We start from the raw sequence: 62,590 nt of genomic DNA, 5'->3' as shown, positions 1-62,590 counted from the left end.
TCTCTTTCAGTTCTGGTTTCCTTGGTGTGTACGCCCAGCAGTGGGATTGCTGCGTCATATGGCAGTTCTATTTCCAGGTTTTTAAGGAATCTCCACACTGTTCTCCATAGCGGCTGTACCAGTTTGCATTCCCACCAACAGTGTAAGAGGGTTCCCTTTTCTCCACACCTTCTCCAGCATTTATTGCTTGTAAACTTTTGGATGGCAACCATTCTAACTGGCATGTAATGGTACCTCACTGTGGTTCTTATTTGCATTTCTCTGATAATGAGTGATGTTGAGCATCTTTTCATGTGTTTGTTAGCCATGTGTATGTCTTCTTTGGAGAAATGTCTGTTTAGTTCTTTGGCCCACTTTATGATTGGATCTTTTATTTTTCTGGAATTGAGCTGCAGGAATTGCTTGTATATTTTTGAGATTATTCTTTGTCCATTGCTTCATTTGCTATTATTTTCTCCCATTCTTAAGGCTGTCTTTACACCTTACTTATAGTTTCCTTTGTTGTGCAAAAGCTTTTAAGTTTAATTAGGTCCCATTTGTTTTATGTTTTTTTTTTTTTTTTTTTTTTTTTTTGCTTTTATTTCCAATATTCTGGGAAGTGGGTCATAAAGGATCCTGCTGTGGTTTTTGTTGGAGAGTGTTTTGCCTACGTTTTCCTCTAAGAGTTTTATAGTTTCTGGTCTTACATTTAGATCTTTAATCCATTTTGAGTTTATTTTTGTGTATGGTGTTAGAAAGTGTTCTAGTTTCATTCTTTTACAAGTGGTTGACCAGTTTTCCCATTACCACTTGTTAAAGAGACTGTCTTTTCTCCATTGTATATTCTTGCCTCCTTTGTCAAAGATAAGGTTTCCATAGGTGAATGGATTTATATCTGAGCTTTCTCTTTTGTTCCAATGATCTATATTTCTGTCTTTGTGCCAGTACCACACTGTCTTGGTGACTGTGGCTTTGTAGTAGATGCTGAAGTTGGGCAGGTTGATTCCTCCAGTTCCATTCTTCTTTCTCAAGATTGCTTTGGCTATTCAAGGTTTTTTGTATTTCCATACAAATTGTGAAATTATTTGTTCTAGTTCTCTGAAAAATACCTATAGATTCTTTTAACCAAGAAATACTAAAATGTTTTACACTAAATAATATTTTGCTAACTCTCTTTATGAAAGCTTACACTTCTCAATAGCCTTTTTCTATGATTTTAAATTTGTGTGGTTACTATAAACTTGATTCAATTTCTATTCATGTTGAACACTCATTGCAGGTACCAAGCATCTTTGAACAATGCCATAAATTGTAGGAATCCCCACACTACTCCTACCACTATCTCCCAAGGCAGAAAACAAAAACTCACTTTCTTGGTATTTATTACAGCTAGAATGTAGACATAGGACCTTGGTTCTGAGATTAGATATTTCAGCCTGAGATTTTAAGTGAGAAAAGAAAAATGCGAGAAGCAGGAACTATGTGGCATCCATTTCTAAAGAAGTTAGTGGTCCAGGCATTCAATTTCAGGGAGTGGAAGTCGTAGAGTCTGTAACCTAGTCCCCCACATCCATGGTAGGAAATGCAGAGTCTGTCCAGCAGTGTCAGCAGTGTACTTCCTTCTAGGACAGTGTCATTGTCTGTGTTCATATCTTCCAAGCTTGATTATCAGACCTTCCAAGAGACTGTGTGGTATAGCTAGATACAGTTAGGATTGGTTCTCTGTGTTGCTACTAAGAAATTTGAGAACTATAACTGTTAAGAATAGTACACTGATTCTTATATCCTGAACTTAAACCTAGCCACTTTATTAATATCTAATAAATCTAGCAGTAATTGATTTCTGTGAAGGTTAGACTCTTACTAAGAGATCAGAAAGGTTTCTTCCTTGATAATTATATTTCAAAATGATGGCTCTCATTCCTGAGAAAGACATTCTTGGGTTGTAAAACTGACAAGAAAGGATGTTCCCTGGTGGCTTAGTGGTTAAGATTCCAGGCTTTCACTGCCGCAGCCTGGTCAGGGAACTGAGAACCTACAAGCTTCACAGTGAGGCCAAAAAGGGGGAAAAAATGGTAGGAAGTTTAAAAAAGATTTTTATCCTTTTAAAAAGGGACAGAAAAAGAGTTTACAATTTCACATTTTCTAAAGACAAAAGCCTAGAGTGAGGAAGAAGCCAGTAGGTTGGTTGATCTAGTCATTTGATGGTGATATGACCTTTGAATTACTACTGTTAATCCAAAATGCAAAACAACAATTACTGCATGAACAATTGGGAAATACAGAACTTTGTACCATCTAGAGCAGTGATGCGTGGAGAGGGTATTTTGTCTGTAGGAGCATTTGGCAATGTCCGGAGACATCTTTAGTTGTCACAATTGCTTGGGAGGATGCTCCTAACATCTAGTGGGTAGAGGCCAGTGGTGCTGCAATGTACAAAACCCCAGACATAAAGAATTATCCAGCTCCAAATGTCAATACAGCTGCCACTGAGAAATCCTGATCTAGATGCATTGTGGCTTAAGGAAGCTCCTACATGACAAGCTAAATATGTTCAAACAATATTTTTCTCCAATTAAGTACATTAAGCTAAATGTAGAAGTAAGAATAAGTTGATAGGATGATGTCAGTCACCCAACATCATACATGAAGAAATGGAAAATAGGTCATGGGAAAGACTGCATACTGCATTTATGAACAGTCTTTATATAATAGGCTGTGTCCATTCATGCTGCGTCCTGCAATCAGGCGTTCACTTCTATTACTACACGAAAACTTCCTGCTTATAGCCAGTAATCACTTCCTTGCAATTAGCAACAGTGTCATGGTTGAATCTTATTTCTTAACAATAATTGTATTTGGTGATACCGACATGAGAGAGGAGAAGATGGCTGGAAATATGAAAAATGCCATTAAATGATGCTGCCTAATGATTTGCATTTCTTCTATAAAACAGAAGGTGAGGGTACTACCAAGAATGAAGAGAGTATAAATAAGTTAATGAAAAAATGGTCAATTTTGAAACAATTCCAGAAGAAAATAGCAAAAATTGGAAACAAAGGGCAAATCACTGAAAAGAAAGAGTGAGTTCGATATTTTATAAAGATTTCAGAGTAAATTATTGTGGAATTTCCTCCAGATTTTCTGAGCAATAGAGTGGAAGAGACTGCTGCTTTGGGGTGTGTGGTGGAAATAAGAAAGGATAATTTGTACTCTGGGGAGCTAGAAGTCACAGAAAAAAGCAGTTTTCTACTCTCACTCTTAGAGATGTGAGTTCTGGCTCTAGAGGGTGTGGTCTGAAACTGAAGTTATTTTTTAAGCCAAAGAAATGAAAAAGAAATAGTGTAAAAGACTACATATTATTTGATTCCACTTTTACAATTGTTAATATGATTACTTTCTGGAAAAACTGAAACTATAAAGCACAGAAACAGATGTATAATCACAGTGGCTGCTTGGGGGAGAGGGTTTACTAGCAAGGGGTGTTGGCCAATTTTAGGGGGTGACAAGACTTTTCTAGGGGCTTCCCAGGTGATGCTAGTGGTAAAGAACCTGCCTGTCAATATAGGAGACATAAGAGACAGGGGTTCGATTCCTGGGTCAGGAAGATCCCCTGGAGGAAGGCATGGCAACCCACTTCAGTATTCTTGCCTGGAGAATCCAACCGACAGAGGAGCCTAGCAACCTACAGTCCATGGGGTCTCACAGAGTCGGACAGGACTGAAGCAACTTAGCACATATGCAGGGGATTATTCTATGGCTTGAATATGACTATGACTACATGACTACAAATGTTTGTTTAAAATTACAAAAATATATAGTCAAAGGGTGATTGTTACTATATGTAAATTATACATTAATAAAAATTTTGGAAAAAGAAAAGTAGTGGGAGAAAGAATAGTAATTATATGAGCTTACTCCAAGATCAAGCATGAAGCCTTGAAATAAAAATAGGATAGTTAGTAGATATGTGGGTTGTAACATGATGAGATCCTAAAATCCTTTAGTCATCTCCTTTGAAATGTCTTTCTAGGACTCGTCTATGTCTTTGTGACATCTTTTTATGTCAACTATTGCATTTATCACATTATATTCTAAACATCTGAAATCAATGTCTGTTTTTCTCTTTACATGATGAATTATTTGAGGGTGGAGAATTAAGACTTGACTTTTTAAAAATTTCTATTTTCTGAGGTCCAGCGGATAACACATCCCTTATATTAAGTTGGTAATGAACAGTCACTTTGAATAAACAATAAATGAATGAAGTCAAAGAGTTCTGAGATTAATGAGGAGGCTCAATCCCAGGGATTTAACCTGTGTCTCTTATGTCTTCCGTATTGGCAGGAGGATTCTTCACCACTAGCCCCACTTGGGAAGCCCTTACTAATACTAAATTTGTTTATATCTTGAAGTGCACACCAGACTGGTAGGGAAACACAACGGTCAGTTAGATTTTAAGAATTTGACTTATAATTTTTAAACTAAATCAGGTTAAAATTTAAAAAACAATTCCCATTTGAATTAGATGATATTAACACCATTTTAAAATGTACTCTCTGCCACTTTGAATGGGATAAAAGTTTATGTCCTGTGCCAATTAATAACATGAAAACACCCTTGCATAATGTACTTCTGCCATGCATTCATTTATTTAATTATGGATGTAGTTTAGTCATTGAGTAGATGTTACTTTCTTTCACATATTTTAGAAAATAAAATATAGGAAAGATGTAAGTTCAGTTCAGTCACTCAGTCGTGTCCAACTCTTTGTGACCCCATGGACTGCAAAACGCCAGGCCTCCTTGCTCATCACCAACTCCCGGAGCTTGTTCAGACTCATGTCCATTGAGTCAGTGATGCCAACGAACCATCTCATCCTCTGTCGGCCCCTTCTCCTCCTGCCTTCAATCTTTCCCAGCATCAAGGTCTTTCCAATGAGTCAGTTCTTTGCATCAGGTAGCCAAAGTATTGGAATTTCAGCTTCAGCATCAGTTCTTCCAATGAATATTCAGGACTGATTTCTTTTAGAATGGACTGGTTGGATCTCCTTGCAGTCCAAGGGACTCTCAAGAGTCTTCTCCAACACCACACTTCAAAAGCATCAATTCTTTGGCACTCAGCTTTCTTTATGGTACGACTCTCACATCCACACAAGAGTACTGGAAAAACCATAGCTTTGACTAGATGGACCTTTTCAGCAAAGTAATGTCTCTGCTTTTTAATATGCTGTCTAGGTTGGTCATAGCTTTTCTTCCAAGGCCAAGGAAAGATATACAGTGAGATATATATCCTTTTTCCACATCCATCCATTTCCTTCAAATAAACACTGTTATCAATTTCTTTTTAAAATTTATTTTATTATTTTATTGAGATAAAGTTTATTTACAGCATTGTGCTAATTTCTAATGTACAGCAAAGTGATTTGTTTTATATCTCTATATATATATCCTTAGTTATTTATTTATTAATGCACATAAAAAACAGAGGACATGAGGGACGGGAGTAGTGGTGGTTAATTTAACCATTTCAAATGTAGTCATAGAAATTCCATATCAAGGAAATTTAATGATGAATTTAGAATAAAAAGATGCTATAGCAGTAGTAGATAATTTCCATTATCACTATCCTATTTTTATCTGAAGTTATTTTCCTTAGCTCAAAAATCTCACTTTTTGTAGGTTCTTAATTGTGATAAAACATGTTTCATGAGTTGGAATTACCTAATGAAATACTCCAAATACACAATTTTATTAAATATATCTATATGTATATGTTTATAATCTGTATGTAGCATTTTATATATAGATATAAAATCTATATAGTTTTCAAAACTAGGTAAAAGAATTTATAGACAATCTAGTAATAAATATCAGACATAAGATTGTAATTATGGGACTTCCCTGGCAGGCCAGTGGTTAAGACTCTGCGCTTCCACTTCAGAGGGTGTGGGTTTGATCCCTCATCCCGGACCTAAGATCCCCAACCATAAGGCCAATCTTAAAAAAAAAGACTGTAATCCTAACAGTAAATTGTGTTCAAATAGGAAAAATCTATACCATGATTCACAAAGAGCAGTAAAACTGTAGAAAAGCCCAAGATTTTATTATAAACTTGGACAAATTTATTTTAAATGCTGCAAATAGAAATATCAAGTGGTAAAAAGTTTCCATGCTACAAGGTGAGACACATTCTTCGCAATTATGTTACCTAAGTTATTATTCAACCTGGTTTAATTAGAACTTTGGATATGGAAAGCTATTATAACAATGATCCAGGATATCAGAATAACTAATTGAATGAACTAAGAGAATAAATGAATGAATGGTTGCATGAATATAAAGAGAGTTGATATTAACAGAGGTCTAGTTCTCATTCATTCTGGAGTTAGTGGCTCTTAGAGAAAATAAAACACCCTGGAGGTTTTTTAAAGTGTGTTCCTTTTTTTATAGTAATGACTACTGTTGACTGGTATTTTGTGTGCGGTTACCCATCTCCTTTTCCTTGGGGAGAGCTTTAAACTTTGAACAAAGTTTATCTCAATGTTCTTTGTTAAGAAGCCTGCCCCCAGAGGCCTCTCCCAGGAGTTAACTTATGAAATTGTTAAAACCTTGAGGCAAAATTAAGATAGAAGCTCCAGCGATTGCCTAACAAAGCTGGCGTCTCTGGAGATAACCCTGAAAGTGTCTACTATGTGTGCCCTGATAAATCACCTTGCTCTTCAGGGAAAATAGTTCTGAAGCACTTAAACAATTAGGTACTGACTGACTTGGTGTAAACGTTCCCATTTTAATAATACAATTACCTGGAAGTTTTCTAATGAGCCCTCTAGTGGCTGTAGTAGAACAAGACTTTGCTTGACAACAGCCAATTTCCAAGGAGACAAGTTTTAATTGCTTGGAAACTGCAAAATGATGGCTTTAAGCAGCTGCTGCTTGATCTATGTGAAATGAATGGATTGTTTCTTGGGTCAAGGTTTGGTGAACACGTGTCTTTAGTACAGGCTAGCGATCGCCATAATCTCTAGTGTTGGTGAGAAAATAAATACTGTAGGGGCCTTCAAAGTTATTCTAGTTATTTCTCTATATTAGAAGAAGGAACTCAAACACCATTATTTCAAATTCTTTTTTGCTTTGTGATTAAATAATTTAGTGAAATATTCCAAACAGACGGATTCAATTTTTCTTTCTTAACTATTTCATGAAAGCAATAAACCATGGGGCTCATTCTCAGTGTAGTATATACGTCCAAGTCCAAGTGAAAGTTGCTCAGTCATGTCCGATTCTTTGTGATCCCATGGATTATACAGTCCATGGAATTCTGCATTCCAGAATACTGGAGAGGATAGCTTTTCCCTTCTCCAGGGGATCTTCCCAACCGAGGGATCGAACCCAGGTCTCCCACATTGCGGGCAGATTCTTTACCAGCAGAGCCACAAAGGAAGCCTATGAACACTGGAGTGGGTAGCCTATCCCTTCTCCAGGGGATCTTCCCAACCCAGGAATCCAACCAGGGTCTCCTGCATTGCAGGGGATTCTTTACTAACTGAGCTATCAGGGGTACATCATTTTAAAACACAGCTTTTAGATTCAGATTCAATTCAGTTCAGTTCAGTCACTCAGTCATGTCCAACTCTTTGCAACCCCATGAACCACAGCACGCCAGGCCTCCCTGTCCATCACCAACTCCCAGAGTTCACCCAAACCCATGTACATTGAGTCAGTGATGCCATTCAACCATCTCATCCTCTGTCATCTCCTTCTCCTCCTGCCCTCAATCTTTCCCAGCATCAGGGTCTTTTCAAATGAGTCACCTCTTCACAACAGGTGGCCAAAGTATTGGAGTTTCAGCTTCAGCATCAGTCCTTCCAATGAATATTCAGGACTGATTTCCTTTAGGATGGACTGGTTGGATATCCTTGCAGTCCAAGGGACTCTCAAGAGTCCTCTCCAACACCACAGTTCAAACGCATCAATTCTTTGGCACTCAGCTTTATAGTCCAACTCTCACATTCATACATGACCACTGGAAAAACCATAACCTTGACTAGATGGACCTTTGTTGACAAAGTAATGTCTCTGCTTTTCAATATGCTGTCTCAGTTGGTCATAACCTTCCTTCCAGGGAGTAAGCGTCTTTTAATTTCATGGCTGCAGTCACCATCTGCAGTGATTTTGGGGCCCAGAAAAATAAAGTCAGCCACTACTTCCACTGTTTCCCCATCTATTTGCCATGAAGTGATGGGACCAGATGCCATGATCTTAGTTTTCTAAGATTCTTAGATTCAGATTGCTTGAGTTTAAACAATGGCCCAACAGTTGTTAAATATGTGACCTTAGGAAAGCTAATTAACAATTTTGTGGTTCAATTGTTTGTAAGAAAAAGGTAGTACTAGTACCTCTCTCATGTGACTATTGTGAATATCAAATAAGTTAATACACTTGAGAGTTCAGTTGCTCGGTCCTATCCAACTCTTTTCAACCCCATGAATTGTAGTCCGCCAGGCTCCTCTGTCCATGCAATTCTCCGGGCAAGAATACTGGAGTGGGTTGCTATTTCCTCCTCCAGGGGATCTTCCTGACTCAGGGATTGCACCTGCATATCTGGTCTCCTATATTGGCAGATGAATTCTTTACCACTGAGCCACTTGATAAACCCTCTAATATATACTAATCATACTAAATAGTGTCACAATTGTATCACACACAATAAGCACAAAAGATACATTAGCTCTCATTAATCTGCTACACAAATAACAATGTGTTGTTTTCTACAGTTGTTTATTTCAAAAATTACTTCTGCATTTTTTAAAGACTATGTTCATTTTAACAGAAAAGAAAGTTGAAATTAAGGAACAACAGCCTAGAATAAAATTGTACTGGTATTTAACAGTAATGTCCAAATTCAAACTCAAGTCTGCTGACTGTAATCTGGTGTGCTTCCACCACCTCACAGCTATTTCTAGACCCACCAGCAAGTGCTGTTAGAGTCAATCCCTTCCCGTACTGACAGAATTGAAAACAGTATGGATAACTAAAGCTGGAAGAAAGAAGTCCTGACTATTTTGTTTCACCGAGTGTCAATAAAATTTCAAAATACAGGTTCTAGTTTCCCGATGATGACATAAACATGCTCGCTCTGCTTCTTCAGCTGTAAAGATGAAAAATGGCAGCTGTAAAATCTGAGCAGAAAGTAAGGAGAAGCTGTTTGAGCATCCTGAAAAATAAATGTTAGCAGGTGGGTTGGGAAAGAATACTAGAATTCAAGTTGCCCCCAAAATTGGCAGTGTTTACCATTTTTTCCATCAGCAACATCTCAGCCTAAAGTTTAATACAATCAGAAACAGAAGCAAGAACAGGTAACACCATACCACAGTCACAGAGAACTCTAGGAGAAGCCCGCTGAGACTCTGGCTCATGGAGCACAAAGTGAATTCCTAATGCTCAGAATGTGGAGTACCAAAATCTGTATATGTCTAGATTCTCTACAGAACAGAAGCAATAGGATGTGTTCCTTTAGAGAGATTTAAGAAATTGGCTTATGTGATTATAGAGTTGGTAAATCTGAATCTGCCATTAGGCTGGCAAGCTGGGGATCCAAGAAGAGCTGGAGTTGGTTCTATTCTCATGAAACTGTAACTCCACAGAAGGGAAAATCAGGTTCCCCTCCATCGGAAATTTGACTCTTACGGGTTCTCCTCCCACTTATGTCTCTGATCAAAGAAAAAGTCTCAAGGGACATTAATACATACTTAAATGTAATCAAAATATAACATATTAAGATTTGTGAAATGCAGCTAAAGGAGTGCTTAAATGTTCCTATTAGAAAATTTTAAAAGTTCTCAAAGTAATAATTTGAATTTCAACCTTAACAAAAGAGAGAAAGAATAGGAAAAGAACCCAAATTATATATATAAATTAAAATAAAGGACAGTAATCAATGAAATTGAAAACTGCAATGCCTTCCTCCAGGGGATCTTCCTGATTGAACCATTCTTAAGTCTCCTGAATTGGCAGATGGGTGCTTTACCACTAGCATCATTGTCTGAGGCATTAAAATTTTGCAGGAATGGGCTTCTCAGAGGGATGATAATTTTAAAAGATGGGGAGATACTGATCTATGTAAAGTCTCCCTTAATTGATCTATACTTTTAATGCCTTTCTTATCAAAACCCAGCAACCTTTCCAGAGGAAATCGACAAGCTGATTCCAAAATTTATTTGTAAGTCAAAGATACTTGGAATAACCAACACATTTTTGAAAAAAGACCAATTTGAATATTTAAACAACTTTACCTCAAGCCTTACTATAGTCCTAGACCTATAGTAAACCTTACAGTGTGGTATTAGCACTAAATAGATGAATAGATCACAGAACAAAAACAGTAAAATCTTGTCTAAGAGAGAAAGAGTGAAAATCAGTTTAGCAGAATAGCAGCCTCGCCATTATTCGTGCTGCAAGGACAGACAGATAAAGCAGCTACAGAGGCTAACAGGGGCACATAAGATGGCTTTGAGTGACTACTGCTTTCTTATCAATACCACTCCCAGGCTTTACTTATATTCAATGTGGTGCGTAGCCATTTTTTCAATCTGTTCACCATGATGTAATAGTATAACCTTCAAAAACTCAGCACTGGAACACTCATAGGTCTTCAAAGAGACCCCTCATATGGTACTAAACCCTGAAGGGGTCAGGCTTGGGTGTCCTAGTTCCCATATCCTGTTGCTGAGCTAATTGTATTGTTTGGTAAAATCAACTATTAGCAAGTCAGAGCAGAGTACACTGGGGGTGAAATAAAAACTGACTCTTGTAAATAGAGGGCAGGGGGAGACAAGAAAGAGACAGAACACTCCAGCTTGGTAGGTGGCAATTAATTAAAAAGTAAGCAGGGGACTTACAAGACTTCTCCTGGGTGGCTGCCAGAAGAGATCTTAGCACCCACCCTAAGAACCTTAAAGGTTATATAGAGGTCTTAACTGGGTTCAGTCATGCATACCATCCGGATGTCTCAGCAGTACATTGCTCTCTCAAGGCTGCAACCCTGAAATACGGCTCCTGTTGTGGGAACAATAGGCAGAACTGACATCCAAGGACAGAGGAGGAGGTGAGGAGGCTCTGATTGCTGGGATCCAGCTCTCGAGTTAACTGCTAGTTTATCATTTCAATTACCTCCTACACCTTGGCAGAAACTCCTCCTGACTCCAGTCAGTCCTGGGGCCAAACGTCACTTAGAAGTGCTCATCAGCTCCATCTCCTTAAACAGCTATTTAGAACCAAGAGGCAGAACAGACTCGAGTAAGATCAAGTCAGACAAAACCCAAGACCTTTTTTACAATGTTTGTGAGATTGAGGAGTGGGAAGGAGTCTCACTTCACCCCTGGAAAAGAAGGAGACTGCAACCACGGATGCTGCTGGAAGGCAGCCTGAGGATGAAGTTCCATGGATGGGAGCAGATCCAAGAGAATCACAAATGGGGCCAGAGCCCTGATGCAACCATACTTGAAGTCCATCCCCTCTGGACTTCTCAGTTACATGAGCCAATTTTCTTTGTTACTGTAAAAAATAACTGACAGTATCAAATTATACTGTGTGCTTAAAAACTTTTGAAAAGGGTAGATCTCAGGTTAAGTGTTCTTACCACAATTAAAAATTTAAAATAATAATTTTTAAAAGTTTAAAAAGGCTTATTGAGATAAATAAAAATAAAAGAAAGAAAGAAAGAAAAAGAAGGAAGGGAAGGAGAGAGGGAGATGAAAGAGTTAGACCATGTTGAGATAGAAGAACATATATTCCAAGATTAAGCCTAGGCTCTTTCTTACTTTTATAATATCTAATGAGAAACACATGCTGACCAAAAAGATTATTATTATCTGATCGAGTGATAAGCAAATGTGAATATAGAGGTTTATTTAAACTTTATAACCAGTTTTGCATGAGAAAGGGGCACCATCTTTGAAATGAAGAATTCAGGAATGGATATTATCAGCAAGAAGAAAATATCTAAAAAGAGTAACATCAATGTCTTTTGCAAAGGACTAACAAAAGCTCAAAATATGTACACTTAGGCTTAAGGGTGCCAATTGTTCAGTATCTGTCCCTACATTGAGTTTCTTATAAATTGAGTGTCTCTAGAAATAGCTGGCTGGTGAAAAAGTTAATTTTTAACATGATAATTGACCGCAGACAAGAGAAGCTTTTTTAATACAGTTCATGAGGTTCTCACATCAAGTATACTGGGGTGATTTGCCATTCTCTCCTCCAAGAAGGAGGAGATTTCCTCTTCTTGGGCTCCAAAATCACGGCAGATGAAATCAGAAGACAGTTGCTTCTTGGCAGGAAAATGATGACAAACTTAGACAGTCTATTGAAAAGCAGAGAAATTACTTTGCGAAAAAAGGTCCATATAGTCAAGGCTATGGTTTCCCAGTGGTCACATATGATTGTGAGAGCTAGACTGTAAAGAAGGCAGAACACCAAAGAATTGATGCCTTCAAACTGTGGTGCTGGAGAAGACTCCTGCAAGTCCCTTGAACAGCTAGACAGATCAACCCTGAATATTCACTGGAAGGGCTGATGCTGAAGCTGAAGCTCCAGTATGTTGGTCATCTGATGCAAACAGAGGACTCATTGGAAAAGTCCCTGATGTTGGGAAAGATTGAGGGCAGAAGGAGAAGAGGGCATCAGCGGATGAGATGGCTGGATGGCATCACTGATGCATGAACCTGAACTTGGGCAAACTCCGGGAGATGGTGAGGAACAGGGAGGCCTAGCGTGCTGCAGTTCATGGGGTTGCAAAGGGTCAGACATGAATGAGCGACTGAACAACAGCAGCAAAGGAAAGATTATATATCAAAAGAGAGTATTGGTGGCTGCCACTTTCTCCCCACAACTTTTGCAGCCTCTTTGATATCCTTATTCCTCAACGTGTAAATTACAGGGTTTAGCATGGGGGTGACAACGCTATACAATACCGAGATTAGTCTGTCTTTCTCCAGTGAGTAAGTTGAGATGGGCCGCACATACGTGAAGATGGCACTGCCATAATAGAGAAGGACAATGATCAGGTGGGAGGCACAAGTAGAAAAGGCCTTTCGCCTCCCCTCCGAGGAGCGGATCCTCAAGATGGTGGAGATAATGTAGAGGTAGGAAAGGACAATACACAAGAAGGGAGTCCAGCCAATGAGGACCCCAATGGATAGTAGGGCCAACTCGTTGACAGATGTATCCCCACAAGACAAGATCAGCAAAGGGGGGATGTCACAGAAGAAATAATTAATCTCGTTGTGGCCACAGAAAGGCAGACGGAATGTCAGTCCTGTGTGCATCACTGAGTTGAGGAAACCACCAGTCCAGCAGGAGGCTGCTAACCGGCTATACAGGACCTTGTTCATAATAACCGAATACCTTAAAGGCTTACAGATAGCAATGTAGCGATCATATGCCATAGCTGCCAGGAGGAGACACTCTGATCCTACAAAGAAAATGAAGGCAAAAAGTTGAGCAACACATCCACCATAGGAAATGCTCTTTTTCTCTGATAGCAGATGGACCATCATCTGGGGAACGTTGGTAGTGGTATAGCAGATGTCAAGAAAAGCCAAATTCCCTAAAAAATGGTACATGGGTGTATGTAGATGTGGATCAAGCACAGACACCAAGATAATGAATACATTTCCTCCTAAAGTACAGACATAAGTCAGAAAGAAGATGATGAATAGCAAAAATTGCAGTTCATTTAGGTTGGAGAATCCCAAAATTATAAATTCAGACAGAGCTGTTTGATTCTTTCCTTCCATGACGTTGCCTGGTTCCCTTTGGTGAATTGGGCAAAGAGAAGCACAGATTAAAATAATCATATGAACAGTAGCAATGATCTGCAAAGCAAGAAAAGTGTTATGAATAAAAATCATCACCATCTGTACCAGATTCCAACCCTGAGAAGCAGCATCCCTTCGCAAACCATACTCATACGTATCACTGAACAGGGCTTTCCTGGTGACTCGGATGGTAAAGAATCTGCCTGCAATACAGGAGACCCCAGTTCAATCCCTGGGTCGGGAAGATTCTCTTGGAGAAGGGAATGGTAACCCACTCCAGTATTCTTGCCCGGAGAATTCCCTGGACAGAGGATCCTGGCTGGTTACAGTCCATGGGGTCCCAAAGAGCTGGACACCACTGAGCGACTAACACTTTCACTTTTTCACTTTCTTATCATCAAACACAGCTATAAGTACATCTAGTGTTCTACTTGTAAATAAAATCTCTAAAATACTTTGGACACCTGATGCAAAGAACTGACTTATTAGAAAAGACCCTGATTCTGGGAAAGATTGAAGGCAGGAGGAGAAGGCGACCACAGAGGATGTGATGTTTGGATGGCATCACTGACTCTATAGACATGAGTTTGAGCAAGTTCTGGGAGTTGGTGATGGACAGGGAAGCCTGGTGTGCTGCAGTCCATGGGGTCACAAAGAGTTGGACTTGACTGAGCAACTGAACTGACTGAAAGTTTTATAGTACAGACAATGTTCAATTAGATAGAAACTCACAAAAGAGAACCACCATACATCCTAAGCATCCCCTGTTAATAAAGCCTAGGTCAGGTCCACCAGAATTTTCTTGGTAATGTGTGAGTATGTGTTGCAGAATCATTTATAGAAGAAACTCTGGGATTCACTAGTTTCTTTAAAGTCATTCCCTCTCCTCTTTTCCATTCTTGAATACTGATATAAAATTTAATTTGTTATGTTTTACAGATTGAAGAGGACATAAGGGTAAAAGGCACTAAAAGGCTTTTCCACCTCTTTGTTAGGTCAATCACCCTTTGTTAGGGTGTCCTGACACAAATTGTGGTTCATATCTGTGAGACCAGAAGAAACAGGTAAAAGACATGGATCCTGGTTTGTTGTGACCTCTTCTAAAAGCAGAGAAATTTTTAGATTAAAGGGAACATGGTAGCTTTCTAGATGTTACACTTGTGGTAAGAAATAGCAGATACTTTTTGACCTTTCCTATTCATTACAGCTCTTCAGAATGAGTGTTATCATCTTCATTTTGCAGATGAAGTTTTAAAGTTCAGAGAGGTTAAACAATGTGTTCAAGATCACACAGCCAGTGAGTACTAAATAGGGATCACAACTTAGTTCTGTCTAAGTCTATATCTCCAGCCTGTTTTGGAAACTAGAATGGCAAGCAAGTCTCATCTTCTCTGCCAATTCTTTTGCTGAAGACTGCTTACCTAACTTGGGTGTATCCTAAGTAAGTTAAGAAAATATGTCCTGAACTTAGCAGTTTCAACTGTGAATCAAGAAAAAAAATGGTAGTGATCGCATGCATTCCTTCCATTTGACAACCTGACTTAAAACTATGCTTTATTTTGCCTTCAGAGATAGATTTTCTGAAGCCTGTTTTTGGAAAACCTTCAAGTAACCTCTCCTTCCTCCCTCTTTCATCCCCTCTTTCTCTCCCTCTCCTTCCCCACCCCCACCCCACTGCCCATACTCTCCCCTCTTCCTATAGCTTTTTGAAACAGGTTCACAGAGGGCAACATTGCACTTTGTAGAATAAGGTGTTAGTACACATTCCTCAGACACGTATCTTCTTATTTTTAACTCTGAGATTTCCAAGTTTTCCTGACATTTTTCTGCTCAGTTGTGTAGACTAAGAAGAACCAATTCTTGGTGACCAGTCCAACAACCGTTAATCACTTCACTTCAATAACATTTATCAATGTTTCGATCAAAGATATTTCCTGACTTTCTTAATAAGTTATTGGTGCCAAAGAGCAGTGAATGGAGAGAAATGTCATAAGCTTAACATGATCTAATGTCTCTACTACACTGATAATTGTGGATAGTTTGAATTTAAATTCCCAGTTCATTCTTTACCAGTGAATTCTCTAGTTCCTAAATTGCTTGACAAATCAAAATTCAAGGAGAATTTTTTTCACATCGTAGAGTGCTTTAGAGTTATTTTAAAAGATGTAGAGAGCATGCCCAATGTTCACCTTTAGATAAATTTTTCCAACGTTTTCATCATCTATTTTTTTCTGATTAAAGTTGACATATTTGTGTTAGAATATTTAGAAAATATAGAAAATAAAATAAAAACATTAAAAATTAGTATCTCCATCCAAGAAAACCTCTACTAATGGCTTGGTATATGTTCATATAATCAATTTTCCATGCACAAAATATTCAAAATGGAGATCAGAAAGTACATATTTTAATCTGCAGTTTTTCCTTAAGCACCATTTTACAATAACTTCTCATGGCAATAAATATTCTCCTGAAACACGATGTTGGAGTTATATACAAATATTCATATGAATACAGCAAATTTTTTATATACCCACCCTTATTAATGGATGCTTATGTTTATGTTTGTTATGATAAATTTCAGTAATAAGCATACTAAATTAAATTCCCTGAACTTGGAGTTAACTGTCCTATATTTTAACAAACTTTTAAAGATTAATCCTAATAAATTAGAGACCCCCGATGCTGGTCATCATTCTGGAAATTAAAGAGCCGTTTGGCTACTGTAGGATTCAGTGTTTGTTAGACAAATTATTCTAAGTGCTGGGTAGAGAAAAGCACTTAAAACCTTTGAGTACTTTCTACCCAGAATCTAAATCCTCTGAGATAAACAATGCTGTCATCCCCAATTCCAGATGAAAACATTGAGTGTCAGCAAAATAAATATCTGATAGAGTTATGTGGCCATCAGGTTAAAATTACAAGTTTTATCTGTCCCAGATTAATACACATTTGATTGAGTAGCTAAAAATTAAACTTTATTGCTGACAATAGAATTTTTTAAAAAATACTTTTACTACCACTTATATTCACATAACTGGATTATTTCAATTTGTTTCCAACTCTGATCACTTACATTCCTGACTGTTAATGGCAGTGGGCTATGCCTGCCATGTTCTGATAGTTAAATCTATTTATAATTGTTACTAAGTATCTGATATTTAATTAAATATTTTTTGAAAAATTGATCCTTATTATAATTTTTTTTATTTCCTGGCTCTGCTGTAAATTAATTTAAGTGTTCACGCTTGTATTGTTAAAGGATACTGCTCTAGAGCTTGGTTTAGGTCAATTAATAAAAATGTTTGACAAAATTAAAATAATAATACAGAGAATCTCCTAGTTTAAAATGTTCAAACTCTAATTCAAGGAGAAAAATTGCTTTTGTAGCTTGATGCAAAAAAGAAGCTAATGAGATAAATTAAACATAACTGCCTAAAAATGAAGGTGAGGGACTTCCCTGGTGGTCCAGTGGCTAAGACTCTGCACTCCCAACACAGGGGGCCTGGAATACTTGGTCAGGGGGCTAGATCCTGTATACTGCAACTAAGATCTGGTGCAACCAAATAAATAAATATTTTAAAAATAAAATAAGAAGCAAAAATAAAAATGAAGGAGAGAATTGTATATTAATCAAAACAATAAACTTCATTGATTGCCCTGGTCTGTACACAAATACATATTTGAATTCTAAATTTGAAAGGATGCTTATTTGTATTTTTGTTTTAATTTCTGTCTTTTCCCTCTGTGACCTACTGTGGATATTTTCAGTAGAAGGAACAAATATGTTGGATAAAGGGTTAAATTCCCATAATATAGTATTTCACTTTACCAGAATCAAATGAATTCTCTAATGCAAACTGCATTGTCAAGAGAGGGACCCAAAAATCCCATTCTCTAATCCATGTTTTCCATCATGCTTATCTCTTCCTTCACCCTTTTCAATCTTTCCTTCCATTTTTCAGGTGGTAAGAGACCAACTACTTCTGCTAACCCATGCTGCTTATTTTATTCAACAAATGTATTTTGAAAACTTGAAATAAAATGACAAATAAAACAGAAATTGATGTGTTAGTCAGACTCTCACCATATGTTTCTGTCCTTTATTTAATGAAGAATCAGTAAGCCAGCAGAGGGCCATTCTGAGTGATGCTGAAATACCTAAAATGACAGCAGATCTGCAGTTCACACACACTCAGCCTGCCATTCACAGCCTGGGATGAGAGTTCGATTTCTCCCTCCTTTGGAATCTCACAGCTCATTGCACTCCACTTTCCCACTTAGGTAGTCTCTCATCTAAAGAACAAGGCATAGAAAATGTGTCTTCAAGAGATGTAGAACTATAGTTAAGCAATTAAAAAACTACTTACTCACCTGTGATCAAAAATACACCAAAAGTGCAGAGATCACAATTCAAATTGTAGACCCTAATATAGAACAACTTTTATGTACACAAGGAAGTGACAGATATTAACTGACCCTGGAAAGCCTGTGCTGAATACAGGGTCTTCTACCTGAATGCCAGGAGCATCCTCAACTCCTGAAAGTCAGTGCAAGGAACTGGAGTGGGCAAGGACAATGCTCCCTGGATGCAGAAGGTCCCTGTGTTTTGTGGACTCCTCTAAGGACCCTAGAGACACACCTCTGAGGTCCAGAGACTCGCTCCTTCCAATTCCTGCCTCAGTCCCTAAGCATCTGGTTGTCTTCTAGCAGCTCTGTTACCATTGCAATTCTCCTTCTGGAAGTCTCGTGTGAAATCAAAACTGTTCCAGGTAGACTCTTACCTTTTGGCCCACGACTGACCAATGAGAATCATCTTGAAGCCTTTCCCCATTATTAGAAGAAAAGCCGTTTTCTAGTTTTTTGTTCCTCTACCACATTATTATATATTGGTCCTTGAACTATACAATTCCAGTGGTACAGTCAAGCTCTTTAACTTGTTCTCTTTTTTTCTCTCAGCTGAAGTTAAGGGGAAGCACCTTTCTGGGACTGGAAGAAGCTTACTTAACACCCCAGTTCTCACCAAAGAAATCCTCTTCAGCCACAGAATCAATTCTCTAACTATATACTTCTTTAGTGACCCAGCACCTTGCTTTTGGATAGATTTGCTAGTAACCTTCGATGTCTCAGTCAAAATGGAAACATGATATTTTAACATCCTGCAAAATGTGTAATGTATTGATATGTAGGTTCCAAGAGGTTTTATTTATTTATTTTTTTTATTGAAACTGATTTTGGAACAGAAATGTTTGGAAACCACTTCTGTTACCACTTCTAAAATTCTCGCTTCCAATCCATGTTAAGCACTTAAGCCATATTCAAGCAGTTAAGTTCCTCAAGCCACCACGACTTTAGAATATATCTCCATCATCCATCATCGATTTTATCATTATACACTGGAAAGCTTTTCACTCTGGAAAGCTAAAGATAATGCTAAGATTTTTATAGCTCTTTCCTGTCCTGGAAGTACCTCAGAATCAGAGGGGACTTCTCTAGAACAAATTAAAGTTAGAGCAAAGTGAAACCAACTTTCCACAGAGTAGAGTTAAATTACACAAGGTCGATCTTAAAAAGTCTACCATCTAGCCCAGTTGTACCTATAACATCCACAGAAGAATACAAGTGTTCCTCACATTGCATGAAGTTATCAAGTTTTCTAGTTTTTGTCAATCTAATGGAAGTGAGGTGGTGGCTCATTATTACTCTAATTTGAATAACTCAGACTACTAGCAATTTTGAACATCTCCTCTACGAGGAGATTTTTTGTGTGTCAATCATTTGGGTTTCCTCTTCTACTAATCTGCTATGTTTATTCTTTGCACATATTCTTAATTAAGTTTCCTGGGTTTTTTCTCATTCATTTGTAGGAGTTCCTTATTTAAGACATCATTGGAAGAAAAAAAAAAGACATCATTGGTCATTTATAAATTTAACTTTTTCAAATACTTTATAGAAAGAGGTCATCTGTGCATTAATTTTATATCCTGCCATAGAAAAGAAGTCATTAATTTTGTCATGATAAAATCCATATTTTCTCAGGTTATGGGCTGTGCAATTTAAGATTTATTTAAAATTTCCCCCTGCTAGTTCATAATATATTCTTTGGAACTTTTTTATATTAACTTTACAATTTTTAAATTTCAAATTTTGCTTCTTGATCCATTTAAAGTTCATCTTTTTACAAAGTGGAAGTTAGAAAACTAATTTTATTTTTCTTCATTTAATGATCTAATTTTTCCAAACTATAACTAAGTTTTCATTATTTATTGTAGCACCATACTTAGTATATACTGTTTCCATACAAATTCTTGGACCTGTGTCTAAGACCTCTATCTCATGATATTTTTCTTTTTGGACCAGGAACTTGACTTTCCATTAGTAGGCCTTAGTTTACATCTTAATGCCAGGTTGAACAAGTCTCCCTTTTAAAATTTTCTTCAAAAATTAACCTAGAAATTATGAAAATAATACCTTCACACAAACTTTAGATATTTGTTAAATTTATTGAATGAATAAAGTGTTTGTGGGCCTAGCCATGTGATGGAATACCATACAGCAATGAAAAGTGCATGAGCTACAGTGCATGCAACAGTATGGATGACTATCACAAGCATTTACTAAGCATTTACTGTCAACAGGAAGAAAAAAGGAAAGCCCATGAACAAGTCTAAAACACAGATAGATTACTTGATACCAAGTGAAACAAGAGAAATTTATTTCTTCCTAACACACAGCTCATAACCATCTAAAGCACCTTCCCTCTCTCTTTGCTTCATTAACTTCTAACAAATATGTGTTTTGAATTTAAATCAGACAAAATGTATAGGATTTAGTAAAATAGGGTGAAGAATAGGGAGACTTAAAAGGAGGCTTTAGTATTAGTCAAGAAAATTGAGAGGGAAATCCTTAAGCAAGAGTGACTTGAGTGGGGGTGGAAAGGAATATATTAATATTTTTAATTTTAATTTCCTTTTGACATGTAAAATATTGGCTTTGTCACTTATTCACCTTATCTCATATGGTGTCCACAGTGATAGTCCCCTGGAAACCGGGATCAACCCCACCCACCATGATCATTAACCACAGAGCAGCAGCCCTAGCCATAAAGGGCTGGACTGAATGGCTACAGGCTGCAGGAAGCACTGAGGGTCTCCACCCAAGAGGCCCCGTGTTCTCTAGCCCATTGGCTAGAGAATGTTCCCAAGGAGACTGTGTAGTCTCAGGTCTCTTCTCTGGATTGGATCTGACAAATTCATACGTGATATCATAGTACACTCTATATCATTTTCTAAAGGTTTTATTGTTCTTTTATACATTGAGGTATGCAGTATTTGAGAACTGATTTTTGTATAAACTGTAAGGCTGGAATCATAAACCCTTTTGTCTTTTTATTGAAAAGATTATTCTTACTCAACTTTTCTTTCAAGCTTCTTCTGGCCTCATCTATCAGAAATCAAATACATATGTCTATTCATGGAACTTTTAAAAATTTGTTTCAATGATCAATGTATAGCTGAATCATTATTAACACACTATCTTTATAACTTTGCAACTGGTTGTGACATCTCTTAAAGCAAGTTGCCTATCTTATTTTTCTTCTTTCAGAGAAGCACTACTCAATAACTGCAAAGATAGAATTGTTCTGTATATACATGGTCCAATATGATAGCCACTAGGCCTTTGAGTGACTAAGCATAGCACAGGCATGTGAGTTATTGATAAATTTAAAAGATAAAATAGAGGATACCAGCTAAATTTCAATTAGGTAGCTCAAGATTCCAATTTTAACCCTCCAATCTTACAAAAATGTTAAAATGCTGTTCAGAAACTCAAACACTTCCTCAGATCATCAGAAGTCCTCACAAGAGAGTCCCTAATGCCAATTTCACAGTTTTTTATTTTTAACTCTGTTCAGTGTTGGCCTTGTGATTCCTATCTTTTTAGTTCACTGATCTCTGAAAAAAAAATTTGAAATATTTCATACAGACTTTTTAAACAAGTGTTTGTTAATCACTGGCTGTGAAAATTTGCATTGACTTTTAATTTTTCTTGAGAGTAATTTGCAAAAGTCAGCTCTAAAAGTAAGAGGGACGGTTTTGTAATATGGCATTTTCTTAGAAAAGTTTACGCAGCAAAAGAGAGGGAGCTTGAAGCCTGCCATTTTTTCCCCACAACTTTTGCAGCCTCTTTGATATCCTTATTCCTCAAAGAGTAGATAATAGGGTTTAACATGGGGGTGACAACACTGTACAATACTGAAATCAGTCTGTCTTTCTCCAGTGAATACGCTGATATGGGTCGTACATATGTGAAGATGAAGCTGCCATAATAGAGAAGGACAATGATCAGGTGGGAAGCACAAGTAGAAAAGGCCTTTTGCCTCCCCTCAGAAGACCTGATCCTTAAAATGGTAGAAATAATATAAAGGTAGGAAAGTATGATACACAAAAAAGGAGTCCAACCAATGAAGACCCCAATGGATAGTAGGGCCAACTCATTGACAGAAGTGTCCCCGCAAGACAAGATCAGCAAAGGGGGAATGTCACAGAAGAAATAATGAATCTTGTTGTTGCCACAGAAGGGCAGGCGGAATGTCAGTACTGTGTGCACCACTGAGTTGAGGAAACCACCCATCCAACAGAAAACTGCTAACCGGCTATACAGGACTTTGTTCATAATAACCGAATACCTTAAGGGCTTACAGATAGCAATGTAGCGATCATATGCCATAGCTGCCAGAAGCAGGGACTCTGACCCAACAAAAAATATAAATGCAAAAAGTTGCAGCATGCAACCCAAATAAGAAATGCTTTTTCTCTCTGATAGTAGATGTACCATCATCTGGGGAACATTAGTGGTGGTGTAGCAGATGTCAAGAAAAGCTAAGTTTTCCAGAAAAAAATACATGGGAGTGTGCAGGCGTGGATCAGTCATGGTCACCAAAATTATGAAGGTATTTCCTCCCAAAGTACAGATATATGCTACCAGGAAAATAGTGAAAAGTAAAAATTTCAACTCATTTAAATTGGAGAATCCCAAGATGATAAACTCAAATAGAATCGTTTGGTTTTCTCCTTTCATAATACAGCTCTGGTTTTCTTTCTGAAATTGAGAACGAGGAAGCGTAGATTTCTGTAGTCAGGTATTGCTCCAGAAACAGACTACGAAACTGGAAATAAAAGCTTCACAGGGGAAAAGATATTATTTATCAAGAAAATGTTAGATGGATCTGTAAAAATGCACAACCCCACAGCAAATAAACTGTGTGCATTAGCACCCAGCATAAACATTACCAGCCTTTCATCTGTTGGTCAAATCTTTTAAAATGAACGCTATAGGCAGTTTTGAATTTTCAAGTAAAACACATGCGCTAAAGGAAGAAAAGGCCCATCTACTCTGTCTTCCTGCGCTGCAGCAATTTGGAAACTCATTAAAGACAATTGTCAGTGGGTCAATCAACCATGCTGCCCTGATTGTAAAGCAGCTATACTCCAATAAAAATTAATTAAACAAAAAACTGCTGCCTTACACACTTTCGGAGACTGACATTTGTAGATTGAATGTAGAGTCAGTTGGTCGCACTTAGGGAATTAGGAGAGCAGAAAAAGACATAGTGGTACTACGGGTAGATAATATATTGGAGGGGGAGGGCAGTTCCATAAAATACAGAGGAAATTCACAATTAATCCTACCATATATATCTTACAGTTCAAGATGCTGGGACTTGGGTATTCAGCTAATAAAAATAAGTTCTGGCTGTTGAAATCCCTTCTTTAAAAAAAAGAGAACTCTTTATAAAGGGAGAATGAATTAATATTTTATTTGTCATTTACTGTACAAAGTTTATCCTGTACTTTATACCACTAGAAATCACTACAGCCAAGGTATATTAGAGCTAGCTATTACTGGTTCAAAAAAGCTGTTGTTAATGTCCAGAAATTTTGTAGGCAAGATATTAAACACAACCATTATTTAAAATGAAATTACATAAACTTCCAATTGAGTAAATTCCATTAAAAACAGGTAACTTACACAAGACATCACTCCCTAATCATTTTACATGTTCCTATTAACTTTGCTTTAGAGATTATTGCTTTTATTGTATTCGTATGACAGAGGTGTCATAAAATGGCTTGCTGCTGCTGCTGCTAAGTCGCTGCAGTCGTGTCCGACTCTGTGCGACCCCATAGACGGCAGCCCACCAGGCTCCCCGTCCCTGGGATTCTCCAGGCAAGAACACTGGAGTGGGTTGCCATTTCCTTCTCCAATGCATGAAAGTGAAAAGTGAAACTGAAGTCGCTCAGTCATGTCCGACTCTTAGCGATCCCATGGTCTAGAGCCTACTAGGCTCCTCCATCCATGGGATTTTCCAGGCAAGAGTACTGGAGTAGGGTGCCATTGCCTTCTCCAAAATGGCTTGCTACTGATCATTTATTCCCAAATTCATGTTCAGTGAATCATGTTGATAGCTTGCAACTAGTCACAATGGAAGTATTTATGCCAAGGAGCTGTAATTCTACAAATTATGAGACTGATTCATGGTTTTGTTGATTGTCTAGGCTTAAGAAAGTGGTGGAAATATGTTAATGATGTCTGCCTGCTGAGTCACTTCAGTTGTGTTTGACTCTTTGCGACTCCATGGATTATAGCCTGGCCAGGCTCCTCTGTCCAAGGGATTCTCCAGGCAAGAATACAGAGTGGGTTGCCATTCTCTTCTCCATGGGAACTTCCTGACCCAGGGAGTGGATCCGGATCTCCTGCGTGAAAGGCAGATTCTTTACTATCTGAGCCACTGGGGAAGCCCTGTTGGTGATGCAGTTTAAACTTAAAAGTGTGTCGTGTTGGTAGCCATTATATTGTAAATAACACAAAAAGTGAAGGAATGTTTCTTCCAGTATTCAAAAAGTTTGTACTTTTAGGAAAACTAATGTCACTGACAAATGAGAGAAATTCAGACATATAACTTCCTTGATTCAGTTCTGTCTTACTTATTAACATAGACAAACATATCAAACTCTAATGGAATTCATCAATGATGCAAGAGACTTTTTTGTTGAATTGACATTCACAGAATACTGTTGTTGATTTTTGCTAAATGCTTGAATCTATAGCCACACTATAGCTGAAATTCAACTACTATTTGATCAAGTTAGACTGTATTCAAGGACTTATTTACAGCTCTCAAGTCCATTCACTCTCACACACTCCTGGATAACCATTTCAAACCTCCAGCTATGCTTTTTCTCTTTATTTATTCTCAAATGCTGATCTTGCTTTCTTGTCTATGAGAAATTTGAAGCAATTGAAAAGAACTTCCAGACTCAGCATCACATGTGTCTGCTTCTATGTACAAGTCTGCTTTCCCATCTGTGTCTATATTATTAGAGAGTGATTGTCTGTGCTTTTTTAAAAATTCAGTTTTGATTGGAGGATAATTGCTTTACAATGCTGTGTTGCTTTCTGCTGTAAAACAATGTGAATCAACCATAAGTACACATATATCTCCTCCTTTTGAGCTCCCCCCTACAACGCCCCATCTGTGTTTTTTTAATTTTTTTTAATATTGTAGTGGTTTTTGCCATACATTGACATGAATCAGCCATGGGTGTTCCCCATGTGTTCCCCATCCTGAACCCCCCTCCCACCTCCCAAAAGCACAAGCCAACCCTCTCCCTTGTTCTTTTGATGATACCCCCTCAACTTAATCAAGTGTGCACTCCAGCAATGCTACTCTCTCCTCCATAATTCTTTTTTCTTTCTCTGATGTTCCTTCAGCAAAGGAACAGGCTATTATTTCTCCTAACATAAAAACTTTGTTGTCTTCCTTTTTCACAATTTTTCTTTACCATCCCATTTTTCTGATATTTATATCAAAACTTCTCAAAAACAATAACTAAACTGATGGTCTCCATTCCTATTCTTTGCCATCTCTCAAACTTACTTTCTTAGACCTTTATCTCAATATTCCCCCAATTCCTAGTTGTTGGATCAATTATGAAATGTTTATACACAGAATCTTACTGCTTATTTTCACTTCTCTAGCTACCGAGTCTTCACTATGTCTCAGTTAATAGTTACAATCTTATTCGCAATAGTTTAACGTTTCTAATCTTGCCCAGTGCAGCGCTTAGTCGCTTGGTCATGTCCAACTCTTTGTGACCCCATGCGCTGTAGCTCACCAGGCTCCTCTGTCCATGAGGATTCTCCAGGCAAGAAATCTGGAGTGGGTTGCCATACTCTCCTCCACGGGATCTTCCCCACCTAGGGATCGAACCCAGGTCTCCTGCATTGCAGGCAGATTCTTTACTGGCTGAGCCACCAGGGAAGCCCAATTATGTGTAAATCACCTTCTGTCATCATAACCCTCCAATCACCCTAGCTCAGATTGTAAATTCAATTTTTTTTTTTTTTTTTTGCTGCTTTGCCCAGTTTGTGGGAATCTTATTTCCCCCTCCAAGGAGAGAACTAGGGACCACCACAGTGAAAGCACTTAGTCATAACCACTGGACCACTAGGGAATTCCTTATAAAATCAGATTCTTTTAAAAATGCTACAAGCTCTGTAAAGTCTTTTTCTTTTCACTCTTCCAGTCTAATTTCCCCCCTTTCTCCCCTTTGTTCATTCAGTCAAGTCACACTGGCCTCTTTGCTATTCCCCTTTGCTCTTCTCCATGACTAGCTGTCTGACAAAAGTCTTAACTTTATTTAAATCTTACCTCAAATAACATTTTTTTAATGAAAACATTCTGATCATTCTATTGGTGCCCTTCTACACTCTCATGCGCCTTTCATTTCCCCATGACACATAGTACCTTCTGCAATCCCATATATAATTTATCTATTTATTCTGCTTATTGTGGATTGCCTATTCCCCTAGTTGGATATGGGCTATCCTAGTGACACATCAATAAAGAATTTCCTGCAATTCAGGAGACTCAGGTTTGATGCCTGGGTCTGGAAGCTCCTCTGGAAAAGGGAATGGCAACTCACTCCAATATTCTTGCCTGGAGAATTCCCATGGACAGAGGAGCCTAATAAGCTACAGTCCATAGGGTTGCAAAGAGTTGGACACAACTCAACGACTAGTAGGATATAAGTTTTACAAAATCAGTGTTTGACTGTTAATAATGCATTCCGAGCATCTAGAACAGTCCCTGGCACACAATACATATTTGTTCATTGTTACATCAGTCTTCCAAATCTCCTTTCATAAAGAATTAACTTAGTTAATTTCTCTTTGAAGAAGACTCATAGGGAAGTCTCTGTTTTTCCAAGACAACTTATGGTAGCCCCACTTACCCAGTTTGGTTTAATGTGATTTGCTGTCATAATGGTTCAAACAAGAGTTGTCAAGCAGGAAAATGTTACCCTAATAAAGAAGGATTAGCCTCTCCCTCATATTCTTATGTGAACAGGAATGAAATTGTCTCCTTCAGTGTTACCATCTCTGCCCACTATGTTTGGAACCACCGTAAGTGTGACAGGAAACTGCTGCTCTCTTCAAACTCACATGCCTAATACCAGGAACTCTCTTCTTTCCTCCCGTTTATATAATTTCTTTAGTAAAGCATACACAGTGTAATGAAAATCTAATTACTTTCCCCCAAATAGCTATGATGAAGACTTTGGGGACTTTGAATATCTTACTAGTAATTAGGGTATATTATAAAATTGTTTATGGGTTTCCCCAGGTGGCACTAGTGGTAAATAACCCACCTGCCAATACAGTGATAAGAGACAGGGCTCAGTCTCTGAGTTGGGAAGATCCTGGAGGAGGGCATGGCAACCCACTCCAGTATTCTTGTCTGGAGAATCCCATGGACAGAGGACCCTGCCAGGCTATGGTCCATAAGGTTGGAAAGAGTTGAACATGACTAAAGTGATTTAGCACACACACATAAAATTGTTCATAGTGGCAGAATTTAAAAGAACAATACTGCTATTATCATTTTGCACAAAATAATATTGCCATTATAAATTTTCCATAATGTTATGTCATTATTGCTCGATATAGTTGAAAGTTATTATGATTGCTGTGGATTTTATTGTTGTATTTAAAATGATGTTCAAGTGACTTTCATTATATAATTATGCAAATTTAAATAGCATGTAATCACAGAAACTTACATTTTTAACTACTATATTTTTATATTATTTGTCTCATTTGAGTCACATAACAACTTTTAAGATGGGTGTATATTGTAGGCAAAATTCCAAGATAAATCCTAACACACCTAACCTGTATATAATCTCCCTTTGAGTACAGGCAGAACATATGAACATAAGGTGATATTACTTCCACAATTATATTATATGGTAAAATATGTATATTTTGCAGATGTAATGATATCCTCAAGTTAATTAGCATTAAAATAGGGAGATTTTCCAGGTGGGTCTGACATATTCATGTGGGCCCTTTAAATCTGAGTTGAAAAGGTCAAAGTTAAATTAGAAAAGGAATTTAAGTGTGAGAAGTTCTCCACTGTTGCTTAAACATGATTAGAAGTGTAGGCAGCCTCTAAAAATCAGCAGTAGCTCCAACTGACATTCAACAAGGAAATAAAAATCTCTTTTCTACAACTGTAAGGAATTTGGTCAACAACCTGAATGAGCTTGGATTCCACAAAGGAATGCAGGATTTCAGCTGTTTGATAAACTTAGAAGAAAACCCAGATATATCCCACTTGGAATTCTAACCTACAGAACTGACAACTGAGCTAATAAATGATTGTCATTTTAATAGAAATGACAACAGAAAATAGTACAGTGAAATTATTTCTATATGATAATTTTACAAATAATAAATAATACAGAAGGGTCAAGTAAAATTGCATCTTCTCATAGTACACCATTTCTCACTATTCCACATCTATTTCCTTATACCTAAAGTATCAAAATATATTTTTTAACAATATAAATCTTTATTCCCACATAAAAGCAATGGTTATGTCCTCTCCAACTCCCTGTTATTTTCCATCTGAGAAATTTCAGGCAAGTTCATTGTGAAAAAAATAATAGAGAAATAGAGGTAATTGTTCAACAGAGTAAAATCTTAAAAGATAGCATAACATTTAAAAGTTTTGCTTTTTATCTGCTTCTGTAAGATATCATCATAGTCACTGTAATCAGTTGACAGTATTAGGCATTTCACATTTTTGTTCTAGGTATTATGCATATATTTTTCTGCCCCACAAATATCAGCCAATTTTCTTAGTGAATAGATTCACAGAAATTCAGCCATGCAGATTATTCCAGATATCATCTAAATCTACAAGTAAAACATCCAGTGTTAATACGGTTAGATTAAGTCAGTGTTCCCTCCTTATCTTCTAAAAATCTTCCTAAAAGAAATGATAGAAGAATAAAACCAAGCTTTATTTTTAAAAAATTAAGAAAAGTCTGAAGCCCAGAACAGTAATATAGAAATAAATGCTTAGAAAACAATGGAGATAAAACAAGGGAGTAGGAAGATGTTAAGAAAGGAAGCCCACTGGTGCAAAGCTAAGAAAAAGCTGATGAATTTCCCTTTGTTAAGTAAGTTGCATAAGCTAAGACATTAATCAGTCAACAGTAGGAATTTTTCTTAACCTGATTTGGTTTCTAGGAGTAGTCAGCATGGACTCAAAGGATCAAAGGAGTAAGCCACATTTGACAGAATTATTTCAGGAAGGAAGTGATGATGTAGAGAGAAACTCTGTGTATTTGAAGGAAATTGTTGTTACAACTGTGAGCAGAACAGCTCTGCAACTGCAAATCTCAGTTGGTTTACAAAGAAAGAAATCACCTCACTTCAAAAACCAGATCCATACTGTCTTGATGACTGTGGCTTTGTAGTAGAGCCTGAAGTCAGGCAGGTTGATTCCTCCAGTTCCATTCTTCTTTCTCAAGATTGCTTTGGCTACTCGAGGTTTTTTGTGTCTCTACACAAATTGTGAAATTATTTGTTCTAGTTCTGTGAAAAATACCGTTGGTAGCTTGATAGGGATTGCATTGAATCTATAGATTGCTTTGGGTAGTATACTCATTTTCACAATATTGATTCTTCCAATCCATGAACACAGTATATTTCTCCATCTATGTGTGTCCTCTTTGATTTCTTTCATCAGTGTTTTATAGTTTTTCTATGTATAGATCTTTTGTTTCTATAGGTAGATATACTCCTAAGTATTTTATTCTTTTTGTTGCAATGGTGAATGGTATTGTTTCCTTAATTTCTCTTTCTGTTTTCTCATTGTTAGTGTATAGGAATGCAAGGGATTTCTGTGTGTTAATTTTATATCCTGCAACTTTACTATATTCATTGATTAGCTCTAGTAATTTTCTGGTAGAGTCTTTAGGGTTTTCTATGTAGAGGGCTATGTCATCTGCAAACAGTGAGAGTTTCATTTCTTCTTTTCCTATCTGGATTCCTTTTCCTTCTTTTTCTGCTCTGATTGCTGTGGCCAAAACTTCCAAAACTATGTTGAATAGTAGTGGTGAGAGTGGGCACCCTTGTCTTGTTCCTGAAAAGCCACAGTCATCAAGACAGTATGGTACTGGCACAAAGACAGAAATATAGATCAATGGAACAAAGCAGAAAGCCCAGAGATAAATCCACGTACCTATGGATACCTTATTTTGACAAAGGAGACGAGAATATACAATGGAGAAAAGACAGTCTCTTTAACAAGTGGTGCTGGGAAAACTGATCAACCACTTGTAAAAGAATGAAACTAGAACACTTTCTAACACCATACACAAAAATAAACTCAAAATGGATTAAAGATCTAAATGTAAGACCAGAAACTGCAAAACTCCTAGAGGAGGGAGGAGCCAAGATGGCAGAAGAATAGGACAGGGAGACCACTTTCTCCCCTACAAATTCATTGAAAGAATATTTGAATGCTGAGCAACTTCACAAAACAACTTCTGACCACTAGCAGAAGACATCAGGCACCCAGAAAAGCAGCCCATCGTCTACAAAAGGAGGTAGGACAAAATATAAAAGATAAAAAGAGAGACAGAAGAGCTAGGGACGGAGACCCATCCCAGGAAGGGAGTAGTAATAGAGAAAGTTTCCAAACACCAGGAAACCCTCTCACGGGCAGGTCTGGGGGAAGTTTTCGAATCTCGGAGGGCAACCTAACTGGGAGGAAAAATAAATAAAACCCACAGATTACATGCCTAAAAGCAACTCCCAGCAGAAAAGTACCCCAGATGCCAGCATCTGCCACCAGCAAGTGGGGGCGAAACGGAGAGGAGCAGGCGGCATTGCTTAGGGCAAGGACCGGGCCCAAATGCCCTGAGGGCAATCGGAGCGAGTTAACCTGAGATAGCAACCTAAACTGGGGGATAGCAAGAGAGAGAGAGAGAGAGAGAGAGAGAGAGAGAGAGAATTAACCGGCCCGAACACACTGCCAGCCATTCACAGAACAAAGGGACTGAGCAATTCCAGAGAAGAGCTAGCCGGCTGCAGACCGGCCCATCCCTGCTGGACGCAAGAGGCAGGGGGGAGGGGAAAGGGGCAAATTCAGCCCCAGAGACGGTACCCCATACCAAACTGCAAACAGGCCTCCAGTTTTTAACCAAAGACTTCCTGAGATTCTGGATGGTCGACATCTGCCGGGAGGGTCGCGGCTAGAAGCCAGCTCCCGAGAATAGACACAAGGCGCACGCACCCGACTGGTGTGCGTGGAAACTGAGGCTGGGACTGCGGAGGGAAGAAGGCTCACTGCACCCGGGGAGAGTGTGCCCGTCAAGCTCCTGGCTGTCTGAGCTGCTCCACGGGGAAGGCACAAAACACAGGCCCAACCGAGTCCGCACTTTTGTGGAATACCCAAAAACTGGACCCGCATGCAATGCAGAGTCCACTCCATGTAGAGCAGCCAGGAGCCTGAGCAGTGAGGATGGGGAAAGCACACACCCGTGAGCGGGGCAAACCCAGTGTGGCTGAAACACTGCGAGTGCTACCCATACACAGCAAAATCTATCTGCAGCCCACCTCCTTCCCGCAGCACGACTAAACCAGCGAACCTAAACAAGAGACCACCTCCACCCTCCTGTGTCAGGTCAGAAATTAGACACTGAAGTGGCCGGCAAACAGAAGCCAAATAAATAAAGGGAACCGCTTCAGAAGGGACCGGTGCAACAGATTAAAATCCCTGTAGACAACACCGATTACACCAGAAGGGGCCTATGGATATTGAGAAGTGTAAGCTGGAACGAGGAGCTATCTGAAACTGAACCGAACCCACACTGACCGCAACAGCTCAAGAGAAAATCCTAGATATATATATATATATATATTTTTTTTTTTAATGAAAAAAAATTTTTTCTTTTCTTTTTTTTTTGTTTTTTCTCTTTTATTTTCTTTTAAAATTCCCTATTACTCTCCCATTACTCCTTAACTTTCATTTTCATTTTCATATGTTTTTACTATTATTTTAATTAGGAAAAAAATTTTTTGTTTCTTGTTTTATTTTTTTCACATATTTTCTTTTAAAGTACTCTATTACTCCTCAATTTTCATTTTCATTTCACTATGACCTAGCCAAAAAAAAAAAAAAAAAAAAAGGAGAAACCATATTTTTAAACCAAACTTCATATATATTTCTAAAATTTTTTGTGTTTTTGTTTTTGTTTTTAATATTGTATTTTCAAGAGTTTAAACTCTACCCTAGATTTTTAATCTTTGTTTTTCAGTATTTGATATCAATTTTGGACATTTAAGAATCCAATATTCAGTTCCCATTTTTATTAAGGAGTGTGTTGATTACTCTCTCCCACTTTTGACTCTCCATTTTCTACCTCAGAACACTTCTATTTCCTCCCTTCCCCTTATCTTCCCAACCCAATTCTGTGAATCTCTGTGGGTGTCTGGGCTATGGAGAACACTTTGGGAACAGAGAACTGCATAGACCTGTCTCTCTCCTCTTGAGTTCCCCTTTTTCTCTTCCTGCTCATCACTATCTCCCTCCTCCCTCTCCTCTTCTTCATGTAACTCTGTGAACCTCTCTGGGTGTCCCTCATGGTAGAGAATCTTTTCACCATTAACCCAGAAGTTTTATTATCAGTGCTGTATAGTTGGAGAAGTCTTGAGACTACTAGAAGAGTAAAACTGAAATCCAGAGGCAGGAGACTTAAGCCCAAAACCTGAGAACACCAGAAAACTCCTGACTACATGGAATGTTAAGTAATAAGAGACCATCCAAATGCCTCCATACCTACACTGAAACCAACCACCACCCAAGAGTCAATAAATTCCAGAGCAAGACATATCACACAAATTATCCAACAATGCAGGAACATAGCCCTGAGCATCAACATACAGGCTACCCAAAGTCATACTTAACACATAGACCCATCTCAAAACTCATTACTGGACACTCCATTGCACTCCAGAGAGAAGAAATGCAGTTCCATGCACCAGAACACCGACGCAAGCTTCCCTAACCAGGAAATCTTGACAAGCCAATAGTCCAACCCCACCCACTGGGTGAAACCTCCACAATAAAAAGGAACCACAGACCACCAGAATACAGAAAGCCCACACCAAACACAGCAATCTAAACAAGATGAAAAGGCAGAGAAATATCCAACAGGTAAAGGAACATGAAAAATGCCCACCAAGTCAAACAAAAGAGGAGGAGATAGGGAATCTGCCTGAAAAAGAATTTAGAATAATGATAATAAAAATGATCCAAAATCTTGAAAACAAAATGGAGGTACAGATAAATAGCCTGGAGACAAAGATTGAGAAGATGCAAGAAATGTTTAACAAGGACCTAGAAGAAATAAAAAAGAGTCAATTAAAAATGAATAATGCAATAATTGAGATAAAAAACACTCTGGAGGGAACCAAGAGTAGAATAACAGAGACAGAAGATAGAATAAATGAGGTAGAAGATAAAATGGTGGAAATAAATGAAGCAGAGAGGAAAAAAGAAAAAAGAATCAAAAGAAATGAGGACAACCTCAGGGACCACTGGGACAATGTGAAATGCCCCAACATTTGAATCATAAGAGTCCCAGAAGAAGATAAAAAGAAAGGCCATGAGAAAATACTCGAGGAGGTACTAGCTGAAAATTTCCCTAAAATGGGGAAGGAAATAGCCACCCAAGTCCAAGAAACCCAGAGAGTCCCAAACAGGATAAACCCAAGGCAAAACACCCCAAAACACGTATTAATCAGATTAACAAAGATCAAACACAAAGAACAAATATTAAAAGCAGCATGGGAGAAACAACAAATAACACATGAAGGGATTCCCATAAAGATAACAGCTGATCTATCAATAGAAACCCTTCAGGCCAGAAGGGAATGGCAGGACATACTTCAGGTAATGAAAGAGAATAACCTACAATCCAGATTACTGTACCCAGCAAGGATCTCATTCAGATATGAAGGAGAATTCAAAAGCTTTACAGACAAGCAAAAGCTGAGAGAATTCAGCACCACCAAGCCAGCTCTTCAACAAATGCTAAAGGATCTTCTCTAGACAGGAAACACAGAAAGGTTGTATAAACGTGAACCCAAAACAACAAAGTAAAGGGTAACAGGACCATGCCTATCAATAATTACCTTAAATGTAAATGGGTTGAATGCCCCAACCAAAAGACAAAGACTGGCTGAATGGATACAAAAACAAGGCCCCTATATATGCTGCCTACAAGAGACCCACCTCAAAACAAGGGACACATACAGACTGAAAGTGAAGGGCTGGAAAAAATATATCATGCAAATGGAGACCAAAATAAAGCAGAGTGGCAATACTCATATCAGATAAAATAGACTTTCAAATAAAGGCTGTGAAAAGAGACAAAGAAGGACACTACATAATGATCAAAAGATCAATCCAAGAAGAAGATATAACAATTATAAATATATATGCACCCAACATAGGTCCACCACCATATGTAAGGCAAATGCTAACGAGTATGAAAGAGGAAATTAATAGTAACACAGTAATAGTGGGAGACTTTAATACCCCACTCACAACTATGGATAGATCAACTAGACAGAAAATTAACAAGGAAACACAAACTTTAAATGACACAATGGACCAGTTAGACCTCATTGATAACTATAGGACATTTCACCCCAAAACAATCAATTTCACCTTTTTCTCAAGTGCACACGGACCCTTCTCCAGAATAGATCACATCCTGGGCCATAAATCTAGCCTTGGTAAATTCAAAAAAATTGAAATCATTCCAGTCATCTTTTCTGACCACAGGGCAGTAAGATTAGATCTCAATTACAGAAAAGTAATTTTTAAAAATTCAAACATATGGAGGCTAAATAACACGCTTCTGAATAATCAACAAATCATAGAAGAAATCAAAAAAGAAGTCAAAATATTCATAGAAATGAATGAAAATGAAAGCAAAACAACCCCAAATCTATGGGACACTGTAAAAGCAGTGCTAAGGGGAAGGTTCATAGCATTACAGGCGCACATCAAGAAACAAGAAAAAAGTGAAATAAATAACCTAACTCTACACCTAAAGCAACTAGAGAAGGAAGAAATTAAGAACCGCCAGTTGGGCTGGGGGGATCCAGAGGAATCGGGTGGAGAGGGAGGTGGGATGGGAGACCGGGATGGGGAATTGGTGTAGCTCTATGGCTGATTCATATCAATGTATGACAAAACCCACTGAAAAATAAAGAAAATAAATTAAAAAAAAAAAAAAAAGAACCCCAGGGTTAGTAGAAGGAAAGAAATCTTAAAAATTATGACAGAAATAAATGCAAAAGAAACTAAAGAGACAATAGCAAAAATCAACAAAGCTAAAAGCTGGTTTTTTGAAAAAATAAACAAAATTGACAAACTGTTAGCAAGACTCATTAAGAAACAAAGAGAGAAGAACCAAATTAACAAAATTAGAAATGAAAATGGAGAGATCACAACAGAAAACACTGAAATACAAAGGATCATAAGAGACTACTACCAGCAGCTCAATGCCAATAAAATGGACAACTTGGAAGAAATGGACAAATTCTTAGAAAAGTATAACTCTCCAAAACTGAACCAGGAAGAAATAGAAGATCTTAACAGACCCATCACAGGCAAGGAAATCGGAACTGTAATCAAAAATCTTCCAGCAAACAAAAGCCCAGGACCAGATGGCTTCACAGCTGAATTCTACCAAAAATTTAGAGAAGAGCTAACACCTATCTTACTCAAACTCTTCCAGAAAATTGCAGATGAAAGTTAACTTCCAAACTCATTCTATGAGGCCACCATCACCCTAATTCCAAAACCAGACAAAGATGCCACAAAAAAAGAAAACTACAGGCCAATATCACTGATGAACATAGATGCAAAAATCCTTAACAAAATTCTAGCAAACAGAATCCAACAACATATTAAAAAAAAATCATACACCATGACCAAGTGGGCTTTATCCCAGGAATGCAAGGATTCTTTAATATCCACAAATCAATCAACATAATACACCACATTAACAAATTGAAAGATAAAAACCATATGATTATCTCAATAGATGCAGAGGAAGCCTTTGACAAAATTCAACACCCATTTATGATTAAAACTCTCCAGAAAGCAGGAATAGAAGGAACAAACCTCAACATAATAAAAGCTATATATGACAAACCCACAGCAAGCATCACCCTCAATGGTGAAAAATTGAAAGCATTTCCCCTGAAATCAGGAACAAGACAAGGGTGCCCACTCTCACCACTACTATTCAACATAGTTTTGGAAGTTTTGGCCACAGCAATCAGAGCAGAAAAAGAAGGAAAAGGAATCCAGATAGGAAAAGAAGAAATGAAACTCTCACTGTTTGCAGATGACATAGCCCTCTACATAGAAAACCCTAAAGACTCTACCAGAAAATTACTAGAGCTAATCAATGAATATAGTAAAGTTGCAGGATATAAAATTAACACACAGAAATCCCTTGCATTCCTATACACTAACAATGAGAAAACAGAAAGAGAAATTAAGGAAACAATACCATTCACCATTGCAACAAAAAGAATAAAATACTTAGGAGTATATCTACCTATAGAAACAAAAGACCTATACATAGAAAACTATAAAACACTGATGAAAGAAATCAAAGAGGACACACATAGATGGAGAAATATACTGTGTTCATGGATTGGAAGAATCAATATTGTGAAAATGAGTACACTACCCAAAGCAATCTATAGATTCAATGCAATCCCTATCAAGCTACCAACGGTATTTTTCACAGAACTAGAACAAATAATTTCACAATTTGTGTAGAGACACAAAAAACCTCGAGTAGCCAAAGCAATCTTGAGAAAGAAGAATGGAACTGGAGGAATCAACCTGCCTGACTTCAGGCTCTACTACAAAGCCACAGTCATCAAGACAGTATGGTACTGGCACAAAGACAGAAATATATATCAGTGGAACAAAGTAGAAAGCCCAGAGATAAATCCACGAACCTATGGAGACCTTATCTGCGACAAAGGAGGCAAGGATATACAATGGAAAAAACACAACCTCTTTAGCAAGTTGTGCTGGGAAAACTGGTCAACCACTTGTAGAAGAGTGAAACGAACACCATACACAAAAATAAACTCAAAATGGACTAAAGATCTAAATGTAACACCAGAGACTATAAAACTCCTAGAGGAGAACATAGGCAATACTCTCTCCGACATAAATCACAGCAGGATCCTCTATGACCCACCTCCCAGAATATTGTAAGTAAAAGCAAAACTAAACAAATGGGACCTAATTAAACTTAAAAGCTTTTGCACAACAAAGGAAACTATAAGCAAGGTGAAAAGACAGCCCTCAGATTGGGAGAAAATAATAGCAAACGAAGCAACAGACAAAGGATTAATCTCAAAAATATATAAGCAACTCCTGCAGCTCAATTCCAGAAAAATAAATGACTCAATTAAAAAAAATGGGTCAAAGAACTAAACAGACATTTCTCCAGAGAAGACATACTGATGGCTAACAAACACATGAAAAGATGCTCAACATCACTCATTATCAGAGAAATGCAAATCAAAACCACAATGAGGTACCATTACACACCAGTCAGGATGGCTGCTATCCAAAAGTCTGCAAGAAATAAATGTTGGAGAGGGTGTGGAGAAAAGGGAACCCTCTTACACTGCTGGTGTGAATGCAAACTAGTACAGCCACTATGGAGAACAGTGTGGAGATCCTTAAAAAACTGGAAATAGAACTGCCATATGACACAGCAATCCCACTCCTAGGCATACACACCGAGGAAACCAGAACTGAAAGAGACACGTGCACCCCAATGTTCATCTCAACACTGTTTATAATAGCCAGGACATGGAAGCAACCTAGATGCCCATCAGCAGATGAATGGATAAGAAAGCTATGGTACATATGCACAATGGAATATTACTCAGCCATTAAAAAGAATATATTTGAATCAGTTCTAATGAGATGGATGAAACTGGAGCCCATTATACAGAGTGAAGTAAGCCAGAAAAATAAACACCAATACAGTATACTAACACATATATATGGAATTTAGAAAGATGGCAACAATAACCCTATATGCAAGACAGCAAAAGAGACACAGATGTATAGAACAGACTTTTGGACTCTGTGGGAGAAGGCGAGAGTGGGATGATCTGAGACAACAGCATTGAAACATGTATATTATCAAGTGTGAAACAGATCGCCATTCCAGGTTGGATGCGTGAGACAAGTGCTCGGGGCTGGAGCACTGGGATGACCCAGAGGGATGGGATGGGGAGGGAGGTGAGGGGGGGGTCAGGATGGGGAACACATGTAAATCCATGGCTGATTCATGTCAATGTATGGCAAAAACCACTACAATATTTTAAAGTAATTAGCCTCCAACTAATAAAAATAAATGGGATAAAAAAAAAAAACAGATCCAAAAAGTTTCAACTAAATTTACATTTTTGGCAACAGTTTTACATAAACCTTCAAGAGGATAACTGAAAGTCAGACAACATATTTAAAATCCTTTTGAAGGAGTTAGAGACCTAACCAGGCAGTGAGGATTTGCAGGACTAAGATCTGGAAGAGGAGGGCAGTACAGAAAGTAGGGTCCAGCATTTATTTTTTTAACCATATTTTTCCTTGAGGTATAATAAATATTCTTGATTTATTGTATTTCGGTTTATTGCAATCCACAGATATTATGCTTTTTTTTTTTTTTTTTTAACAAATTGAAGATCTATGGCAGCCCAGCATTGAGTGAGCCCGTCAACACAATTTTCCAAACAGCATTTGCACACTTTGAATCTCCTGTCACATTTTGGTAATGCTCACAATATTGCAAACTTTTCCAGTGTTATTATATTCGTTATGGTTATCTGCAATCAGTGATCTTTGATGCTATTACCACAGCTCACTGAAGATTCAGATGATGGTGAGGATTTTTTAGCAATAAACTGTTTTTAATGAAGGTACATACTTTGTTTTTAGACATAATTCTATTGTACATTTAATAGATTGCACACTATGGTATGAACATATGCATTGGGGAAAAAAGTATTCATGTGACTTGCTTTAATACCACATCTGCTTTAGGGCTGGAAACAAACCGGCAGCATCTCTGAGGTATGCCTGTACTGGCATATTCTGAAAAGAAGTCGTAAGAAAATATTTGAGAAGATTTCATTTATCTTAACATTAATGATTATTTCAAAATCACTAGTATCTTGTGGACCACTACGCTTAGACTGTTATACCTTTCTGGTAATTTTATAAAGGATCAAATATAATACAGTTTCTCTTTTAGACAAATGCTCTCTATTCATCCTAGATTTTACCTCTAATTAACATTTAGAATGTTTTTTTCACCTGCCATTTTCTGCCACACTTGTATGTTTATATTCTTATCTGATTCTTTTTAGTTATGTATAAATTCCATAATGGTGAAGGTATTTTTTTTTATTATTGCTCTTCTTACCAGAAAAATTGAATAAAACTGCGGGAATTAGTGATGGACAGGGAGGCCTAGCATGCTACGATTCATGGTGTGGCAAAGAGTCAGACACAACTGAGGGACTGAATTGAACTGAACTGAGAGAGAATAAATTGTCACAAATGAAGTTGTCTTTGAAAGTAAAGCCTGCATACTAATCTCGATTAGTTTTTTAATATACTGTTCTATGCATAAAGAGGATTAGTAGGAAGGAAAACTCAATTCAAAACAATTTTATTATGCAAAAAGCAAATAAAAACCTTTATCACACCTTTGCTCTATTCATAGCCTAATTCTACACTATAGACATTTCTTGGTGTTAACATAAATAAGTAAAAATTAATGATCATCCTTGATGGCTCTCATCTCCCTACCATTTCTGAAATGAAAACAGAATTCAAAAAATATATCAAATTTATTAAATATGAGAAAATGAAAGTCATAAAAAGCACAGTTTTTATTTATTCCTGTGTGGCCAATGATTTTCTTTAGATAGACAGCTTCAGTTTCCTCCCAAACACTCTCTTCAAAGCCAACTTTACTTCCTTATTCCTAAGGGTGTATATCAGTGGATTCAGCAGTGAAGTGACAGTGGTGTGTATGACAGCCACATACCGTCCCTGTGATACAGATGTGGCAGAGGCAGGGGGGATATAGGTGAGCCCCACAGTTCCATAAAACAGAGATACAACCATGAAATGAGAGGCACATGTGGAAAGAGCCTTGTGGAGCCCACGGCAGGTCCGGTTCTTGAACAGAAGGAAGCTGATAATATACAAGTAGGAGAGGAAAGTGAGAAAGCATGCTGCCATAGCTAAGCTGCCAGTGACAATAAAAATGAGCCACTGATTGAGCCGAATGTCACCACAAGCTAACTCTAAGAGGGGCTTCACATCGCAGAAGAAATAGTTGAGTTTCAGAGAGTGGCAAAAGTTCAGACGTGCAGTCATGACAGAATGCATCAGAGCATAAAAGAAGCTGGTGACCCAGGCCACAGTTGCCAGGAGAATACACACCTTGAGGTTCATGATAACAGTGTAGCGAAGTGGGTAACAGATGGCCACAAATCGGTCAAAACCCATAATGGCCAGCAAGATGGACTCAGTGCAGCCCAAAAAGTGGAAGAAGTGTAGCTGAGTGATACAGCCCAGGAAAGATATGGCCTTGTGAGCAGACAGGAGGTTTGCCATTAGTATGGGCAATGTCACTGAAGAATAGCAGATATCCAGACAAGAAAGATTTCCCAGGAAAAAATACATAGGGGTGTAGAGCCTTGGCTCCGAGATGACAACCACTAATATGGACCCGTTTCCAAACAGATCGATCATGTATATAATCAGGAGGGTCATAAAGAGAACAGGCTGCAGCTCCTGAGTGGAGGTCAGTCCCAGCAGGAGAAACTCATTCACTGTAGTAGCGTTCTCCATCGCTCTGAGAAGGAGTGATAACAGTGGCATTAGTAAAGCTGCTCTAGTAGACTGTATGGGTTAAATGAAGCAAGTTAATCATCTGAAAGTATGTAAGGATGATATATGGTGAGTAAAATGGTTAGAAACACTAGAATTAAATTCACTTGCAACATAATTAAGGACAGAAATTTGGGATAAATTTTGAGTCAGTGTGATATATGTGATACATAGAACTAAGAGGCATATTTAGGATGCTGAGCTAAACCTATAAAGCAGCTCATAAAGAATAAAAGCAGATATTTCGTGAATACAGTAAAAGGACAAGACTCAGTTTTAGCCTCATTGTAGCATTAAAATTAGTGTATCTAAAAAGAGTCTTGTCAGATGTATTTGTAAAAATTTAAATATTTTTAAATGGACATAGTAGGCACATTTCTCATTTCTGATACAAGTAGAAACTTAGCAGTTGTCCTAAATATCCACTTAAAAAAATAAGAGTAGGTTCTCCACAACCTAAACCTTCATGAAACTAGGGAAAAAAAAATTGAAAACCCAAAAACTTCAAGTCATGTGTAGGCAGAGGGAATACAAATCAGCAGAACTGGTGTTAGCATCAGAAGAGGGCATCGCAGCAACAGGGCTATTTATGCAGGAAAATCCCAAAGTACTAAGAAGTTTTAGTAGCAAAAGAATACTGAAAGCATATGACCCAGCAATTCCACTCCTGGGCATACACACTGAGGAAACCAGAACTGAAAGGGACACATGTACCCTAATGTTCATTACAGCACTGTTTATAATAGACAGAACATGGAAGCAACCTAGATGCCCATCAACAGATGAATAGATAAGAAAACTATGGTATATATATACAGTGGAATATTACTCAGCCACTAAAAAGAATACATTTGAATCAGTTCTAATGAGATGGATGAAACTGGAGCCCATTATACAGAGTGAAGTAAGCCAGAAAGACAAACACCAGTACAGTATACTAACACATATATATGGAATTTAAAAGATGGTAATGATAACCCTACATGCAAGACAGCAAAAGAGACACAGATGTATAGACCAGACTTTTGGACTCTATGGGAGAAGGCGAGGGTGGGATGATCTGAGAGAATAGCATTGAAACATGTATATTATCAAGTGTGAAACAGATCGCCAGTCCAGGTGGGATGCATGAGACAAGTGCTCGGGGCTGGAGCACTGGGATGACCCAGAGGGATGGGATGGGGAGGGAGGTGAGGGGGCTTCAGAATGGGGAACACATATAAATCCATGGCTGATTCATGTCAATGTATGGCAAAAACCACTACAATATTGTAAAGTAATTAGCCTCCAACTAATAAAAATAAATGAAAAAAAAAAGAATACTGAAAACAGCAGAAAATTATCAGTCTCAGAAAGAGAATGGCTCATACTGAGTGAATTTCTCCAGAATACCAGAAAAAAAAAAAAAAAAACAAGTCAGTGTGCATGTAATGATGAAGAGAAAAGTATGTTACCACAAAGACAGTAAAAATGTTGCAACTGAAGAGAGGACCAATAAGCCAAGAATCTGGGGAAAATATCCTATCCCCCATGCCATATAAACCTCCTGATAACTTGCTCCCCAAATCCAACTTGTTCATATATAAACAATAAATAGATAAACTTCTGTATCCACACGAAAGTATGATAAGAAAAAAAAAAAAAAAACAGAAAAATAGAAAATCATGATTTCTTTTTTTTTTTTTTTTTTTTTTTGGGAGATGATTTTTTTTTTTTTTTTTTTTTTTTTTTGCGACTCCGTGGACTGTAGCCAACCAGGCTCCTCTGTCCATGGGATTCTCCAGGCAAGAATACTGGAGTGGGTTGCCATTTCCTTCTCCAGGGAAAATCATGATTTCTTAACAGAATTACATCACCTGAAAAAAATGTTTGTTGTGAAACAGAAAAATGGCAGATGGCAGCACAGCACTCCTAAGTGAAGCCACTAAAAATATAACATACTTTTTAGTAAGGAAAAAATATACAAATATTCAAAACAGAAACTCAAATTAAAATTCAATGATATACTATTTTGGCAAAGATTAAAATGTTTGCAACATTTTTCTTGAAGGTGGTGAAATACACACAGATGGGGGTGTCAATTGGTTTAATCTCTAACAGACATTTTAGTAATAATGGATGTGAGAGTTGGGCCATAAACAATGCTGAGCACCAAAGAACTGCTGCTTTTGAGTTATAGTGCTGGAGATGACTCTTGAAAGTCCCCTGGACAGCAAGATTAAACCAGTCGATCCTAAAGAAAATCAACCCTGGATTTCATTGGAAGGACTGATGCTAAAGCTGAAGGTCCAGTACTTTAGCCACCTGATGAGAAGAGCCAACTCAATGGAAAAGACTCTGATGCTGGGGAAGATTGAAGGCAAAAGGAGAAGCAGGTGACAGAGGATGAAATCATTTGACAGCATCACCAACTCAATGAACATGAATTTGAGCAAACTCCAGGAGATAGTGAAGGACAGAGAAACCTGGTGTGCTGCAGCCCATGGGGTCACTAACTCTTTAGTTAGACACAACTTAGTGACTAAACAACAACAAAATTACACAAAATATCACTCCCTATTCATTTTAGATGTTCCTATTATCTGCTTTTTAGAGTTTATCACTTTTATTGTATCTGTATGTTGGTCATGCCATAAAATGGCCTGCTCATTTATTCCCAAATTCATGTTCAGTGAACCACATTAACAGCTTGCAGTTGGTCATAGTGGAAGTATTTATGCCAAGGAATTGGTAAATTCTAAAAATTATAAGCATGGTTTATGGTTTTGTGATTGTCTAGGCTTAAGAAAGTGGTGGAAATGATGCAGATTAAACTTAAAAGTGTGTCATATTTGTCGCCTTTATATTGTGAATAACACAAAAATGGAGGAACATTTCTTCCGGTATTCAAAAAGTTTTGTACTTCAGGAAAACTAGTATCACTGACCAATGAGAGAAATCCAGGCATATAACTTCCTTGATTCACTTTTGTCTTAGTTATTAACATAAACATATCAAACCCTAATGGAATTCATCAATGATGCAAGAGATTTCTTTGTTGAATTGAAATGCACAGAATGCTAATACTGATTTTTGCTAAATACTTGCTGAAATTCAACTATATTTGAAATTCACACCATAGCTGAAATTCTACTTCTATTTGATCAAGTTACAATGTATTCAAGGACTTATTTACAACTGTCAAGTCTCACACACTCACACACTCCTGGATAACCATTTCAAACCTCCAGCCAACCTTCTTCTCCATATTGACTGTCCAACGCTGACCTTGCTTCCTTGTCTATAAGAAATTTGAAGCAATTGAAAAGAACTTCCAGACTCACTATCATTTATGTCTATATTATTAGAAAGTGATTCTACTTTCTTTTTAATTTATTTTTAACAGAGGGTAATTGCTTTGTAATGGTGTGTTAGTTTCTGTCATATAACAACATGAATCATACAGATATTCTCTTCCTCACGAGCCTTTCTCCCTGCCCAATCTGTGCTTTTTTAAAGCCAAAGCTCTTGCTTGTGTTTTCGATGATACCCATTTGCTTAATCAGGTGTGCACTCCCACAGTGCCGTTCTCTCTTCCATAATTATTTTCCTTTTTCTAATGTAAAATTCTCTTCAGCAAAGGAACAGGCTATTATTTCTTCTATCATAAAAAATTTTAAAAAGTCTTCCTTTCTCTCTGTTTTTCTTCACCGTCCGTTTTCTCTGATCTTTACATCAAAGCTTCTCACAAACAATGTCTAAATTGATGGTCTCCACTCTTATTCTTTCCTGTCTCTCTTCAACCTACCCCATTAGATCTTTACTTCAAAATTCCCCTGAACTCTAGTTGTTGGATCAATTATGAAATGCATACCCACAGAATCTTACCACTTATTTTCACTTCTCTAGCTATCAAGTGAGTCCATGTCATGTCTTAGTTATTATTATTAACAGTTCTATTTTTTTTTTTAATATTATTTTATTAGTTGGAGGCCAATCACTTTACAACATTTCAGTGGGTTTTGTCATACATTGACATGAATCAGCCATATAGTTACATGTATTCCCCATCCCGATCCCCCCTCCCACCTCCCTCCCCACCCGACTCCTCAGGGTCCTCCCAGTGCACCAGGCCCGAGCACCTGACTCATGTATCCCACCTGGGCTGGTGGTCCGTTTCACCATAGATAATATACATGCTGTTCTTTCAAAACATCCCACCCTCACGTTCTCCCCCAGAGTTCAAAAGTCTGTTCTGTATTTCTGTATAACAGTTCTAGTATTATTATTAATAGCTTCTTGCTTCTAACCTTGCCTGCAAATCACCTTCCATCATCATGCTTTTTCTTATAACCCTCCCACCACACTTCAGCTCAGATTGTAAATTCAAACTTATTTATTCATTGCCACACCTCACAGCTGGTGTGATCTTAGTCACACAGAGTTCCAGAGATGGAACCTGGACACTTGGCATGAAAGTGTGGAGTCCTAACCACTGGACCACCAGGAAATTCTCCATAAACTCGAATTCTAAGAAAGACTACAAACTCTGTAATGTCTTTTTCTGTTTACTCTTCCAGCCTAATTTCCTCCCTTTCTCCCCTGAGTTCAATCAGTCAAGTCACACTGGCCTCTTTGCTGTTCCCCTTTGCTCTTCCCTGTGATTAGCTATCTGACAAAAGCCCTAACTTCATTTCAATCTTACCTCAAATGGTATTTATTCAATGAGACCCACTCTGATCATCCTATTGGTGCCCTCATACACTCCATACCCCCTTCACTCTCCTTCATTTCCCCATGACATATAACACCTTTTGAAATCCCATATCATTTATCTATTTATCATCTTTATTGTGTATTACCTGCTCCCCTAGTTAGATATAATCTTTACAAAGTCAGTGTATTGTCTCTTAATGATGCCTTCTGAGAATCTATAACAGTACCTGGCACACAACACATATTTGTTCGTTGTTAAATCAATCTTTCTAGTCACCTTTCATGAGAAATTAACTTAGCTGATTTCCCTTTGCAGAAAACTCATAGGAAGTCACTTTGTTTTTTCAAGACAACTTATTTTTGCCCCACTTACCCAGTTTGGTTTAATTTGACTTGCTGTGGTATAGGTTCAACCAGGAGTTATCATGAAGAAAAATGTTACCCTCATAATGAAATAATAGCCTCTCCCTCATATTATTAAGTGACCAGGAGTGAAATTTTCTCCTGTAGTGTTACCATCTGTCCCCACTTATGTTTGGAACCACTGGAAGTATGACTGGAATCTGCTGTTCTCATCCAACTCACATACACAACACCAGGAACTCTCTTCTTTATAAACCCTCCTGCTTATATGATTTCTTTAAAAAAGCACACACAGCATACTGAGAATTTAATTACTTTTCCCCAAATAGCAATGATGAAGACTTTGGGGACTTTAGGTATCTTACTAGTAATTAAGGTAAATTGTAAAATTGTCTATAGGGGTAAAATAAGAAAAATGCTCTTATTATCATTTTCCACAAAATAGTACTACCATTATAATTTTCCATAATATTAAATCCTTATAACTGGATAGTGTTGAAATTTTTTATTATCGCTGTTGTTTTTATTGTTGTATTTAAATGATGTTAATGTGAACTTCATTACATAATTACACAAATTTAAATAGCATACAATTAGAGAAATAAGAGAAGCAATTGTTCAAAAAAGAGTGAAATCTTAAAAGAGCATAATATCTAAAAGTTTTGCTTTAAAATTTTTATTTATTTATTTTGTCTGCTCTGGGTCTTCATTGCTGCATGAGATTTTCTCTAGTTGCAGTGAGTGGGGCCCACTCTCTAGTTGTGGTGCATGGGCTTCTCATTGCAGTGGCTTCTCTTGTTGCGGAGCACTAGCTCTAACACATGTGAACTTCACTGGTTTCAATACTTGCACTCAGTAGTTGTGGTTCTTGGGCTCTAGAGCAGAGGCTCAATAGTTGTGCGCCTGGGATTACTTGCTCTAAGCATTTGGATTTTCCTGGATCGGGGATTGAATCTGTCTTTCCTGCATTGACAAGCAGGTTCTTTTACTCTGAGCCACCAGGGATGACCTTAAAAGTTTTGTTTTTTATATCCTTCTGTAACATGTCATCACAGCCACTGTAATCAATTGACAATAATATCAAGTGATTCATTTTCTTCTAATCATTCTGCATTTATTTTGCTACCACACAAATTTCAGCCAGCTTTCTTGGTGAAGAGATTCACAGAAATTCAGCCATGAAAATTATTCTATACATCCTTTAAATCTACAAATAAAACATCCAGTGCTAATATGACTGTTATTAAGTCAGTGTTAATACCAGTGTTAATAATATGGTTGGATTAATCAGTGTTCCTCTCTCATCTTCTAAAAACTTTCCTGAAAGAAATAAGGAGAGAAAGAAGTATAAATCCAAACTTTATTTCAAAACAAGTATTTGAAAAAGTCTGAATCCCAGAACAATAAAAAAGAAATAAATATTCAGAAAACAATGGAGGCAAGAGAGGGGAGTAGGAAGATGTTAAGCAAGGAAGCCCATTTCTGCAAAACTAAGAAAAAGCTGCCAAATTTCTCTTTTTAAACTAAGTAGCACAGCTTAAGATATGAACCAGATAGCAGCAGGAAATTTTCTTGACCTTGTTTGGTTCCTAGAGCAGAGCAATCAGTGTGGACTAAAAGAAGTAAACCAAATCAGAAGTTATTTCTGGTTGGGGCCAGTGATGTAGAGAATAATTCTGCATATTTGAAGGAAATAGTCTGTTACCAAAGCTGTGAGAACAGACCTAGAGCTGCACATCTCAGCTGTTTTACAAAGGGAGAAATCACCTCACTTCAAAAGTGGGATCAAAAATGCTACAGCCCAAGTTTGATACGTGAGACAGGGCACTCAGGGCCAGTGCACTGAGATGACCCTGAGGGATGGGATGGCGAGGGAAGTAGGAGAGGGGTTCAGAATGGGGGACACATAAGCACCCATGGCTGATTCATGTCAATGCATGGCAAAAGCTACTACAATATTTTGTAAAGTAATTAGCATCCAATTAAAATAAATAAATTTTAAAAAATTAAAAAATGCTACAGCTAAACTTATGCTTTTGGCAACAGGTTGCGTGATTTTCTATAACCCTCAGGTTGGGAACAAAAGGTTGGTCAATGTGTCAAAAATCCTTCTGAAGGAGTCAGAGAGTTAATAAGGCATAGAGGATTTTCAGGACCAAGATCCAGAAGAAGAAGGCAGTATAGGAAGGAGAGTCCAGCATTTTTCACCATTTTTCTACTTGAGATACCTACATACTTTGATTTATTGTTTTATTTTATTGCACTCCATGGATATTGTGTTTTTTTCTTGTTGCTGTTACAAAATTGTGATGTTGTTACAAAATTGTAATGTTGTTGGAACATTGAAGGTCTGTGACAACCTGGCACAAGGTCCAACTAAGCAGCCTGTCAGCTCCATTTTCCCAACAGCACTTTGAATCTCCTGTCACATTTTGGTAATTCTCACAGTATTTCAAACTTTTCCAGTTCTTTATATTTGTTATGGTGACCTGTGATCAGTGATATTTGTTGTTATTACTATAGTTCACTGAAGAGTTCAAATGATAGCATTTTTTCAGCCATGAAGTATTTTTAATTAAGGTACATGCATGGTTTTTTAGACATAATGCTATTGTACACTTAACAGATTATAGTATAGTGTACACATAACTTTTACACACACTGGGAACCAAGTATTCGTGTGACCTCCTTTACTGTCATATCATCTTTATGGTAGTGGTCTGGAAACCCACAGTATCTCTGAGGTCTGCCTGTATTGGCATATTCTGAAAAGAAATCAGAAGAAAATACTTGAGAATTTTCCTTTCTTTTAATATTAATGCTTATTTGTACATCACTAAGATCTTGTAGACCAACACTTTTAAACTGTTATACCTTTGTGGTAATCTTGTGTATGTGCCCTGTTAAGTCATTTCAGTCATGTACCACTCTTTGCAAACCTATGAACTGTAGCTCACCAGGCTCCTCTGCCCATGGAATTCTCCAGCCAAGATTACTGGAGTGGGTAGCCATTCTCTTCTCTAGGGGATCTTCCTGACCCAGGGATCGAATCCCAGTCTCCCGCATTGCGGGCAGATTGCTATCTGCTATCTGCTATCAGCTATCGGGGAAGCCCAATTACCAGGAAGGAGAACTCAATTCAAAACATTATTATGGTGAGAAAAACAAATCAAAACCTTTATCACACCCTTCTCTGTTCATAGCCTGATTTTTCTACACTATTGACATATCTTGGTGTTAACACAAGTACATAAAAATTAATGATCATCCTCGATGCCTCTCATCTTCCTACCACACAGCTAGCAGTAAATAATGAACGTTGAGTGTTCAAAATACATCCAGAATCTAACTGCTTCTCCTATACCCATCATTATTACCCTTGTCTAGGCTGCCATCATTTCTCATCCAAAAGATTATAAGGAAATCCTAATTTCATCCTTGCTCCCCTACTCTCTGTTCTCAACACAGTAACATTTGTGATTCTTTCACCACAAAAGTCAAGTCAGTTCTTGGCTCAAATGCCCCATATCATACTAATCACCTAGAGGAAGTGCTGAAAGCCTTCAGCCAAATAGCAGAATGCCCATGACACGACTATCATCAACTTTCTGCCCCTATCTCCTACCAACTGCTTCATTACTCACTGAGCTCCAGGCACATGGGACCTCTTACTGGAACAACACTCTATACCAATACTCTTTCATTCTCTGTCATTTCTACACAAAAAGCTTTATTGTCACATACTTGCATGACTTACTTCCCTACTTCCTTTGGCATTCTGCTCAAATGTCATTTCTTAAAGAAGATTTCATAGACCCACTCTTACAAAAGAGTGCCCACTGGCACATGCTCATTCTTTGTTATATTCCATGTGTTTTATCTTCTGAAAGACATATGCATTAACTTGTTCATCTTATCTTTGCAAATGTTTTCAAATTTAAAAGATTCATGTCCTCATGTCGGGTACTCATAGATCTTTTCCAAGGTAGTATCCTCTGCAAACTGAACAATGCTTGCTGAAAAACATTTTTCAAGTGAATGAATGACTAATGAAGAGTAATTGGAATCATATATGTGAAAAACATAGTTACAAATGGAACAAATTACGGATAAAAAAAGAAAATTCAAGAAATGTATCAAAAGTATTATAAATGAGAAATAAATGTCATAAACATAAAATGGATTTTTATTTTTTCTAGTGCTGCCAATGATTTTCTTTAGGCAGCTTCAGTTTCTTCCCAAACACTCTGCTCAGAGCCAACTTTACTTCCTTATTCCTAAGGGTGTATATCAATGGATTCAGCAGTGAAGTGACAGCGGTGTGTATAACAGCTGCATACCGCTCCTGTATTACAGAGGTGGCAGAGGTTGGGGAAATGTAGGTGAGCCCCACCGTTCCATAAAACAGAGATACCACCATTAAATGGGAGGCACATGTGGACAGAGCCTTGTGGAGCCCACGGCAGGTATGGTTCTTGAGCAGAAGGAAGCTGATGATATACAAGTAGGAGAGGAAAGTGAGAAAGCATGCTGCCATAGCTAAGCTGCCAGTGACAATAAAAATGAGCCACTGATTGAGCCGAATGTCACCACAAGCCAACTCTAAGAGGGGCTTCACATCACAAAAGAAGTGATTGAGTTTCAGAGAGTGGCAAAAGTTCAGACGTGCAGTCATGACAGAATGCATCAGAGCATAAAAGAAGCTGGTGATCCAGGCCACAGTTGCCAGGAGAATACACACCTTCAGGTTCATGATAACAGTGTAGTGAAGTGGGTAACAGATGGCCACAAATCGGTCAAAACCCATAATGGTCAGCAAGATGGCCTCAGTGCAGCCCAAAAAGTGGAAGAAGTGTAGCTGAGTGATGCAGCCCAGGAAAGATATGACCTTGTGAGCAGACAGGAGGTTTGCCATTATTATGGGCAATGTCACTGAAGAATAGCAGATATCCAGACGAGAAAGATTTCCCAGGAAAAAATACATAGGGGTGTAGAGCCTTGGCTCCGAGATGACAACCACTAATATGGACCCGTTTCCAAACAGATCGATCATGTATATAATCAGAAGGGTCATAAAGAGAACAGGCTGCAGCTCCTGAGTGGAGGTCAGTCCCAGCAAGAGAAACTCATTCACTGTAGTAACGTTCTCCATCACTCTGAGAAGGAGTGATAACAGTGGCATTAGTAAAGCTGCTCTAGTAGACTGTATGGGTTAAATGAAGCAAGTTAATCATCTTAAAGTATATAAGGATGATCTATGGTGAGTAAAATGGTTAGAAATGCTAGAATTAAGTTCACCTGCAGCATAATTAAAGACAGAAATATATGATAAATTCTGAGTCAGTGTGATATATGTGATACATAAAACTAAGAAGCATATTTAGGATGCTGAATTAAACTTATGAAGCAGCTCATATAGAAAAAAGGCAGATATTCAGTGAATACAATAAGAGAACAGAACTCAATTTTAGCCTCATTGTAGCATTAAAATTAATGTATCTAAAAAGATTCTTTCAGATACATTTATAAAAATTTATTTCTGGGTACAGATAGAAGCTTAGCAATAGTCCTAAATATCCTCTTTTAAAAAAGAGTAGGTCCTCCACAACCTAAACCTTCGTAACACTAGAAGACATTTTTTAAAATCCACAAACTTCAAACCATGTGTAGGCAGAGGGAATACACATCAGCAGAATTGGTGCCAACGTCAAAAGAGGGCATCACAGCAGCAGGGCTATTTATGCAGGAAAATCCCTAAATACCAAGCTGTTTAACAGCAAGAGAATATTGAAAACAGCAAAAAAATTCAGTCTCAGAAAAGATTACCTCAGCTGAGAGTGAATTTCTGTAGAATATCAGAAAAGAGCGAGTCAGTGTGCTTGTAATGATGGAATGAGGAGAAAAGTACATTACTACAGAGGCAATAAGAATGTTGCAGTACAAGAGGGGACCAATGAGCCAAGAATCTGGGGGAAATATCCTATCCCTTTTCCCATAAACCTCCTGCTGATAACTTGCCCCCAATTCAACTTGTTCATAGATAAACAATAAATTATGAAAACTTCTGTATCCACATGAAAGCACAAAAAGAAAAAAACAGATAAATAGAAAATCATGATTTGTTAATCAAATATATTTCTTCTGAAAAAAATATGTGAAGTGAAATAGAAAATTTCAGCACAACATTCCTAAGCTACTAAAGCTATAACATAATTTTTAATGAAAAAATATACAAATATTCAAAGCAGAATTTCAAATTAAAACACAATGATATACTATTTTGATGAAGTACATCATGAGAAACACTGGACTAGAAGAAGCACAAGCTGAAATCAAGATTGCTGGGAGAAATATCAATAACCTCAGATATGCAGATGACACCACCCCTATGGCAGAAAGTGAAGAGGAACTAAAAAGCCTCTTGATGAAAGTGAAAGAGGAGAGTGAAAAAGTTGGCTTAAAGCTCAACATTCAGAAAACTAAGATCATGGCATGTGGTCCCATCACTTCATGGGAAATAGATGGGGAAACAGTGGAAACAGTGTCAGACTTTATTTTTGGGGGTTCCAAAATCACTGCAGATGGTGATTGCAGCCATGAAATTAAAAGACGCTTACTCCTTGGAAGGAAAGTTATGACCAACCTAGAGAGCATATTAAAAAACAGAGACATTATTTGCCAACAAAGGTCCATCTAGTCAAGGCTATGGTTTTTCCAGTAGTCATGTATGAATGTGAGAGTTGGCCTGTGAGCACCAAAAAATTGATGCTTTTGAACTGTGGTGTTGGAGAAGACTCTTGAGAGTCCCTTGGACTGCAAGGAGATCAAACCAGTCCATCCTAAAGGAGATCAGTCCTGGGTGTTCATTGGAAGGACTGATGTTGAAGCTGAAATCCAATACTTTGGCCACCTCATGCGAAGAGTTGACTCATTGGAAAAGAGCCTGACGCTGGGAGGGATTGAGGGCAGGAGGAGAAGGGGGCGACAGAGGATGAGATGACTGGATGGCATCACCGACTCGATGGACATGAGTTTGAGTAAACTCCAGGAGTTGGTGATGGACAGGGAGGCCTGGCGTGCTGCGATTCATGGGGTCGCAAAGAGTCAGACACAATGAGCGACTGAACTTAACTGAAAATGTTTGAGACATTATATTTGCCGGAGGGTGGTAAAATACACACAGATGGGGGTGTCAGTTGACTTAATCTCTAACATATATTTTAGCAATAACTGTTAAAAATCTCACACTCAAATCAATTCCGCTTTCTAGATTGTCCTTCAGATGTGTTTGCAAATGTAAAAAATTATGTATTTGCCATGATATTTATTTAAGCATTGCCATACGAAAGATTACAAACAAACTAAATGACCATAGAGGACTAGTTAAATAATTTTCAGTACATAGGAAATAGTAAAACGAGGCAGCTTTTTATATACTGTTTTTCATCTCTTGCACAAAAAAACACTCAGAAGTACACAGGTAGAAATGTATATGTGCTACTATATCTACTTTATACAAAAGATGAATGATTAAAAAGATTAAGACAATCAAAGCTTTTCCAACTAAGAAATTGTGCCATAAACTCACTTGTTCCACCCTATAATTTTGACAAATTGTATTCAAAGAGATTCCCCAGCTACTCTCACTCACCCTTTCTAATGGCCTCAATTTCCTTCTATAAAACACACACACATACACAAAACATCAAAAAAAAAAAAAAAGAAAAAAGAAAAAAAGCCACACGTTTGTACACATACAAAAACAAAAACCTTCCTTCTTACCTATTCTCTTATGTTCTACTTACTGACTGTGGCAATTCACCCTGTTCTTTACTCCTCTGTGTACATACCTTGGAAAAAATATATGGTTTTGGTGCATAAGGAAACTCAAGAATCAGGGCTATAATATGTTGATTATCTCTTTGTATAAAACTATCGGAAAGATTTAAGCTGCTAAGAGTCTTATATGACAAATATCATATACCTAAGAGTAAATATAAATCACAGAGGACTTGCCCTTCATTCCCATTCTAAGCACAAAAAAACCCACATTGAATCCCCTCTGAACTCTCCCTAGAGATGTTCCAAGCATAGATGTCTAGGGATCTCTTCTCAAAGGGTTATTCTCTCTACTTTAATCTTTCAATAAATAGGTATTTTTTTTAATCTATTTGGTAGAACATTTTGCTACATTTAACTAGAATAGAATATTATGCTGAGTCAGTGATTTCCACTGAAAAATTAAGGAAAGAGTAAGTATGACAATTTATAAGCAATACAGCTCCTATCATTAGAAACTCTTAACAGCTTGTGGATCCAAAGTTTGTCATTGTTTGGAGAAATATATTAAGAAACTAAAAGATGATAAAGTTTAAACTGAACCATTTTGACAAGACAAGGTGATTGATTTAACTTGAGAAATGTCAGAGGAAAAGAAAACAACAACAAAATAAGGGCTTTATAGCCACCAAAATGAAAATGAAGTACCTTGTCAGGCTCAAAATAGTTCCTGTCTATAAATGGAAGAGAAATTGACAGATTTTTCTTATAATCTGCCGTAGCCCAAAATGTCTTAATAATGATTATTTATAGATGCATAGAGCAAAACTCTCAGACTCTGGAACAAGATCTCCTGGAGTTAGAATCCTGGCTCTGCTTGCAGTGTGACTATAGTTAAGTTACTTTTCCTTTCTGGTCTCTGGTTTTCCTCTTCTGTAAACAGATGATGAAACCAATCTGCTTTGATTGATGTGATGACTAAGATTAAATAAAATAATATCTGTAAGTGAACGAACTCTATATAAGTGATTACACACAAACACACACACAATTATGACTACAGAGAATTCTGAATAAGGGTTATAAAGACATTTTGCAAAAAGCAGAGAGAGAATTTGTGATGTTAAGAATCATAGTCTGGAAACCTCAATCACAAATATCTAAATTTTATCCGGTTCTACTGCAGGATGACATTTGCCAAAGGATTACATTTCATCCAATTTAAAATATATTTTCTTTCATGGATATTGACAAGCGGATTCTAAATTAACAAAAGAGAATAACAGAGGTTCTGGTTCAAGATGGCAGAGTTGGAGACCCTGAACTCACCTCTTCCCATGGACACACCCAATCTATAGCTAGACAGAAAAGAAAACCAGAAACTAGTTGAAGAACTGTTATACATCAAATCAGCGAGAAATATTCCACACTGAATCAGTCAGAGAGACCAAGATGCAATCTGGCCAAACACTCTATTCCCAGCATGGCAACTCACAACTCCCAGCTTCTCACTGAGGAGTAAAGAATTTAGACTCCACATCTGGCACCCCAACTCTAAAGAATTTCAACTTGAGGAACAAGCCCCCAGACATCTAGCTTTGAAAAACAAGGCTTGCATATGTGAGACCTACAAGGCTATGGAGAACTAAGAGAGAGTTCTTAGAAGGCTCACAGGACCTCACTCTGGCTAACTGACACCCTACTACTCCCCAAAGCTCAGAAAAGAGGCAGCAGATTGCAATGTGTCCAGTCTTTGGGAATTCCCTGGTGGTCCAGTGGCTAAGACCGAAGTTCTTCCCAGAGTGACCCTCTTATGTTCTCATGGGAGGACTATATAGGAGGTGAAAACAGCAAAGGAAGCCCCAGGAGACTTTCTTGCATCAAATGCTTTTTAAAAAATCAAATTGTGGAATTCTATGGTCGTCCAATGGTTAGGTCTTGGAGCTTCCAATGCAGAGGGTGCAGGTTCAATCCCTGGTAAAGGAACTAAGATCCCACATGCCATATGGCACAGTCAAAATACAAAAGACAAAACAAACAGACAAAAAAAACCTCCCATAGAATGAAATGTGTCCAGTCTTCATGTGAAAGAGATCTATTTGCTTATTTTAAAGGCTTGACCTAAATGGTAGGCTTCTTATCTGGCACACTTCTAGAGGCCAACTACAATACTCTCCATAGACAGAGGCCTTAGCAGACACCATCTCTTTTCTATCCCTCTGCCTCATTTAGATTGCCAATATATCCCAACATCCAGGGGACACCCCTTGACCATTTGACTCCAGTGGATGGCAGGGTTCACATCTTTTGGCTCCACAGGTCTATAACAGGGAAACAATTCTTAACTGGCTATCTCCCCTGGCACAGCACAGAGACATAGACAGAAACATTCAGTCTTTCTGTGAAACAGGACTGTTTCCTTCCCTTAAAAGCTACAGCCTAAGAGGCAGGCTTCTCATTTATCACACAGCTGGGCGGGGGGAGTCCAACGGATGCAATCTTCAGGCTATAGCTCTGCCCTGGCTCAGATCTCTGGTGTTTCTGACAAAGAAACATCTTTCTGGTATCCCAGTTTTTGTTGCTGACACCCAGAGGCCACACAACCCAGATAGCCTGCTCTAATGACCAGAGGGGCTTGTGTCTTTGGGTTTACCAAGACAGTCACAAACAAAGAAACTATTCTTAACTGGCTACCACCCCAGGGCTCAATGAAGAAGAAGCAGACAAACTCACTTCTTACAGACTTCCACTGAAGGATGTCTATAGACATTCATTGAAAACTGCTGCCTGAGAGTCTGGCTTCCAATTATCCTGCATCTGATGCTGATGGAAACATTTATTATAAATCTCAGTTTTAATATGTCTTCCCTTTTCAAGGTATACAACAAGGGGTTTACCAAAAAATTGAGTGCATTTCTAGCATTTATATCAACTGATCTTTTTCCGATGAATCAATTGATATGAGAACATCTGACATATATGATACTGCTGCTGCTGCTGCTGCTGCTGCTGCTGCTGCTAAGTCGCTTCAGTCATGTCTGACTCTATGCAACCCCATAGAGAGCAGCCCACTAGGCTCTGCCATCCCTGGGATTCTCCAGGCAAGAACAATGGAGTGGGTTGCCATTTCCTTCTCCAATGAAGCAAAGTGAAAAGTGAAAGTGAAGTCGCTCAGTCGTGTCCGACTCTTTGCGACCCCATGAACTGCAGCCTACCAGGCTTCTCCGGCCATGGGATTTTCCAGGCAAGAGTACTGGAGTGGGTTGCCATTGCCTTCTCCATATATGATAATAGAATGGATCAAATAGAAAGGAAACAGATAAATCATTTATTATGTAGTAAGTGCCTGCATTCATCCCTCCCTAGCTTTTTTTTATCTCTTTTTAATTCTCTGTAGCATCTAATTACCCTGACATAAATACTTATGAATTTGTTCATTGTGTGAGATTGTAGAATTTCTTTTGCTCAGTCTTGCTTCCTACACCTCCTATGTTGCCTAACACAATGTATATTCAATGACTATCTCTTAAATAAGTAAGTAGGTAAATAAAAACTGAGCAAATAATGACACACAGTTGAGTGCAGAACATGGTTACAGGGCTACAAATTCCTGAGGGAAAATCATGTAGACCATTTATTAGAGTGAAGGGATAAAAATCTTAATCGGAGTCAGGTATAAACCTCATTAATCTCAGTGGTGCTGCCAGCAGTCTTTAAATAACTTGCTCCCGAAGGTTTTCTTCAGCGCCAGCCTCACGTCCTTATTCCTAAGAGTGTATATCAGTGGATTCAGCACCGGAGTGACGGCACTATAGACGATGGCCACCATCCGGTCCTGAGTCAAGGAAGTGGCTGAAGCAGGACGAATGTACGTGAAGCCTACAGGCCCATAGAAAAGACACACCACCGTGAAATGGGAGGCACAAGTGGACAAAGCTTTGTGGAGTATTCTGCAGGACTTATGCTTGAGCAGAAGGGAGCAAATAATGTACAAGTAGGAGAGAAGCGTCAGGAGGAAAGCTCCCATAGATATGCTGCCTGTGACAACAGAAAGAAGCCATTGGTTGAGCAGTGTATTACTGCAGGCCAGTTCCAAGAGGGGCTTGACATCACAGAAGAAGTGATTGAGCTCTTGAGAGTGGCAAAAGTTCAGGCGTGCAGTCATGACAGAATGTATCAGAGCGTAAAAGAAGCTGGTGATCCAGGCCACGGCTGCCAAGAGAATACATACCTTGGGGTTCATGATGACAGGGTAACGAAGTGGGTTGCAGATGGCAGCAAAGCGATCAAAAGCCATGACAGCCAGTAAGATGGCCTCTGTGCTTCCCAGAAAGTGGAAGAAGTGTAGCTGAGTGATACAGCCCAGGAAAGATATGGCCCTGTGAGCGAAGAGGAGGTTTATAAGGACTTTGGGCAATGTCACTGAAGAGTAGCAGATATCCAGACAAGAAAGGTTTCCCAGGAAAAAATACATGGGGGAATGCAATTTGGGTTCCAAAATCGCAATCACTAATATAGCTCCGTTTCCAACCAAGTTTATCAAGTAAATGATTAAGAAAATCATGAAGAAGAAAGGCTGCAGCTCCTGAACGCTGGTCAGGCCAAGTAACAGAAACTCATTTACTGTAGTGACATTCTCCATTGCTTTGGGGAGCAAATGTAATGATGACGATGAGTTAATTTTTTTTGAATTTTACACTGTGGGAATTAAGTGAAGCAAGTTTATTATTTGGAAAAGCCTAAAGGTGAGCTCCAGTGTGGAGAATATTTAGAAGTGGTAAGTAAACAGCTTTACCACTCCTAAATATGAGTCAAACATCTTTTTATTGCTTCAGAATTTATCATGTACTAATAAAAACAGCTTATAATGAGTAACTCAGATATAGATAAAAGGCACTTTTTTAAAGCATAAAATGTAAAGCATGATTATATCTTATTTATAACATTAGAATTAAAGGTTAGATAAAAAAAAAAGTAGAGGTTAGAAAAATTTAAAACATACAAAGGAAATAATTGTTCAGCTTATGATTCTTGGTTCTGGCAGTAAAAGTGATGTAGCCTAGTGAGGATTTCTTCTTTTCTCCTAAGATAATTTAAAGCCTCAGAGAATTAACACATCCTTCCTATAAGCCTAAACTTTCAGCAAAACTAAGAAACATAAAATCCAGAATCTTCAAATATTGTGTTTAAGCAGAGGGAATAAAAACAACATAATTAGCGTCAATAGTCACAAGACTGCAGCACAGTGGTGGGTTTGTGTGTGTAGCTGAGAAAAACTTGAAAGAGTGAGAAGTGTTAACAAGAAGAGAATTTTGAAAACATCCCCAATTTATCAGCCCCAGGAAAAAGTGCCTACATTTAGTGGGAATTTCTACAAAAGGAGAAGAATTAGAATAAGATAAAGCATAAACATTGAAAGAGAGAGGAAAAAATATACTAAATGCTTTGCCATTTTTAAAAAATAATCACCACCTTATTAACAGAAGAGGGAGCCCTTGGTGGCTCAGATGGTAAAGAATCTGCCTGCAGTGTGGGAGACCCAGGTTCAGTCCCTGGGTCAGAAAGATCCCATGGAGAAGGGAATGGTAACCCACTCCAGTATTCCTGCCTGGAGAATACTATGGACAGAGGAGCCTGGTGGGTTCCAGTCCATGGGGTCCCAAAGAGTCAGACATGACTGAGCGATTAAGCAGCAGCCTACCCACCCTCACCCACATTAACATTCCCCTGCTAACAACTGGTCCAGAATATCACAACCCAATGTAAACTCCCAATAAAACAGCTTCAAAAGTTGACAGAAATAATGAAGAAAGAGTAAAATTCACAATCCTAATAGAAGTTTTTAACATCTCTCTCTCTATGCCTTATAGAAGAGGAAACAAAAAAAAAGTTATTAAGAATATAAAAATCTGAAAAGCATAATTTGCAAATTTGATTGACATATATAAACAGCTCAATAAGAAAATAATTCACACCCACAAAAAAAGAGCAAAATACAAACTGAGAGAACTTATCACTACACTGAAAATACACACTAAAGGAAGTTCTCTAGTCAGTAAGAAAAGATCCTAAGTGGAAGAATGGAAATGCAGAAAGAAGTGAAGAACATCAGAATGGTATGTGTCTGTGTACATGTAAGGAAAAATTGACCCAATAAAAGTGAAAAATGACTATACAAGGCAATAATGACTATGACTTGTGGATGTTAATACCATGTAGAATAGAATACATGACTGGAAAAAGAAAAGAATTCACATTATTTTTAATGGCACATTAAACATTTACAAAATCAAGATAGGTTTTTTTTTAATTTTTAAGCATCAAAAATTTCAATAGATTGAGTCATTAAAATAATGTTCTTTGACTATGGTAAAATTTTTAAAAAGTAAGAAAAAAATATCCAGAAATGCACTAAATGCTTGAAATAAAGCAACACACAGTTAAATAATTCATGGATAAAGAGAAAATCCAAATAGATTTTTTTAAATATTTTAACCAAGTTATAATGAAGATGAGACATATCAAAACTTTTAGTACGTAGCTAAAGAAATAAACAGAGAGATTTTATGTCTTGAATTCATATCTTAGAAAAGAAGAAATATTGAAAAATCAGTACTCTAAAGTTGTATTTCAAGAAACTGAATGAATGAATGAATAAAACCAGCACTTCAAATCTAAAGAAAGCAAAAGAAAGGAAATAATGAAAATAATAACATGAATCATTAAAATAGAAAAGAAAAGTGCAGTAAAGAGTCAATAAAGTGAAAACTTAGTTATTTGAAAAGATTGTGAAAGTGATAAACTCCTGTAAGACTGTTAGAGAGAGCTCAAAATATCAATTTAAAAGGTAATATTGCTATGGATATTATCAATGTCAAAAATTATAGAAGATCTTTATGAGCAACTTTATGCCAATAAATTTAACAATCTATATGACATTTACAAATTACTTCAAAACAAAAATCAATTACTAAAACTAACAGTAAAAGAAAGAAAATTTGAATAGTTTGATATCTATATAGGAAACTGTAGCAGCTATTTAAGGTCTTCCCCAAAAGAAAATGCCAAATCCAGATTTCTACCAAATAGTTATTGAAGAAATAATAATTTACACATAGTCTCCTAAAGAAAGAAAAAAGAATACTTCTCAACTTCTCTTATAAGGCTAGCATAACCTTGATGAATGTAGTGAAAGTGAAAGTCACTCAATCATATCTGACTCTTTGTGACCCTATGGACTGTACGGTCCATGGAATTCTCCAGGCCAGAATACTGGAGTGGGTAGCTGTTCCCTTCTCCAGGATATCTACCCAACCCAGGTCTCCCTCATTGCAGGCAGATTCTTTCTTACTTCCCACAAGGGAAGCCCAAAGCCCAAAAGAAAGAATACTCTCAACTTCTTTTATAAGGCTAGCATGACCTTGATACCAATACTTGAAAAAGGACTTAACAGAAAGGAGATGTGCAGATTACCCTGTTTAATGACTACAGATGCAAAATTCCTTTCTCACTGCCTCCTATGTGGCTGTGCAAATCACCATCATCACTCATTTGGATTATTGGAATGATCTTATTTCCACACTTATCCAGTTTCCTATTCTCAAGGCGGCATCCAGGATTATTCTGTTAAATATGTCTAATGATTTAAGCTTCCACTTCCACTCAATCCCTGGATTACTCAACCACATTGATCTCTATGTTGTTTCTAAAATACTAACTACATTCTCCTCTCAAGGCCTGTGCACCAGCTCTCCACTTGTATGAAGCATTCTTACACCTAATAAATTCACATGTTTAATTCCCATATCTCTTTCAGACCTTTGCCCTAAAGCTATACCCTCTCATCGTGGATTTCTCTGATTGCTTTGTTCAGTCACTAAGTGCTGTGCAACTCTATGTGACCTGATGGGCTGTAACATGCCAGGTTCCTCTGTCCTCTACTATCTCCTGGAGTTTGCTTAAATTCAAGTCCATTAAGTCAGTGATTCTATCTAACCATCTCATCCTCTGTCACCCTCTTCTCTTGCCCTCCATCTTTCCCAGAATCAGGGTCTTTCCCAGTGAGTCAGCTCTTCATATCAGGTGGCCAAAGTATTGTAGCTTTAGCTTCAGCAACAGTCCTTCCAGTGAAGAGTCTGGGTTAGTTTCCTTTAGGATTGACTGGTTTGATCTCCTTCCTGCCCAAGGGACTCTCAAGAGTCTTCTCCAGGTTAAATTACAAAAAAAAAAAAAAAAAGCATATCCTTTCTTGCTATGTTGTTATCAATCGCACTTATCTTTATCTGCTGTACTGGATTTTATTAAATATGTCTTGCAGTCTCAGACACACACACACACACAAAACTCTCTATTTTATTCACTACTGCAACCCAGCACCTAAAACAGTGTCTGGAACATTTTTTTGGTGCTCTCTCTATACTTACTGAATTAACTACTGGATTGTGATTACCTGTTCAATCATTATCAGCTACAAAAACTACCCTCAAAAGGTCAGATTTATCTTCTTTTGAACATTCTCACCTACAATCTATCCATACTATTCTCCTGAATGTGATGCTACACTC

General features: G+C 37.7%; 5 protein-coding genes across 5 annotated transcripts; all 5 read right to left on the bottom strand.

Moving 5' to 3' along the window:
* Positions 1–12,823: 12,823 nt before the first annotated feature.
* Positions 12,824–13,777, bottom strand: LOC136151937 (olfactory receptor 5V1). The gene has a single exon (XM_065913395.1). The coding sequence runs from the start codon at positions 13,775–13,777 to the stop codon at positions 12,824–12,826; it is 954 nt and encodes a 317-aa protein (XP_065769467.1).
* Positions 13,778–21,922: 8,145 nt separating this feature from the next.
* LOC136151212 (olfactory receptor 5V1-like) lies at positions 21,923–22,879 on the bottom strand. The gene has a single exon (XM_065912158.1). It carries the CDS (start codon positions 22,877–22,879, stop codon positions 21,923–21,925), a length of 957 nt encoding a protein of 318 aa, XP_065768230.1.
* A 17,332-nt stretch (positions 22,880–40,211) lies between these two features.
* Positions 40,212–41,150, bottom strand: LOC136151821 (olfactory receptor 12D3-like). Its single transcript, XM_065913245.1, has one exon. The coding sequence runs from the start codon at positions 41,148–41,150 to the stop codon at positions 40,212–40,214; it is 939 nt and encodes a 312-aa protein (XP_065769317.1).
* Positions 41,151–50,442: 9,292 nt separating this feature from the next.
* On the bottom strand, positions 50,443–51,399 carry LOC136151211 (olfactory receptor 12D3-like). Its single transcript, XM_065912157.1, has one exon. The coding sequence runs from the start codon at positions 51,397–51,399 to the stop codon at positions 50,443–50,445; it is 957 nt and encodes a 318-aa protein (XP_065768229.1).
* Positions 51,400–57,717: 6,318 nt separating this feature from the next.
* Positions 57,718–58,668, bottom strand: OR12D3 (olfactory receptor family 12 subfamily D member 3). The gene has a single exon (XM_065913250.1). The coding sequence runs from the start codon at positions 58,666–58,668 to the stop codon at positions 57,718–57,720; it is 951 nt and encodes a 316-aa protein (XP_065769322.1).
* Positions 58,669–62,590: the final 3,922 nt, after the last annotated feature.

The sequence above is a fragment of the Muntiacus reevesi genome, chromosome 20, assembly GCF_963930625.1.
Source record: "Muntiacus reevesi chromosome 20, mMunRee1.1, whole genome shotgun sequence".
Taxonomy (NCBI): Eukaryota; Metazoa; Chordata; class Mammalia; order Artiodactyla; family Cervidae; genus Muntiacus; species Muntiacus reevesi.
Note: the sequence above shows the minus strand (reverse complement) of the source record. Positions and strands in the feature narration are given on the sequence as shown.

Excerpts from the sequence above, each read along its gene's own strand:
- LOC136151937 (XM_065913395.1), bottom strand. The coding sequence starts at position 13,777 with ATGGAAGGAAAGAATCAAACAGCTCTGTCTGAATTTATAATTTTGGGA.
- LOC136151212 (XM_065912158.1), bottom strand. The coding sequence starts at position 22,879 with ATGAAAGGAGAAAACCAAACGATTCTATTTGAGTTTATCATCTTGGGA.
- LOC136151821 (XM_065913245.1), bottom strand. The coding sequence starts at position 41,150 with ATGGAGAACGCTACTACAGTGAATGAGTTTCTCCTGCTGGGACTGACC.
- LOC136151211 (XM_065912157.1), bottom strand. The coding sequence starts at position 51,399 with ATGGAGAACGTTACTACAGTGAATGAGTTTCTCTTGCTGGGACTGACC.
- OR12D3 (XM_065913250.1), bottom strand. The coding sequence starts at position 58,668 with ATGGAGAATGTCACTACAGTAAATGAGTTTCTGTTACTTGGCCTGACC.